Consider the following 62287-nt stretch of genomic DNA (forward strand, 5'->3'; position numbering starts at 1 on the left):
GCACACCTTTAATCCCAACAATCGGGAAGCAGAAGCAGGCGGATCTCTGAGTTCGACGCCAGCCTGGTCTACAAAGCAAGTCTAGGACAGCCAAGGCTACACAGAGAAACCCTGTCTCGAAAAACGAAAAAAAAAAAAAAATTAGAAATAACGAATACTGAAAAACCTACCCACAATACACACAAGTGCATCCTCACCTGTTCTTTCTTTAAAAGATTTGTTTTTATTTCATGTGTTGCGCGCGTGCGCACACGTGTGTGCGTGCGTGCGTACGCGCGCGCAGCCATGTGGAGGCTAGGCACCGAACCCGGGCCCTCTAAAGAAGAATGAACGTTCTTTACCACTGAGCCACCTACCCAGCACGTCATCAGTTAGTAAGTGCTCCCACAGAGCTTAAGCCTGCCTTGTCCTAAGCCAAATCCAAAGTTCCAAACCGGAGCTAGGCTGGAACACCACTGCGCTGCCTGTCCGTCTGCCAGACACTGTTGACACTGTTCCAGTGTCTCTTGCACTGCTGAAAGACAGTACGTAGACACAAGCTTACACTGGCTAGCATATAATAAGTGAGAAATTAATTATACAGACAGCAGCAATACATGGGAGAAAGGAATTCTATGTTCCCTTCAGATTCTCACAGTCATCAGGTGTGAGACTCTGAACGAGTTAATCAATCTAGGAGTCTGCACTTTGTGTATAAATAAAAATATTGGGATACTACCATGTTTGTTTGTTGATTGTGTACAGCTATTATGGGTTATAGTGGCAGACTTCAGTGGAAGCAATGGGGATCTATGACCTACACCTATTTATGATCTGGGTCTTGTCTGCCATGGACTCTCAAATCTCAAGGTTCCTCTGTTCTCCTATGGAAGCAAACAGAGCCTGGACTAGCCCAGAACCCAGGTGTGTGTGTGTGTGTGTGTGTGTGTAATTCCAGAAGAAGAGGGCATCAGATCCCTCAGAGCCAGTAGGTGTTTGTGGGTGCCCTGCCTGGCTTATTGGTGCTTTCTTGGACCCTAACTCTCATCCGTGTGATTGGACGACAACCGTCCTTTTTTTAAGACACTTATTTATTATGCATATGAGTATGCTGTGTTCATGCACACCAGCAGAGGGCGCCAGATCTCATTACAGACGGCTGTGAGTCATGCACACCAGCAGAGGGCGCCAGATCTCATTACAGACGGCTGTGTTCCTGCACACCAGCAGAGGGCATCTGATCACAGCACAGACGGCTGTGAGCCCCCATGGCGTTGCTGGGAACTGAACTCAGGACCTCAGGAAGAGCAGCCAGTGCTCCTAACCACTGAGCCATCTCTCCAGCCCACGGCAACTGTTCTTAACTACCTAGCTGCCTCTCCAGTGTTACGCACATGCTTTTTAAAATAGTAGGGTCTAGGCTGGTCGCGATGAAGATCAACTTCTGATCCTCCTGCCTCAGCTCCGGAGTGCAAAGGTCACAGGCCTCTGTACCCATGGCTTTGTGCTCACATAGCCAGCACTGTGTGGAACTACTTCCCCGGCCTTACATACTGATATTTTAATAAACTTTTAATTAATTAAAAATACTTAGGCTTATTTTATGTGTAGGAGTGCTTTGCCTGCGTGCCTGGTGTCAAGAAGATCAGAAGAGGGCACCAAATACCCTGAAGCTCTAATTACAAAGGGTTGTGAGCCACCATGTGGATGCTGGAAACTGCACCTTGACCCTCTGCAGGAGTAATTAGTAATTAATTGCTAAGCCATCTCTCTAGCTTCAATAATTACAAAAAAAAAAAAAACCAGCAAAAATGTGTGTGTGTGTGTGTGTGTGTGTGTGTGTGTGTGTGTGTGTGTGTGTGTGTGTGTGCGCACGCGCGCACGCCTGCATACTATAACCTTAGTGTTATAGTCCTCTAGTTAAGCCGTTGTATTAACAGCAGAGGTGCAGACAAAAGCCAAAAGCAACCAGAAAGCAGGTCCAATGAGACGCAGTCCGCCAGCAGGAGGCAGGGCCAGCGAGCACAAAGCGTGCCTCCATGTGCAGAGGTCAGAGGACAACTTGTGGGAATTGGGTCTCCCCTTCCATCATATGGAATCCGGGTGTGCAGCTTGGGAAGGCTGGCCTGCAAGAGCCCTCATCTGCTGAGCCGTGTTGCCAGCTCCTTCAGGAGTTTTTGTATCCGCAGCACATAACTAAAACTCCCCATCAGAAATGCATACATCCAGTGTGCCTTCTAAGGGCAGATGTTACAATAGGAAGTGAAGATTTAGCATTTATTCAATTTGGGGAAATAATAAAAGGCAATAAAAATGCAAAATTGGAGTTGGAGAGATGGCTCAGAGGTTAAGAGAATTGGCTGCTTTTCCCAAGGTCCTGAGTTCAATTCCCAGCAACCACATGGTGGCTCACAACCATCTATAATGAGATCTGGTGCCCTCTTCTGGCACACAAGCATACATGCAGGCACAACACTGTATACATAAAAAAATAAAGAAAAAATATCTTTGGGAAAAAAATTGGATGCTGGGCGTGGTGCTCATGCCTATAATCCCAGCACTCGGGAGGCAGAGGCAGGTGGATCGCTGTGAGTTCAAGGCCAGCCTGGTCTACAAAGCGAGTTCAGGACACCAAGGTTACACAGAGAAACCCTGTCTCAAAAAAACAAAACAAAACAAAACCTGGAGCTCTAGAGATGGCTCAGAGCTTAAGAGAACTGGCTGCCCTTCCTAAGCTCCCGAGTTCAATTCCCAGCAACTGCATAAAGGCTCACAGCCATCTGGGGTGAGATCTGGCGCCCTCTTCTGGGCCGTAGATGTTATATGCAGGCAGAGCACTGTATACATAATAAATGAATAAATCTTTTTAACATAGTTGAATCTCTGTAGAGAGAAGCCAAGACTAGCACCTCAGAGAACACCCACGCTCTGGGGGAGGTGGAACCCGGGGCCATTAAGAAACTAGGAGGTGCTGCCAGGTGGGTCAGAGGAGAGTTGGGACTGTGTGAAGTCACAAGATCTGAGGTAGGCAGGTTTCAGAGCGATAGGGCACGCAGCCTCGGGAAGCTGGGAGGCGAACGGGGACGCGCATTAGTGCTGTTTTTGCGGGCTCATTAGTTACTTTGGAAGGTGCAGCAAAAATGAGAAAGGGGTAAGCTGGGCTGCAGACAGTTACGCACGCTGGTAACAAGGTTCAAGAAAAAGCCTTTGGAGGAATTGTGGAGCATGCTGGGCATGGATCACTTGCCCAGCACGCTTGGGAACCAAAGCTCTGTCCCTAGTCCTGAGTGGGAGGGAGGACAGAGGAGAACTAGAGAGCGGCCCATGCAGCATTTACAGTAAGCCGATAACTGATGACGCAGGGGGAGTAATTATTATGGGTAGCAAATACAAGTTACAAAAGTTTCATAAATAAAAGTCAATCCAAAGCGCTGGAGAGGCACCTGCTGTTCCTGCGGAGGACCTGAGTTTCGTCCCCAGCACCTACACGGTGGCCCCACAGACATCTGTAACTCCAGTTCCAGGGGGTCCCGTGCTCTCTTCCAGCCTCCTTGGCTGTCAGGCGCCCAAGTGGCGCGCGCGCGCGCGCACACACACACACACACACACACACACACACACACACACACACATATATGCATGCAAGTGGTCGTACACATAAAATAAAATCTTAAAAAATAAAATGAGAAGCCAGGCGCACTGTGCGCGCCTTTAATCCCAAAACTCAGGAGGCAGAGGCTGGTGCATCTCTGTGAGTTCAAGGCCAACCTGGTCTACAAAGCAAGTCCAGGACAGCCAAGGCTACACACAGAGAAACCCTGTCTCAAAAATACAAAAACAAACAAAAAACTTAATTATGTATATAATGTATATACCATTATATCCATCAAAATCGGGATTGGAGCTAAGAGTGGTATTTCACACATATAATTCCTGGGGTGCCCAGGATCACCTTGATTTCCAGGTCAGTCCGACCTACACAAATAATGGCTTGCCTCAGAGAGGAGGCCCTACTTTCTGAAATAAAGGGAGGTGACTTATTTACCAGTGTGCGGGCTTTAGGAATGGGAGAAGGCTGTCTGAGCAGATAGGCAGCAGTAAGGAAGATGATGGGGTTATCTGATGCCCCGGGAAGGCTGAGGATGAGAGAGGAAATAGTCTTGGTAGAAACTAGGACAAATGAGAGAGAAATCCACAGAAGGGTGGAGACTTCAGTCAGCAACACCTGAGCTGCTTTCCTTAGCTGAGCAGGGATACAGCCCAGAGCCTGGGTACCACCCCCACCCCATGCTGACCTAGGCAACTCTGGGGCAGAGCACATCCTCTTCAGAACTTGCACCCCAGTGGCTGTTTTGGCTTTCCCTCTTCTGGAGGCAGCAGGAGGTCACATACGCATTTACCCCCAAGCACCAACAGCTCCATCAAAGCTGCTGCGCCAAAGCAGAAGAACCTGCTTGTCTGGCCAGCTGGAAGATTCCACAAGGAGACAGGCACAGGGAGAGATACCAAAGCCACTTCAGATCTGAACCTGTAAATGCCTCGAGGACATTCCCTGGGAAGGCAGAGCCAGTGCCCCTCCACAGGCTTGTGTGCTCCCATCCAGAGAAGACTGTGTTCACAGACAGGGCTGTCCTAGCTTGCTCAGTGGGTAAGATTTATGGTGTGCTTGAGGCTCAAAGTTTTCAATTTACAACAGTCAGAAAAGTGTTTAGGTAAAAAAATAAAAATAAAAAAATATGCCTTTAATCAGAAAGGATTTATTGTTCCTCAACACAAATACATTAAAAGTTAAAAAAAATACACATAAACATATATTTATACAAACTGGGACTCAGGGGACAGTTGAAAGCCTGGGTTAAGAGCTAAGGATCGGGCGCAACTGGAGAGTGACTGATCATCTGGGGCTCCATGTGTCCTCTAGTCTTCTCTCTGCCTGTGACAGGTACAACACAGGGACAGAGGGACCGACTCCAGTCAGATGGTAGCATTACTGGCAAACTGTGGCAACGAGGCGCCTCTCGCGACACTTTCTTCAGATCACCAGGGATGACAGGAGACAGTGTAGATGTTGGTGGGACTGGAGTGCCTGGGGCAGAGTGGGTGAAGGGCTGTCCTCCTTTCTGGAGGACAAGGATGACACCGATGCTGGCTCCTGTGGGGCTGTGGCTGTCGGAGGTGGCGGCGGAGCCTGTGGAACTGAGGGGAGGGTTGCTGACTGGAGTGCTATGAATCCAGGTGAGGTTCACGGCCGGCCATTCTGTGAGATGCCAAGATGCCTTCGGTTTCAAAACTAAATGTCCCAGCTGGGTCTGGCCCATCTTCTCCACGAGAGGACAAGAAACAGGCAAGTCGCTGTGGGAGCTTGGGATGTGCTGGAGGGTAAGTAAAGAGCAAGAAGAGTTAGCAGAGCTTACAGACGCGCTCCACTTAGCTCAGACCTTTGCTTTCCTTGAGAACTCACGGTCCAGTGCAAACACACGCTATTTTGTGCAACAGGTGTGTTCTTGCCAGGTGATGATTAAATAAAAATTTCAGCAATCAAGTAATGCTTCCATGTATTCAACACGCAGTGGGAGGCGACTCCCTGTGACAGACCATCGTGTCAGGCCACCAACTACAGGTACAGGAAAACAGCCCTACAGCTCTCACTACTTATACAATGATTCCTGTTCAACTTTTAAAGTATTTTTTGTGGTATTAAGAGAATCAAACCCAGGGCCTGCTCTGTGGCAGGAACGCACTCTTATAACCCACATCCCAACCAAAGAAGTTTAAGTGAAATTTAATTTCTGTGTTGAAAGTTCTCATTTTCCATGTTCGGTTCTTTTATGAGGCATAACCCTTATTACTTAATTTTTCAATCAGTTATTTTTCACATCATTAAAAACTACAGCTGATTTAGCTGGGCAGTACTGGTGCACACTTTCAATCTGAGCGCTTGGGAGGCAGGGGCAGATGGATCGGAGTTCAAGGCTAGCCTGGTCTACAGAGTGAGCTTCAGGTTAACCACCACACAGGGAAACCCTGTTTCAAAAACAAAGGGGGAGAGGGAGAGAGACAGACAGACAGACAGACCGACCCATTATAGACACATAAGGCTTGATTAAAGATATTCTGACAGGAGTCAAAAGACCGAGAGGGGGCCAGGCAGTGGTGGAAACACCTTTAATCCCAGCACTTGGGAGGCTGAGGCAGGTGGATCTCTGTGAGTTCAAGGCCAACCTGGTCTACAGAGTGAGTCCAGGACAGCCAAGGCTACACAGAGAAACCCTGTCTCAAAAAAAAAAAAAGGGGGGGGGAGGGAAGGGTTTGGAGGGGCACAAGGAAGACAGGGTCTGTAGAGGGAAAACAAAAAACAACAAAAAAAAAAAACTGAGGCATCTTCCTTTGTGAGTCACTTGGCCTGATCTGTGTAGAAAGCAGGTAGGCTTCAACAGGAGGGGCACGGTTAAATTTCGTGGGACCGCCCCCTGCCCCCCAACAAAATGAAGCAACATCTAGGGTAAGTCTAAAAACCACAGGATTGCAGTTAGGCATTCTCTACCCTGAAGGGAAAAACAAAACAAACAAACAAACAACTTCAGGTCAATGGAGGGGAACATGCCTCCTGCAAAGTCCACGCCCTGACTGTCCATTCTCCCGTCCTGCTCCCTCGGATTTTAGGCTCTTACCTTGTGTGGCTGATGGCCGCCACTTCCTAAGGATGTCTTCTGCGCAGCTATATGAGGAAACCAAGTCTTTAACATCCCTTCCACTTGCAGCAAGGTCCCTAGATAACGCTCCCTGGGGGGAGGGGCAAAAAAGGATATTTTAGAAGTCATTAAGTATGAAAAAAGAACCCAGGGGGAGTTGCCCGGGCCTCCTCCTTCAGTAAGATACTGAGGAGAGGGGAAAGGAGCCGAGAGATTTACCCCATCCGAGGCTTCCGTAGAACACCTACTATGCGCTGGATCCGGTCCATGGCCACGCTCTGTTGGAAGCTACTTAACCCTGGGATGAAAGAGAGGGAGTGATGAGAGGGCGTGTGGGGTGTGGGTCAGCAGTAGAGAGCTTGTCTGGGGCACGCAAGGTCTGAGAGAAAAAGCAGAGGTGGGGACTGAGGCAGAGGTAGAGGGGGTTCAAATGGACTCACATGAGGAAGTTACAGATGAAAAAGGGGAACGGCCCACGTCCCAAGGAGATATTTATATCCCTCCCCCCAGAAATCTAATCAATCAGGTTATTACCTCTGTCAAAGCGACCCATTTTTAGTCCATTCAGCAGGTCTGTGAGGGGCCGTATGAACCCTTGGAGTTCTTCACACTGGAGAAAAACAGCGCAAAGACTGTGGGACCTGGCAGCGTTTTTTTTTTTTCCTCTGCTTTGCTGCTCTCGCAGCCAATAGCATCCTTTTAGGCCCCTTATCAGCTAGGTAGGTATTTGGCACGGCACTGCTATCTCCTCTGCTTTCTCTTACCTTTTGAGCAAAGAGCAGGTCGCCCTCTGTGGTACAAGCCCGGGTGTCTGGACTGGGCTCCACTTCACAGTCTCTTGCTCTCTTGACTCCTGATCCTCGCTGTTCCGGATGAAACGCCGTGTGTTGGTTACTAGAAACTCTGGGTCGATGTCTGCAGCGGATAGGGCCTGGACTGGGCCGGGAACCTCCCCTCCGCTGGACAGCATCCGACTTGAGCCCATGGGCGTCCCTGCCCTCCCTCTCCTTATCAGAGGGAAAGCTAAAATCACTGTTCACAGGGGACGTGGAGAATGACGGGGAGAGAGAGGAAGAGGAGTAAGAAGAAACGCTAGACGGAGAATCCATAGGTCCGGGCACAGGGGCTGAAGAGCAGACCGGAACCTGCAACTGCAAAGCAAAGCGAGGGAGTTTGAAATCAGAGTTGAAGGATTAGGAAAGCGACTGGGGCGTCCTCAACAGGGCAACGCGTTTTTCCCCCCCATTCTGAATAGAAACAAGGAGGGAGAAGAAAAAAAAAAACCTTGCTTTTCCACCCTCATTCAAAATCCAGATCGCCAGCCCACGCAGAGCTCTTGACCCAACACAGCCTTTCTTCCTCTTGGGTTCGGGGTGAATGCCCGACTTTACACCTTCCCCTCCGCCCGCCGCTCTAGGCTGTTCCCTGACAGACCTCCCAGTGAGCTTATCGACCTAAAAAACAAAAAACAAATACCACCACCCGCTAGCAGCGGACCTGCGCATCAGAACCCACCTAAGGTCCCCGCGGGTACCACCCCCATAGACAACCTTCTCCCCAGCCTCCGCATCCCTCACCATCCATCAGTGCGCACTGCGCCGGGTCAGTCTGTGGTCGCCGGTGATGCAATACCTCCCAGCACCGGGATCCGCAGCCTCACACGCCCAGGCTCCCGTCTGCTTACCTGGGTCCCTCGGCTCAGCCCGGGATGCGTCTCCCAGCTCCCTTCCCCTGCCGGTGCGGGGTCTTAGCCGACCCACCTCCGCCTCCCTCCGTGGGTCCCGCCCCTTCCCACCTCCTCCTCCTCCCGGACACGTGCGGCGCTGCACGTGCCTCCCCCTTCCCACCCCTGCGTACACACACCTCGTGCTCTCATTGGGCAGCTTGCCGGCAACACGTGACGCCGGACCCGGACGCTCGCAGCCCATTCGCTAAGCGCGCAAGGGGGGGGGGCTCGGCCAATAGGGAGGCAGCCGAGTGGTGATTGGCTGGAAGGGGAGCAGTCGCTGCTCCGCCCGTACATGCGGCTCCTCCGGTGATTTAAAAAAAAAAAAAAAAAAAAAGTGAAAATGATGGAAGGGGCGGAAAAGGGTGGAGCTCGTAGCCTTAAATATAGGACGGGCGCTGCGCGGCTGGTGTGTGCAGGGAGCGAGGGCCGGGCCACGGGGGCGGTGCCTCGGGACGTGGGGTGGGAGGGAGGGTCCCCCTCTCCCACGCGCCTCCGCGCACGGGCGCAGCACGTGGGAGCCCTCAGCAGCTCGTGTCCGCAACGTGTGTGACCACGGCCGTGTGACGCCGCCGGGCACCCGTCCCCTCCGTCGGCGGCTCGCCCTCGTGACTCCCGTCCTCGCCTCTCCGTCCTCCCCACCCCCAAGCCGGGTGCCTCCTGCCCTGCTGGGCGAGCGAGGAGGGTGGGGACGGCGGCCGGAACACCGCGTCCTCTCCTCTCCCGGGGCTCCCGCCGCGCGCCTTCTCCTGCCGGTTCTTACGTAACGCGCCGTGCACGTTCCCGGGTCGGATGCCGGCCCCGTCCGGGCTTCAGAGGTCAGGACCGAACTCGTCCCTGACTTTTCTGCTCCCCCCTCCCTTACCCACCCCCCAATCCCTTCGGACCCTTCACTCAGAATTCTCTGATTGTCAACACAGGGAGCGGAGTAGATCCCCCCCCACCCCGACCCTCAGGGTTATGGCTTTCTCTCTGGCTTCAGTGTGTTTGTTCCTTTAGGAAGGAAGAGTGAGTAGAGAGTTTAAGAGAGTCGCCAACAGACGTTTACACCCGTTGCAACATGTCAAAGTTGAAGGAAACAATGCAAAGAGGATTTTGTAGACTGAAGATAACAGAGGGATCGCGAGGGGGCGCTCTAGTTCCGATTAGGGTCGGATTCCACCGCGCCCACCCCTCCATCCGCATAATGTTACTGAAAGAAAAGTTGGACAGGGATATATATATAAGTCATAGTTTGGAGAATGCGTGATTATTTTAAATAAATTCTAATACTTATTACATGTAGTATCAATGTGGTTATTTAAATTTAAAAAAAAAAGAAAGAAAAAGGATTTTAAATTAAGTCTCAGCACTCTTTCCCCAAACACACACAATTCCTTCTAGTTGATTGATAACTAATTCAACAGTCAAGTTTCTCTGTGTAGCCCAGGCTGCCCTGGAACTCACTTTACAGACCAGGCTGGCCTCGAACTCAGAGCAGCCCCTACACACCACCTCCACCCCCGAGTGCTCCGATTAAAGCCATGGGCCACCTCCCCTGGCTTCTAATTCTCTTTCTGATCTGCCCTCCATGCCTCCAAGTCTTGGTGTGTGTGTCAGTGTTGATTTTAGAAAAGACTCTTGTTAAGAAGTAGACAAAAGTAATGCTTTATTTTTCATCCAAATTCTTGCCAGACTCTAGTCCGAGGAATCACAGCAGCCTTCTCTCACCTGGGGATGTGGGGAGAATAAAAAACAGGATCAGGGTGGCTGGCTCAGTGTCAGAGGACACCCTGCTTTTACGTAAGAGCTAAGTTCAGTTCCCAGCACTAGTGCCAGGTGGGTCGCAAACCCCCGGAGCCTCTGGCCTCCCAAGCACCCAGACTCCTGTGAACATACACCTCCCTGCACATACGCATAATTAAAGACAGTAAATACAACAAGAGCAGGAAGCCAAGGAGTCACCTTGCTCCCAGCTATCTCTAGGCGAACTCCACAGACTTCACGTTCTAAGGAGGATTTCTCCATTCTATTTGTTGAGGAAGATGTGCCCCTTCATGCCTCCTTCCTCCTCCTCTGAACTTTGCCTCTCACCTCTACAGGGCTGTAGGACACACCCATTTTGACCTCTGGCACCTGCTATAACTTCAAACCTGGCCAGAATGTAACCGGCTCTGATTTTTCCAGGCTTGTGAGGAGTCTGGAAAAGCCTTCTCCATCCAGCCTGCCTCTCTCCTAGGAAGTCTTGAAAGCCTCCCCAGATACCACCCCCCCAAAAAAATGACATTACAAATGTCTTTGTTTCAACATCTTCCACATTTCTTCAAGATCAGATAATTAGATATTTCTAAGTTTGATCCTGCTTCCTTAAGCATATGAGAACTACCCAGGTAAGAGCTAGAGAGATGGCTCAGCAGTTAAGAGAGCTAGCTGCTCTTCCAGAGGACAAGGGTTCAATTCCCAGCACCCACATGGCAGCTCTCAGAATTTTCTGTAATTCCTCTTCTGGACCCAACATCCTCACAGACATACATGCAGGCAGAACACCAATGTACATAAAATAAAAACAAATTAATTAGGCCGGGCGTGGTGGCGCACGCCTTTAATCCCAGCACTCGGGAGGCAGAGGCAGGCGGATCACTGTGAGTTCGAGACCAGCCTGGTCTACAAAGTGAGTCCAGGATGGCCAAGGCTACACAGAGAAACCCTGTCACGAAAAACCAAAAAAAAAAAAAAACAAATTAATTAAAAATCCCTAAAAAAAATAATTACAGGGCTGGGTGTGGTGGTGCACGCCTTTAATCCCAGCACTTGGGAGGCAGAGGCAGAGGCAGGCGGATTGCTGTGAGTTCGAGGCCAGCCTGGTCTACAAAGTGAGTCCAGGATGGCCAAGGCTACACAGAGAAACCCTGTCTCGAAAAACAAACAAACAAACAAACAAAAAAACTTCCCAGCACCCCCACCAAGACCAGTGGCTGGCGGCTGCCCTCTTACCTTCTATATAAAATGCATTCCACCTTGAAGGAGGGTCCCTAGCAGAAGACAGGACAGAGAACTCTGCAGGCTGGACACGGCGTCATTCTGTTCCGGACTCTGCTAAAACACCCAACACACACACACACACACACACACACACACACACACACACACACACAGAGTAAGCCATTGACACCCTTCTTAGTAGTCCCTGCTCCCCCTCCAGAAATTTCTCTTTACACTAACCCTTTCTTCCTTACCTCTGGTCTCAAAGGAGATTGGCCCTCCCTCCATCACAGTAAGACCTCTTCCTATTTGGGAGGCCACAATTCCAATTACATTGAATGTTTTACCTTTTGTGTGCATGACATTGCCCTAGTCACCACCGTGCTGGGTGCTTTGAGGGGTTGTAAACCAGACTTTGTTCCTGGGCTTAAGAGCAGCTTGCCTTCTATACTCCAAATGTAAAAATGTGGAGTAGCTGGACGAGGTGGCGCACGCCTTTAACCCCAGCACTCGGGAGGCAGAGGCAGGTGGATTGCTGTGAGTTCGAGGCCAGCCTGGTCTACAAAGTGAGTCCAGGACAGCCAGGGCTACACAGAGAGACCCTGTCAGACTTCTGCTTGCCAATTCTCCCATTTGTGTTCAACTGCATGCAGGCTACTTTTTGGTCCTTTTGCCCTTTACAAAGCCATATTGCCACCACACACTCTCTGTCTCTCTCTCTCTCTCCCCCCCCCCCCTCTGTCTCTCTCTCTCTCTCTCTCTTCCTCTCTCTCTCTCTCTCTCTCTCTTCCTCTCTCTCTCTCTCTCTCTCTCTCTCTCTCTCTCTCTCTCGGTTTTGGCTTTGTTTTTTGTTTTTTGTTTTGTTTGGTTTTGTTTTGTTTTTGAGATAGGGATTCTCTGTGTAGCCCTGGCCTGAACTAGCTCTGCATTGGAACTCAAAGATCCACCTGCTTCTGCCTCCGGAGTACTAGGATTAAAGGCGCGCGCCACTACAAGGCTTCCTCATTCTTGACATAGGGCCTCTGCCTTTGGAGCCTTGAACGCCACACCCAGCCTTGCACTCTGTACTCACTAACTTTCTCTGAATGACTCACACTGCATCCTTGGGGGCAGCCATGCCTCCTTCTCTGTAGGCTTTCGCTGGCTTTTGCTTGACTATATCAAGGTTTCTCTCCCAGTCCCTGTAACTCAAACTTGGCTCTCCGCATGCATCCTCCATTTCCTTGGCTGATTTCTCTTCCTCCACTGACTTAGTCACTGGCCTTTCTACTTTTACAACTGTAACTTTGCCCTTAGGTCTCTACTCCTGATCTACTTACCCACACAGGACTGTCCAGTGTGTCACTTCCCTCCTGAGCTGCTCTGGCCTCCAATCATTGTCATTCTAGTCAACCAGTTTCCCAAACATGTTCATTAGATTTCATTCTGTTTCTCTGTGTAGCCCTGCTTGTCCTGGACTTGCTTTCTAGACCAGTCTGGCCTCGAACTCACAGCGATCCTCCTGCCTCTGCCTCCCGAGTGCGTGCTGGCAGACATCTTTCGCTATCTCACTGGTCCTCTCCAGACATGATTAAAGTCTGTGAGTTACTCTAACTCTCCTGGTTTATAAGATTGTCACGGAAGAGAGGCATTTTATGCTAACTTTACTTTTTTTTTTTTTTTTTTTAGACTTATTTATTTATTATGTATACAATGCACATCAGATCACATTACAGATGGCTGTGAGCCACCATGTGGTTGCTGGGAATTGAACTCATGACCTCTGGAAGAGCAGTCAGTGCTCTTAACTGCTGAGCCATCTCTCCAGCCCCCCCCCCCTTTTTTTTTTTTCCGAGACAGAGTCTCTCTGTGTAGCCTTGGCTGTCCTGGACTCACTTTGTAGTCCAGGCTGGTCTCGAACTCACAGCGCTCCGCCTGCCTCTGCCTCCCAAGTGCTGGGGTTAAAGGCTGCGCCACCACCACCCGGCTAACTTTACTTTTTTCTCTCTCAATTTAAACCACTACTTTCCTAGCTCAGCCGTTCAGCAGGTCTTCTGAGGTGGTACAATTTCCCACCACTGCATCTTAGATGCAGTCAGATGAAGAGTTTCCTAAATTTTGATTCCATAGTCCAGCCAGAAATCTCAGACTCTTGATGTATACAATGTCGCTAAGCAAAGATTAAAGCAAAGATTGGCCTTGTCCAATTTTATTTCACATTTGTTTACTTAGGTGGAAGGGCGTGGGATGTTACGTGTGTGGAGGTCAAAGGCTAACTCTTGGAATCTCTTCTATTCTTTTACCAAGCAGTTCTCAGGAACCAAACCTGGGTGAGGTCCTCAAGCTTGCCAGCGAGTGCCTCTGTTTGCGACGCCATCTCACTGCTCAAAAGTTCTCTAAGACAAGATCTGTTGTGTGTAGCCTTGGCTGTCCTGGAACTCGATGTGTACACCAGGCTGGCCTCGAACTCACAGAGATCTGCCTGCCAGTGCCTCTAGGCTGCTGGGATTTAAGGCGTGCGCCACCACACCCGGCCAATTTCTTTTCTTTTCTTTTCTTTTTTTTTGGTTTTTTGAGACAGGGTTTCTCTGTGTAGCCTTGGCTGTCCTAGACTCACTTTTGTAGATCAGGCTGGCCTCGAACTCACAGTGATCTGCCTGCCTCTGCCTCCCGAGTGCTGGGATTACAGGCGCATGCCACCATGCCTGGCTCTTTTTTTTTTTTACATAGAGTCTTATGATGTCACTCGGGCTGGTCTCAATTCCATGCAGTACCCTCATGGTGGCCCTGTTCAGTTCTTCTCCTCATAACCCTCCTGTCCCCACCAACCCTATATGGCAAAAACTTAATTCTTGAATTTCCTGTGCAGCCCAACCCCTGTACATTTTTTTTCAGATTCATACACTTGTCACCACAGTCACCACAAACAGCTGCTTACTCTGCTTCTTTTCTACCAGCAGCTGTTTGTTTTGTTTGGTTTTTCGAGACAGGGTTTCTCTGTGTAGCCCTGGCTGTCCTGGACTGGCGTTGTAGACTAGGCTGGCCTCGAACTCACAGAGATCCTCTTGCCTCTGCCTCCCGGGCACTGGGAAGCTTCTGCTTTCTTGGTAACCATTCTTCCTTCAGAACAGCAAGCAAGCAACAGCTGCCTCCATCTCAAGTTACATCTATTTTTGTTTTGTTTTGGTTTGGTTTTTTGAGACAGGGTTTCTCTGTGTAGCCTTGGCTGTCCTGGACTCACTCTGTAGACCAGGCTGGCCTCGAACTCACAGCGATCTGCCTGCCTCTGCCTCCCGAGTGCTGGGATTAAAGGCGTGCGCCAACATGCCCGGCTATATTCAAGTTACATCTAACACAAAGCCTGGACTGGAGGAATGGCTCAGCAGGAAATGGCTCATGCCCCAAATTTGGCCCCAAAATTGTCCTCTGGCCTCAACATATATGCACACATACACACATACATACACACACACACATACACACACACACACATACACACACACATACACACACACACACACATACACACATACATACACACACACACATACACACACATATACATGCACACACTTACACATACACACACATACATACATACACACATACACACATACACACACAAATACATATACACACACACAAATACACATACATACACATACACACACATGCACACACTTACACATACACACACATACATACACACATACACACACACAAATACACATACACACACATACAGACACACACATACACATGTGGGAAAGATTAAGCTTTGTCACAGGTGGGAGCAATCTTGGTGGGCTTTACCCTTGGGGCACCCCATGAATACCCTGTGACAGACTGAGTGGAGCCATCCTGAGCCTGGAATTCAGGTAGCAGACCTGGGAACCCCACCTGGGCTGTTGTTTTTCTAATTGACCCTCAACGGGAGAAGGAGACCGCCCTGACTCAGGCAGGTGGGGAGGAGAGAACAATGGGTTCAGCCGGGGCTTGAGCACATGTGGAGCAGCGAACAGGCTGGACCAGCACGGGGGCCAGAGAGACACCTAAGGACCCGTCCCGTGGAAAGGATACCGGAAGGTTCACTCTTGTGTCCCTTTAACCTTTTTTCCTTCTTGTGTAAGCTAGTTGGGTTGTGTAATAGAGTTTAATTGTTAAGAAACAGAGCCAACATACACACACATATACATATACACACACATACACACACACACACACACACACACACATACACCACATACACATGGGAAGATGGAACCTCACATGGGGAGCTTTCTCTATCAGACTGGGCTGTGGGAAAGTCTTTGAGGGAGTTATCTTGGTTATTATCAATGCGGGAGGGCCTAGCCCACTGTGGGCAAGTGGTGTAAAAAAGAGCTGAGGTTGTGGTGGCACACGCCTTTAATCCCAGCGCTCGCACTCGGGAGGCAGAGAGAGGCATGCAGATCTCTGTGAGTTCGAGGCCAGCCTGGTCTACAAAGTGAGTCCAGGACAGCCAGGGCTACACAGAGAAACCCTGTCTCAAAACAAACAGACAGACAGATAGACAGAGCTGAGGGACTAGAGGGAAGTCTCAGTGGTTAGGAGCACTGCCTGCTCTTCCAGACAACCCAGGTTCAATTCCCAGCACAGACATGGCAGCTCACAGCTGTCTGTAACTCCAGTTCCAGGGGATCCGACACTCTCACATAGATACACATGCAGGCAAAACACCAATGCACATAAATAAACAAATCTTTAAAATAAAATTTTAAAAAAGGAAGCAAGCCAGTAAAGAGTGTTCCTCAAAAGTGTATGTTTCAAGCCGGGCGTGGTGGCACACGCCATTAAACCCAGCAGAGGCAGGTGGATCTCTGTGAGTTTGAGGCCAGCCTGGTCTACGTAGTGAGTCCAGGACAGCCAAGGCTACACAGAGAGACCCTGTCTTGAAAAACAAAAAAGTGTATGTTTCAGTTTCTCCCTCAAATTCCTGCCCTGATTTTTCTCAATGACAAAGTGTGAGTTGGCAGTTGTAAGATGAAATAAGGCCTTTTTTCTCCAAGTTGGTTTTTATTTTTTGTTTTTCAGTTTTTTGAGACAGGGTTTCTCTGTGTAGCCTTGGCTGTCCTGGACTCACTGTAGACCAGGCTGGCCTCGAACTCACAGCGATCCGCCTGCCTCTGCCTCCCGAGTGCTGGGATTCAAGGCGTGCGCTCCCAAGTTGGTTTTATCAGTGTTTTATTACAGCAAAAGAAAAGCAAACTAGAATACCTACGTGGAAGCATTAGTTAAACACTTGGCTCTCCTCTCCACCCAAACCTGCCCTCTGTTTGCTCTAGACCACTAGTGCTGGGATCTGTCTGGGTAAGAGATGTCACAGCACTGCCCTCCTCCTTGGTCCTCATCCGACTCACCGGCTCCGTCGTCCCTCGTTCCGTTGTCCCTCGTTCCGTTGTCCCTCGTTCCGTTGTCCCTCGTTCTGTTGTCGTCATGGGTTCCGTTGCCGTCATTGGTTCCGTTGTTGTCACTGGCTGTGTGGTTTCAGGGTTCTGATGGTCCACGGGTTTTGGGTGGAGACTGAGGGTGGTCTCTGCTGCTCCTGTTGTCACCTCCTCACTCAGCTTGCTCTGCCCTCGGTCAAATTGAGGAACAGCTTATCACTTCTTCCACCCAACATTCCCACAGATGCTCTGGTTAGAGTTTGCCATCTTTTCCTACACACTCCAACCCCACAGGGACTAAAACCCAAGCTGAGGGATTGCCCGCACCTGGTGCATGGATTGTACCCACATTCCGTTTGACGAGCCCCTTGACTGCCCTGCCTGTGAGTGTTAGGAAGCCGACTGGGCTCTGAGCTCCTCTCTCAGCTGTAGTTTTTTTGTTTTGTTTTCAAAACAGGGTTTCTCTGTTACAGCCTTGGCTGCCCTGGAACTCACTCTGTAGACCAGGCTGGCCTCGAACTCACAGCGATCCGCCTGCCTCTGCCTCCCGAGTGCTGGGATTAAAGGCGAGCGCCACCACCGCCCAGCTCTATCAGATGTCTTTTTTGTTTTTTTCTTCGAGACAGTCATATTATATAGTCCTGCTTGGACTGGAACTTGCTATATAAGACCAGGCTGACCTTCAACCCATGGTAATCCTCCTGCCTCCGCCACCCCAAATGCTGGGATTATAGGACTGGACTACCACACCTAGCCCCATTTTTAGCACCTCCCAGTTTCTGTTTGCCTGACCCTCTTAGGTAGAAAAGGCACTCACCAATCTATCCTCTGATTCAAACACAGAATAGTCAACAGTGAAGTTTACATTAAAGTCATCTGGAGAGGAGGAAAAAGAAAGAAACAGGAATGAGAGGGGAAGAGGCCTCGTGCTTAGAAGACCTCAGCCAACTGCGCTGGAACATGTGTTGGTACAAATCTACTTCTAGTTAGCGCTAGTGTTAAAATGCTTGTGAATTAGAGCTGGCGAGCTGGCTTAGCAGTTAAGAACACGGAGTGCTCGTTCAGAGGACCTGAGTTGAGTTTCCACACCTAGCGGCTCTCAGCCCCTCCTAACTCCAGCACCAGCGGCATCAGACACCTACACTCTCGTACAAGACACACCTCTCTGCACACGCATAATTTAAAACAATAATGAAAACAACATTTTTTTTAAATATCTGCAAATGTGTATGATTTATACTGTTAATCTAGTATATAAAATAATTTACAAATTGGAAAATTTTCAAATTGTCCCAACCGTTTTTTCCAAGAATAAAAACATAATGAGCAAGCCGGGCGTGGTGGCGCACGCCTTTAATCCCAGCACTCGGGAGGCAGAGGCAGGCGGATCACTGTGAGTTCGAGGCCAGCCTGGTCTACAAAGTGAGTCCAGGATGGCCAAGGCTACACAGAGAAACCCTGTCTCGAAAAACCAAAAAAAAACAAAACAAAACAAAACAAAACCAAAACAAAAACAAAAAAAACATAATGAGCTTAGGGGCTGGAGAGATGGCTCAGTGGTTAAGAGAACTGGCTGCTCCTTCAGAGGACTCGGGCTCAGTTCCCAGCAACCACCTGTTAGCTCAAGACCATCTGCAGCTCCAGTGCCAGAGGATCCAATGTTCTAGTCTGACCTCTGCGGACACCAGGCACACCCACGATGCACAGACATACTCACAAAATACTATTACACATAAAGTTCTTACTTTTTCCTCTCCCCCCCCCCCCCCAAAATCACGAGCTTGAGAAATAATACCAAGAGTCTTGATAGATTTTGTTCATAGGCAACATTTGGTCGATCCTGCTCTTGTGTCACCAAGTGAAGGGCGATCTTGGAACTAGGCGGTCCCCAAATCTCTCTCTACCCCATGTCACATACGCACCATAGTTGTGGGTCACTGTGTAATAATAATATGCCACTTGGTAATAATCACTCTCGTCCAGCTCTTCATCAGCCTGGTCGTATTCCTGCCCTGCGGGGACAAGAGCTACAGGTCAAAAGCATCTGGAGCTCCTTAGCAACCACACACATGGAGCTGAGCATCTGGAGCTCCTTAGCAACTACACACATGGAGTTGACCTCAGATCTCCCTGCTCTCCTTCCTGTCTCCTCTGGAGAGGTCTCTTTGCCTCTGAACCTCTAAGCCTGCCCAAGTCTCCTGGCTCCCCGCTTCAGTGAGGCCAGTACTCTGCTTTCACTGCACAACTCCCAGGACAGAAGCTCCAAGGGAAATGTAAACTCTTTAAAAGTGGAAGGCAGGGGACTGGAAAGATGGCTCAGAGGTTAAGAGCACTGGCTGCTCTTTCAGAGGTCCTGAGTTCAATTCCCAGCAACCACATGGTGTGGATCACAGCCATCTATAATGAGATCTGATGCCCTCTTCTGGTGTGTAGGCATACATGCAGACAGAACACTATATACATAATAAATAAATCTTTGGGGGGAAAAGTGGGAGCCAGGTGTGGTGGCACCTTTAATCCACTCGAGAGGCAGAGGCAGGTGAATCGCTGTGAGATCAAGGCCAACAACCCTGGTCTATAAAGCGACCAGGGGGTCGCTTTTGGTTCGGGGGGTATTTATTTATTTATTTATTTTTGAGACAGTTTCTCTGTGTAGCCCTAGCTGTCCTGGAACTCGCTTTGTAGACCATGCTGTCCTCAAACTCACAGATCTGCCTGCCTGCTCCAGAGTGCTGGGACTAAAGCCGGGGGCCACCACACCCCGGCTGAGGGGTTATTATTTCTTTAGGAGCTAGACAGGAACTCACTATGTAGTCAAGTATAACCTAGAATTTTTGACCCTTTCCTCTCTATGTCCCAAGAGCTGGGCGGGCATGTGCCATCAGGCTTGACTCTCACACCTATGTCTTCCCTAACAGAAGGTTTTATTATTATTATTTTTTCCCTTCTACTTTGTGGGAAGGAGATACTCTGGCTCCTCTCTCTCCCTGGACTTCCAAGAGCCCACTTCTCTCCTTCACCGAGCCTTACTCTTCTGTTCAGCCTTGTGGTGACAGAAACAGAAATCTGAGTTCAGGATCGGCGAAGGAATTCTCTCTAGGGCTCATCCCCCATCTGCCTTCTCTTGGACAAGCCTTCTCCTCAGCTTGGCTCTGCCTTTGACTTCCTGGCTCCACCTTCCAGATCTGCTCTGCTTCCAGCCCTGGACTCCAGCAGCTGAGAAAGCACTGCCCTCCCGGCCGAAATGCCCACAGAACCTTCTCCTTATATCTTTATTTCTGATTCCATTTATGACAAAAGGCCTGGTACAAAAGCTCTGGGTCAGAAGTAGACTTACCCAGGATGAGTGGCACAGCAAGCAGGGCTATAAAGAGGACATCCATTCTGGGGTTTGCACTATCGTTGTGAGAGTCAAAAGGAAATTGCACTGTTTCCCACCACACACTCACCCCGCCTCCGCCCCCCCGCCCCCCGCAGTGAAGCTGGGAGGGAGCTTGATGATTCTTCTCCCAGGGGGCAGAACTCTCCGCCTACTCACCCAGTGGATCTGTAACACAGCTGTTGGACTGACCCGCAAACCTGGGTGATGGATGCTTGACTCGTTACTCCTGGGGAGCCTCCAGCCTTGGATTGGGTCCACTCGGGACTTCCACTGCTGGGATCAGAGTTTACTCTCAATCTTCCCAAGAATTCGCCTTCCCTCTTGCAGTCCTTAACTCACCGTTGGCATGCAAGATTGCTTTTTCCTCTGTGGGAAATGTGAGCTCCTCTTTCACTGTGGGAAGATGAGAGCAGCCGGTGAGGACTTCTTTCAGACTGGAAATAAACTGTGTCTCTTCTCTGCCTGTCTTGGCTGGAGGATGAGAGTAATGTTTATGGACCATTGTTGGACTCCCAAATTTCCTTCTGCATTGCTGCTGATAAAACTCTTACCACCCTTGGGGGAGAAAACAAAGCAAAGCAAAACAAAACAAAACACCTCACCACTGTCAGGTCCAAAGGAAACTCTAATTCCCCAACCTTCAAAAGGCAGTCCATACATCTAGAAATGAGCTCAGCCTGAACTACATAAGTATTTCTGAGAGTTAGATTAAAAACCAGCTTTCCAAAAACAAACAAACAAACAAACCAGAGTGCCTTTGGACCTTGCGAGACTGTCTCCCCTTGGCCACATGGAGTCATTTCCTTCACCTCTGGCACAATGATTGCCTGGGGCGCCTATGAGTATTATCAAAGCTCGGCCGGCATGCAGGCTTCCTCAAGTATCTTTGTTTGTTTTGTTGTTGTTTTTCCGAGACGGTTTCTCTGTGTAACAGCCACAGCTGTCCTAGACTCACTTTGTAGACCAGGCTGGCCTCGAACTCACAGTGATCCGCCTGCCTCCCGAGTGCTGGGATTAAAGGTGTGCGCCACCACCACCCTTCTTATAGCTCAGCTATTCTCTCTGTTGTTGGCTTTTGCAAGTCTCACTGTGTGCACTCTGTCCTCATCCCCAGCTACTCTCCTGCAGAGAGCCTTGGGCACAGCTAGTCTCTCTGTCTCCGTCTCTGTCTCTCTCTCTCTGCTCTGAACTCTTCCAGATACGCCTGGCTGTCCTCTCTCTTAATGGCACCTTAGCCAAACCATGGAGTGGTCATGTTGCCAGTTTCTTTACTGCACCCCCTCACACATAATAGCCAAGGCCAGTCATCTTCTCTCCACTCTGTGTGGATCCTGATCACCCCTTCCCCCCACCTTCTTGGAAACAGGATGGAAGAAGAGAGGAAGCAGACACTACGCTCTGCTGGGCACCATGCCCATCTTCCACTTTCAGGCACATGGCACCGTCGTTATCACATTCTGTCTGCTTCTGCGTCCTGTTTTCATTCAGTTCAATTTACAGGCAGCAGCATATTCATTGGGCACAACGAGCTAAGGCTGGTCTGTTAGGCAATTGAGACCTCACAGACAAGAAAATTAAAAACCAATACACCGTCACCACCCTTAATCCCAGCACTTGCCATGAAGAGGCAGGCAGACCTGTGAGAGTTTGAGACGAGTTTGCTCTACATAGCCAGGGCTACAAAGAGAGACCATATCTCAAATAAATAAATAAATAAACAAAAAACGCAAAACCAGGAGCTGGAGAGATGGCTCAGTGGTTAAGAGCACTGGCCTATCTTCTGGTAGACCAGGGTTCCATTCCCAGCACCCACGTGGTGGATCACAGTCATCTGTAACTCTCGCTCTGGGTGTCTGATGCCCTCTTTTGGTCTCCTAGGGCAACAAGCACATATATGTTGCACAGACATGCATGATACAAACACCCACACACATAAAATAAATATCAAGACAAAAACAAAAACAAAAAGAAACCAAAACCCCACATGCTTACTAAATACTTGCTCAGCATCTAAAGAGTCCCTCGGACACGGCTAGTGTGTGTGGAACTACCACTCCCAGGACAGGCTGCAGACAGACAGGACAACTGGTAACAACCCACAGAGAAAGGAAAGTCGGCTAAAATCACCAGCCTGTTGAACTCAGAAGCAGGACTCACACGGAATCTTGAACATTGGCCACCTAACTTTGAGGAAAAGATGTATCTGGTGACTTTTTTCAAAAACCTGTTTCTCCATCACCCCCCTCCCCAGCTTACCTCCCCCCTAATTTACAGGGAGGAAAAAGTATAACACAGGCCAGGCGGGCGTGGGTGGTGGGGCACACCTTTAATCCCAGCACTCTGGAGGCAGAGGCAGGCGGATCTCTGTGAGTTTGAGGCCAGCCTGGTCTACAAAGAAAGTCCAAGACAGCCAAGGTTATACAAAGAAACCCCGTCTTGAAAATAAAACAAGCCGGGTGTGGCCCACGCCTTTAGTCCCAGCACTTGGGAAGCAGAGGCAGGCAGATCACTGTGAGTTCGCGGGGCCAGCCTGGTCTACAGAGTGAGTCTGGGACAGCCAAGGCTATACAGAGACACCCTGTCTCCACCCTCCCGCCCCTCCCCCCGCTCCCCCGCAAAACAAAACAAAAATAAAATCAAAGTGTTTAAAATAAAATATAACAACAAAAAAGTGTACAAAAGCCATATGAGTGGCACACATGCATTAAATCATAAATCATAACCAGGAAGCCTGGTTAGCTTAAAAAAAAAAAAAGTCTGTAGTTTGTTGTTGCTTAGAGTATACTCCCAGAACCAATTGTTCAGGTCGGATCCCATAATAGGATTCTTTTGCTTGGGCAACAATCTGTCCTCGTAAAAATGTTGCTCATTCTAATGTGAAATCCCTCTCCCCAGCTTGTGGAAAAAGACACCACTCAAGTTTACTTTTTAGACTATAAACAGAGGATGCATGACATCAAAGGAACTAAGCTGCTTGGTGCGGGACTGTCATTTCCCCTCGGTCCCCATTCCTTTTAAACATTTTGCTAACTTTTCTCTCCCGGCTCCTCTTACTTCTCCTCATTCTGTCACTGCAGAACACAGGCGAACGGTTTCGTTTGAGACAAGCTGTACTACATAAAATTCCTATACCAGACTGCCCAACGAGCTCCCGCCTTTAAGCCCAGCTTTGATTCCTTAGGGTATGTCTCTGGGTCATTTCCTCTAATTCAAGTAAGAACAATGTCCGTCCCTATCTTCCTACAAGCCCATCCTGTGCTCTTTTGTTATTATTATTATTTTTTTTTTTTTTAATTTGTCTCTAGATTCAAACAGGATCTTTCCCCGCCAGGCTCTTCTAGAAATAGGTAGCTTGATTATCACCCTTCATGGGTAAAGAAAGGAAATCGCAGCCAAGGCGCTAGCGAACCGAGGAATCCTTGTCCTGATTGGGCTCGGTCCCGGCGCCACTCCTCTGGAGCCACGCCCAGCCCCAACAGGGGAGACTACAACTCCCAGAAGGACTTGCTGCCACGACCCCACCTCTGCAGTTCCGCCCCTCCAAGGATTCATTGGCCTTCCGGGGGTGGGGATTAGATGGGAGGTGGCCATGGGGCAGCGGCCGGGGGTTGTTCCCTCATCGGCTTCCGTAGACGAGGTCGGGAGGACCTTCGTCCCGGGTTTCGGTTCCCCCCCCTTCCCCTTCCCCTTCCCCGGGGTCCGGGGGTGACATTGCACCGCGCCCCTCGTGGGGTTGCGTTGCCGCCCCACGCGGATCCCCCCCCCCGGCGGGGCGCTGCTCCCATCTGCCTCCCTCGGCTGGAGCTCCCTCCCTCCCCCAGCTGCCCAGTCATGGGGGCTGCCGTGTTTTTCGGGTGCACATTCGTCGCGTTCGGCCCAGCCTTCGCCCTTTTCCTGATCACTGTGGCTGGAGACCCGCTTCGGGTTATCATCCTGGTCGCGGGGTGAGTGGGCGAGTGGTGGAGAAGACCAGGCCAAACGTAAAGAAGGAGATGCAGAAAAGGGGTGGAGGAAGTGGGGCGAGCTCGGGAGCCTGAGCTGGGGCGGAGGGAGGGGGCACAGAAGTAGGAAAAGGTTGGGACAGAGTCAGATCTATGGTCTAGGCGAATCACCCCCCCCAGTTGGCTTCGCCTTCCAGGGGTTTCACAGATCTTCCTGTAGTCCTCCGGGCAACGTCAGAGAAGGGCCCAAGGCCGAGACTAGAGACGGGGCTGTGCTGACCTCGGCCAGCCGAGGATCCAGGAGTGGATCCCTTGCCGTCCGTCCGTCCGTGCCCACACGCTTTGACTCTCATCTCACCGAAGACTGATTTCTACCGCTTCTGCCGCTTGCGGATTCCCACAGACGAGTCTGTTGGAGACTTGTCCTAATCTGGCCCCTGTCTCCCTGACCATCCGGAAGTCCCAACTTCCACTTTTTTTAGACTGCAGCCTTGGCTGGCTCCCCTCCTCGGTGTTTCTGGCTGTCCCTGCCTTTGCCTGTCTCATTGCCCTTGTGTTTTCTCAGAGCCTTTTTCTGGCTGGTATCCCTGCTCTTGGCCTCTGTGGTCTGGTTCATCTTGGTCCATGTGACAGACCGATCAGATGCCCGGCTCCAGTATGGCCTCCTGATTTTTGGTGCTGCTGTTTCTGTCCTTCTACAGGAAGTGTTCCGTTTTGCCTACTACAAGCTCCTTAAGTAAGGACGAGGGGTGGGTGGTCTGGACGGGAGAGGGGACAGTGGTGTCCACTATGGGCTAGCCCTTGGTTGCATGGCGGGCCAGCCCTGCCATTCCTTATGTTCTCCTCTCGCCTACCCCAGGAAGGCAGATGAGGGCTTAGCGTCGTTGAGCGAGGATGGAAGATCGCCCATCTCCATCCGACAGATGGCCTATGGTGAGAACCAAGGGAGAGGGGCCAGAGGGGGGACTTGGACACCCCCTCCCTTTCTGGGTAACCGAAACACCCGTATGCACTAAGTGTCCTTCTTCATACTTGACTTCCAAGGAGAGGCAGTCTGGAGGGAGAGTAGCTATGGGAACATTTTCACCGGGCGTGGGGAGTAAGGTACTGATGATGGGGGTCCGTGATGACCTTGGATGTTCATGAGAGCCTCCCTCCCCCCCTCCCCTCAGTTTCTGGTCTGTCCTTCGGTGTCATCAGTGGTGTCTTCTCTGTTATCAATATTTTGGCTGACGCGCTCGGGCCAGGTGTGGTTGGGATCCATGGCGACTCACCCTATTACTTCCTGACTTCAGGTAAGGCTCACCTTAGGTAAGGCAACGTTGCCTTTCCGCCCTGCACTTCCCTGGCCCAGCCTCTCAGGAGGCTGGGAGCAGGTCAGGCATGCACCTCCTCCTCTCCCCTGTCTCTCTCCCTGCAGCCTTCCTGACAGCGGCCCTTATCCTACTCCATACCTTTTGGGGAGTTGTGTTCTTCGATGCCTGTGAGAGGAGACGGTACTGGGCTTTGGGCCTGGTAGTTGGGAGTCACCTTCTGACATCAGGACTGGTGAGTGGGAGACGGGGCCTGAGTCAGGGAGAACACGTTTGACAGGGACAAGCGGGACAGGATGTGTGTTCTCACTTCTTGTTCTTACCTTACCTTGGGTGGAGGCAGAAAGGTGAGCTCTGTCACCTTAGCAGTGGTTAGGCCACCTGCTGTGGGGAGGAGTCAGCCTGCCGCAGAAGGCCTGAGGTGGATAGGAGGAGCGGAAATGTTTGAGGGGATCTGAAATCACAAGTCCCCTTAGCTGTAAGATGTCGGTGCTTTGAAGAGCGGCCTGGGAGTCCAAGTAGGGTGTCTGCGGAGGTCGGGTCAGAGAGACAGAGTGAATGTCGGGGTTGGGTGAGGGGAGGACCAAACTGCTCTTCTGTCCTCATTCTCAGACATTCCTGAACCCGTGGTATGAGGCCAGCCTGCTGCCCATCTATGCAGTCACCGTCTCCATGGGGCTCTGGGCGTTCGTCACAGCCGGAGGCTCCCTCCGGAGTATCCAGCTCAGCCTTTCGTGTAAGGACTGACTACCTGGACTGCTCGCCCGCCCGACAGATCCCATCTGCCTGTCCACTGCCCATGACTGAACCCAGCCCCAGCCCGGGTCCATTGTCCACATCCTCCTCCGTCTCCTCGCCGATGTGTCCCGCTTCCTTCCGGGTCTGGCGTTGTCCGTCTGTGACCTGTAGTCTCTAAGCTTTGTCAGGAGCGGCCTGGGTGCAGCCCGTCAGGGACTGGTGGGTCTGAACCTGCATTTCTCCCCACCACCTGGGGAACCCCCCCCTGTTGTCCAGGTCTCCCCATGTGTCAGTGCTCTGCTCTCACCCTGCCCACGACTCACCCCGCTTCCCCTCTGCAGGCCGACGGCAGGAGGACAGTCGGGTGATGGTGTACTCTGCCCTGCGCATCCCACCCGAGGACTGAGGGAACATGGGGGGGACCCCAGGGCCTGGGGTGCCCTCCCGATCTCCTCGTCCTGTGTTTCTCCATCTCCAGTTCTGGACAGTGCAGGTGGCCAAGAAAAGGGACCTAGTTTAGCCCTGGAGATGAAGTTAGTGGAGGCTCAAGGGTAGATGAGTCCAGTTGCCCAGTGTCTCCTGCCCAGACTGGACATCTTGGTCTTTTTCTCAGGTCTGAAGGGAACCATTTTTTGGTATGATAAAAGACCCCAAAATGCCTTTTTAAAAAAGTGTGTGGGAGGGATATGTTGGGACCCCCTAGCCTCCTCTGTAGGCTGTATTTGGTTTGGTTTTTTTAAGTGTGTGTGGGGTATGTTGGGACCTCCCAGCCTCTGTAGGCTGTATTTTTGCTCCTGAAACTGCTGATCATGGCTCATTTCTATCTCATTTTCCCCTTGGTCCCAGGCCCTGGGGAAAAGGAAGGAAGTGCATGTTTGCGAACTGGTACCACTGGAAGGTGTGTTGTAACGTCCAAGACCTCAGCATCCCTCCTTTCCCCAAGGTGAAGTGGAGGGTGCTGCGGGGCTTGGCCCCTCCATGGCAGTGCCCCTGGAGGAGTCAGACAACCATGGCATCGCAGGCCAAGAGGGCAGACATTTTTCTAGTTTTTAATTGGGGTGGGGTGGGGTAGGGGGGTTTTCTATCACTGTATCATTTTTCTGCCAAGGATGGGATGGCCCATTCTTCTAATCAAAGTGACTGTGATTTGACTAATAAAAAGGACTTTATAATTGTGGGGGAACTTGGCTCTTAAGAGAGGGGATAATGGATTGAGATTTCTATCTTTTGGTGGCTCTGGTCCGTCCTACCCAGCCTGGCAGCTGATGTTCACCATTGGGAGCTTTGGTGTGATGACAGAAGCATCGGTTGGTGGTTTAACTGGTGAAACTGAGTTAACTTTTCCCAGAAGAATAGGAAACAAGCAGTTAATCCCGCAGTTTTCTTTTTCCTCTATGCCTGTCTCCCAAAGGACAGAGGAAGCCTTTACAAAAGACAGATCAGGATTAAGGTCAAAAACTTTAATTTTCAAATATATATTGAGCAAAAAATAATTAAAATCGCAGCAGCAGCCCTTTTTCCTAGAGAAAAATTACGAAGTGTGTGTGGGGGAGGGAGCGTGACCATCCAGGTGAGGAATGTCAGAGCATCTCCTGAGCGTCACACTAAAGACGAAAACAGACCTGTTCTACAGCGTAGAGAGGACAAAGGCCCCGCTCTTCCTTAAAGAACTGAGGCCTTGCTTCTCTGGCCTGTGGGGTGGTGGAGGTGGTATTTAGGAGAACATGGTAACCCAGTCCCTGCATCCCTTAGAATGCTTCCCCGACCAGTATGAAGGGAAGGCACCTGTGACATCTCTAGACAGCTTATGCCTCCGTGGCAGCCCGTGCCGAGGTGAAGACAACACTTTTCCGGTTCCCTAGCCTCTTCTTCCTGGAAGGGAGCAATGGTTCATTGGAGTGACCAGGTCCTGAGTGAGGAGGTCAGAAGTAGAATAGGAAATACTTTTTTTAAAAAAAACTCAGTAAGTATCTGATCATGACCAGCTTCTCCTCCAGCTCCTGAGTGTTGGCATTACAAGTGTGTGTCAGCGTGCCAGGCCTAATGTGGTGCTAGGGCTCAAACCAGGGTTTTATGTGTAGGAGGTAAGCACTCCACCAACTAAGCTACAGCCCCGGAGAATTTGGGGGGGATGGGGGAGCATTTATCTCACTGTGTAGACCAGTTTGGCCTTGAATGCACCAAGGTCCTCCTCTTGCCTCCTAAGTGTTGGGATTAAAGTTGTGCACCACCATGCCTGGCTGAGAATGCTCCCACCCCTCCCTTTCCCCTTTTTTTTCTTTTTCTTTCTTTTTTTTGAGACAGGGTTTCTCTGTAGCCTTGGCTGTCCTGGACTCACTGTGTAGACCAGGGTGGCCTCAAACTCAGAGCTCCCCCTGCCTCTGCCTCCCTAGTGCTGGGATTAAAGGTGTGTGCTACCATGCCCAGCCTCTGAGTGTTTTCTAATAGGAGTAGAGAGCAGGAGCTCACCTAATTTTTCGAGCGATGAAATAAACAGCCAGCAGGAGGCAGAGACATCCAGCCAAGATTCCCACACCTAGACCCAGCATCTCCCCTGGGGTAGATAAAAGGAGTCAGCCCAGCCTACCAGGCCCCAAGCCTGTCTGCCTAGGCTAGCATCCGCACCCCCTCACATAGCCGCATAGGGCCGCCTTACCTGTGGTATACAGCGATCCCACTGCAGAGGAAGAGAGCGCAGGTTAGAGGGCTTCAGCACGTACTCCCATTCTTGGGCCTCTGCTTCCACACCTGGAAGACGGCCTGGGCATCTCCTGCTGTAGCTGGCTCCCAGTTGTCCCCCCTGGCCGCCGCCTTCTCCCCTCCCCCCCAGGGGCTCACTATTCCACGCCTTTGAGCTCCTCAGGCTCCCACCTCTTCTGAACCCTGTAAATCACCTTGACTGAAGGAAGCAAAGATGGCCCTCTGGTTGAGAGGCTGGGGCGCTCTGTAGTTCTGTACCAGGGCTTCAGGTGGCCCCTCTTCTGTGGAGAACAAGGCCCCCTGGAGCTTTTCTAACTGAGGAGCAGAGGTGGAGAGGTCACCCTGGGCTGTGGGCAGGCAGGCGTCTGCAGTTAGGGCATTCTTGACACTCACCTGTCCCATGGAAACCTGGGCCCTTCTGTTGAAGACTGTCCAGAGCACACTCTGGTAGCAGGGGGGCGTTGTGAGCGAGCCGTTGTAGCGGAAGAACTGCTCCAGCTGTTGGGGGAACAGCTCTCTCACACTGAAGGGAGGCACTGAGGTCTTCTGATCTGGGGGAAGGGACCAAGAGTCTGCCTTCCTGGACTCTCTAAGCAGAATCTACTGCCAACTCGCTGCCTCCCCGCAAAACCTCCCAGGTTAGGTTTTGAAAGCACCCTGCAGTTGAATCTTTTTGGTTTTCTGTTACTCTGTGTAATAGCTTTGGCTCTCCTGGAACTCTTTGTAGACCAGGCTGGCCTCGAACTCACAGCGATCTGCCTGCCTCTGCCTCCCGGGTGCTGGGATTTAAAGGTGTGCACCGCCACACCCCGGCTCAGGTTTTTAGAGCTCACCTTTATGTCTTATTTTATGCAGATGACTCAGAATGTGATCGTAAGCTGGGTTTTCCGTCTCGCCCACCTGTAACGGGAGTGTGTGGCAGAAGCATGTGTTTGGAGTAAGAAGAGCGCGTGGGTAAATTTTAGAGAGGCCAGGGACGAAACAGGCCTAAGGGGTGCAAATTAAGGGGTGAAGCCGTCCTGAGACAAGACACACCAGGGGCTACTGACCTCAATCAGGACGCCTAGGACAGCCAGGCCCTGTGGCTTCTGAGCAGCCTCCGTCAAGCTGCCGTAGGACTCTGAGTCATAATGGACCACGTGGAGCTGAAGGAAGAGAGGAGAGAGCGATGCTCCTTCATTCCCTCCAAGGCTTTAGCTTCAGCCCCCACCTCAACTGCCTGGGTTAAGTCTCTGCCCGCAAAGCTATATCACTTCCCCGGGATCTCCATCCTCTGTCTAAGCACAACCGGACTGCATCAGCCGGGTCCCAGCCCGAGCCCCCGGTACCTCCGCAGCTGTGGCTTCACTGTCGATCTGGTGCTCAGACCCCTCTTGGGATCCTTTCTGACCCCAGTGCAGGTGGAGCTGGGCCGCTGTGTATTTGCGGGGCAGTCCACCCAGGTGCAGGGTTGGGGGCAGGGAGAGCTGTACTGTGAGGAAAGAGCAAAGGTAGGATTGGTGGAGGGATGTGGGCAGTTTACACCCCAGTTTTCTCCCCACATGGGCCACTTGGCTCTCCTCTTCCTTCTCCCTCCCAGAGGCAGTGAGCGCCTCTCACAGGCTGTAGCTTTCTAGCCAGTGGCCTGTCTGCTGAGGAGGCCAGCGCTATGAATGACACATTGAACTTGATCATACACACATCCAACCCCACCTTAGCTGCAGGAGCCCCAACCTCATTCTTTCTTGTTTGTTTTTATTATTTCTTCTAGGCAGGGTTTCTCTGGGTAGCCCTGGCTATCCTAGAACTTACACTTGTAGACCAGGCTGGCCTTGAACTCGCAGTGAACTGCCTCTCTCCGCCTCCCTGAGCACTGGGATTAAAGACCTGTGCCACCATTGTTTGATTCTGAACTTCATTCCTTTTTTTTTTTTTTTTTAATATCTATTTATTTATATGAGTGTTCTATCACCAAACCCCACTGTAGATGGTTGTGAGCCACCATGCGGTTGCTGGGAATTGAACTCAGGACCTCTGGAAGTGCAGCCAGTGCTCTTAACCTCTGAGCCCCTGAACTTCATCTCTCCAGCCCCTGAACTTCATTCTTATGTCCACATTCATGAATGGAGTGAGACAGGGTTTCTCTGTGTGGCCTTGGCTGTCCTGGACTTGCTTTGTTGACCAGGCTGGCCTCGAACTCACAAAGATCCACCTGCCTCTGCCTCCCGAGTGCTCGGATTACAGGCGTGCACTACTGGGCCAGGTTTCTCTGTGTAGCCTCCTGGAACTCACTGTAGATCAGGCTCGCCTTGAACTCAGGTATATCCAAGTGCTTCTGCCTCCTGAATGCACAGATTAAAGGTGTGCACCACCACTACCCATCTTCCCCTGGCTCTTTAAGATTTGAACCAGAAAGAAAAAAAAAAAAAAAGATTTGAACCGGAGCTGGGTCTTTTACCTGTATGGCCATTATTGTGTAGATCTAAAGGCTCAGTACCGGGCTGGTCATATCCGCGGGGCTGCACAGCAGGCAGATCGGGATCGAATATCACACCGGCTGTCTGGATATCAATGGGGGACTGGGCGTCGCCTCCACACTCAGGATAAGAGCTTGGCCAGTGGTCCTGACCGTGTGGGCCTGGTGGAGGGGCAAGTTACCATGGAAACCTGCCCAGCCCCACAGTACCCGCCCCATGTTATAGTGGAAGAGGAAATCTACTCTCCACCCAAGTTGGGTAGGGCTGGGAGAGGTGGGAGTCCCGCACTCCCCAGAAGCTGGGGTGCCTCTGCAGCTGTTCTAGTTAGTGGGAGAATGGTAGCTTTCTCTTTCCTTTCTTTTCTTTTCTTTCTTTATTTATTTTGAGACAGGGTTTCTCTGTGTAGCCCTGGCTGTCCTGGACTCATTTTGTAGACCAGGCTGGCCTCGAACTCACAGCAATCCACCTGCCTCTGCCTCTCGAGCGCTGGGATTAAAGGGGCACGCCACCATGCCTGGCTAACAGATATTCTTTTTGGGCCCCCTATCAAGTAGTTTTGGGGTTCAGATATCCTTTCTGCCACTCATTTCTTACTCTCACACTGGGCCTTGCTTTGGCTCCAGAAAGATCATTAATCAAAGGTTCAGAGGGATTGAGTTCCGCTGTCCCTAGAGTCACAGTATTCTGCCAGCTTTTCCTCCTGACCTCGGGCCCTGACTAGTTTCAGAGGCAGGACCGGTTAGGGTAAAGAGGCAGAAGACCCGCAGCGGAGCTCTCGGCCCCTCCCTACCCAGTTCGCTTCATTTGCACCCGGATTTATGGGGGACTCATTGTCTTTTCTGCAGAATCAGGAGACGTGGGATTTAATGATTAGAGCAGGGTCTAGCAGCCACACGTGTTTGTGTGTCTGTGCCGGAGAGGAGCTGGTGGGCGGGACTCAAGAAAAGCTCCTCTTCTCCCCCTGGGACATGTCTCGGCGGTGCCTGGTGAGAGGGTCCCAGGGTAAAAGGGGGTGCCGGTTGACCTGGGGTTCTGCTCTCACCTTCATATGTCCAGTGGTGACCTGTAAGAGAGGGTGATTTAGCCTGGAGCAGTGTCCTGGGCTCTGCTGTCTTCTCCCTCCCGCGCCCCCGCCCCCCCTTTCTGCTCTCTTTCCCCGCCCTCCGCTCCAGCGCTTCCCAAGCACTGAAACTGGACACCGCGGTGGAAAGGCCGCCGGGGGTCCTGTTTAAAATAACTGGCCAGGCCGTGTTCGTGGTTAATGAGTAAAGAGGGAGGAGCAATGAAAAGAGATAAAGCCGGGAGACTAAAATTAACCTGGATCCAAATGTGCAGGCGGACCCAACCCTTCACTGCCCCGACCCCCTTCCCGACCCCCCCCCCCCCGCCAGCTGGAGCCAAGTCAGAGTAACACTTAGAAGGCTCGGGTGGGGAGGGGTGAGGGTGTGGGCAGAGGGCTTGGAAGGATAAAGAGCAAAAGTGGATGGAAAAAAGTTGAGTGTGTGGCAGCGCTACTGAAGGCAGGAAGGGCTGTTAGTCCTTCGCCTAGCCGCACCCGCGCACGCACCGCGGGTGAAAGCACAGCACTGGTGGTTCCCCCCCAGCTCCAGGGGAAAGCTGCCCCTGCGCTCTCAGATGGCTCAAGAAAGGGTAGGGCCTGTTGTAGGTTGAGGGTGGTGGGTGGGCACAGGCAGCCAGGCTGGCAAGGACAGGATGAAAGTGAAGCATTGTGTGTGGAGAGCAGACAGCTGCCAGCCGGGTCACATGCCAGGCTCTCGTGCGGTTCTTCTGTCTCTGGCCAAAAACGCTGGGGGGTCCGAGGATTTAGCCCCCCGCCCCCAATGGCTAACCTGCTTCTAGGAGAAAATTCTTGTAGACTGCCTTGTATTGCTTAAATCTAGAAAATGGGAGAAACCTTAAGTTCCGTTCCCTCTTTGTTAATCCTTTATTTATTTCATTTGTTTGAGACTTGGTTTTGCTATGTAGTCCCTACTGGCCCTGTACCCACTCCGTGGTTCAGGCTGATCCCCACCCTGTGGCAATCCTGCCTCAGCCCCCTGAGTGCTGGGATCACAAGCTGCCTAACACCTGTCTGCTCGCACTTGTGAGATGCTTTGGGCCTCATCGGTGGTCTGCCCCCAGGGGCCCATTCCTCAGCTCAGGAAGCGTTGCTAAACAGCCCAAGTCGTTCACTATCTCTCTGGGATATGCCAACAACGAAAGTCCCCTGGCTTCGAGAAGGTGCCCTGCCCTTCCTGCAAAATGTTCTGAGCTGTTTCGAATACTTTTCCCCCTTTTCCCAAACTGCTTCTCAGAAAAGATTTTATGGCTCTTCATTTCATCTCGTCCCCTTGGCCCCATCTTCTCGCTTTCTAGATAACCCTCCCCCTCCCCCTCCTTCCAACCCTAATCCCTCACCTACTAAGTGCCAAGCGAGGCGTGTACAGCTGGGAGCCAGGGGCAAGAGGGTCCAGTCTAGCCTCGGCTATGTAGTGATTTGAGACAAGTCTGGCCACATAAAACCTTGTCTCAACAACCACAACAATAAAAAACAAAAGTAAATAAAAACAAAACAAGCAACAACAACAAAAAAGAGCTGTATGAATCCTTAAGGCATTCCTGGACCCCAGGAACTCCATGGTTTGATTTTCCCAACTGTCTCCCTCTCCATTTCTGACTCCCCCAAATCCTTATGGCACCATAAAGAGCTGAGCAAGTTTCTACCGCTGTGTTGCTTTCAGGCCAGCGGACCAATTGGTTAGTGTCTCCGAGCAGTGAAGAGGGCACCTTGGCAGGTCGTGAGGCTAGCCCCCGATCAGCTGGGAGCCAGGGTAAGTTGGGCAGTCTTGTAGCATGCGTCCCTCCCCACCCTGGTCTCCCTAGCCAGCCAGCACAGTGCACAAACAAAGAAGGCCAGGAGGGCTGCCTGGGACTAGGGCAGTGGGGAAAGAGCAGCTGTGGCTGGCCAACTTTCCTACACTTGAGAGTATTCACACGCTGGCCTCGGGCTAGCTCTCCCCTGCCTCAGCAACAGCAGTAATAGCTAGGCTACAGAGGAAAAGGGAGGGAACTCCACCATACCTTTCTCCCACCCGGTGCCTTCCCCCCCAGCCCCCCCCCCCAGCCCCTAGGCTTCTCTTTACTAACCCTCTCCTCCCCCACTTAAGTACACATGGCTATGTGTGGACATTAGCACAAACCCAGATGTACCTACCCCCTTCTGCAGCCAGGATCCAAGTCACCTTTAACACGAGAGCGAAGAGCAACATATTATCCACACAGTGGGACACAGGGGGCTAGAAGAGAGAGGTGGGGAGCGACCGAGGAGTTCCTGGCAGTCTCTCTTTTCTTCTTGTCTCAGTCTCTGCCAGCTCCCAGGGATTTGATTTTCCACAGGTTAGCACGAACTTCTGGATGCCAGTATAAATCAATCAATCTCTCTCAATCTCTCTCTCTCTCTCTCTCTCTCTCTCTCTCTCTCTCTCTCTCTCTCTCTCTCTCTCTCTCTCTCTCTTTCTCTCCCCACCACTTGCTGGCCCGCAGCTTCACAGTTGCCTCCCGCTTTTAAGGTGGCTCTGAACCGGTGTACGTGAGGAGGGGGTGGTGCCTGGGCTGCAGGCGAGCAGCTCCTTAAATAGCGGATTAGGTATGCAGGATGGCCCAGCCGAGCCCAGCGTCCAGGCCTTGGCTCAGGAGCGCAGCTGGAGCAAGCTCTTCCTTTGCCATTTACAAGGCCACTCAGATGGGTGTCCCCTGGAACTCTTGGGCAGGCGGGGGGGGGGGGTTTCACACCTCTCCCTCTTAGGACACTGCGTTCTCGTTCGCCTCCCTGAAGAGCACATCCCTGTGGGACAGCTGGCGGGGAACCTGTTTCCGAAACCAAGAGACGTTGAGCTGTTTGGGGCCTGGAAGGATTCGGACTTGGGAGATTAAGGGAACAGAAGTTGGGGGCTCAGGGCGCAGGTGGGGACTGGGAAGTCAAAGTTTAAAACCTGGATTGTGGAGAGCGAGAAGCGGGGCGGAAAGAATTGTGTCTTCCACGCTGCCTTCCTGTGGTGCCAGTCACCACCTCCTTCCCCTGGATGAGGCTTAGGTCCACGTGCCTGCGTAGTCTGGGGTGGGGGGTGCGGTTTAGTTTGCCTTATAAAGCCCATTTGTGTGCATAGCGGGGGAGGGGTTGTCACAGCACCAGGGAGAGACAGCATTCTAACTACCAGACCCAGCCACCTCCCTCCCCGGGGAGCCCAGATCTAGGGCGCCTTTTGTCACTGAAGAGGACACTGACCCCTTGCAGAGAGGCCGGGGGCAGGAGGAGCGGTGGGTGAACTGTGGAAACAATTAACTGTCACCAGGAGAAAAAAGGCGGACTCCAGAGAAAGGGAGGGGAGGGGCCAGAGAGAGAGAGGCCATGTGACCAGGTGGGTGAGGGGTCCAGGGGCTTCCCGCCCACCCAACAAAGGGTCCAGGCTGGTCCAATGGGACCGAGTGAAACCTGCCACGGCGGAGTTGGCTAGTGGCGCATGGAGGCTGCGTGGCGTCTTAGGAATGTGAGCTGGTGTGCGCGCTCCCCCCACGGGACTAGAAATCCCGGTCGGAATGTACATCCTAAGTACCTGATTAGGGAGTGTGAAAAAAACGCAGATAATTTCAAGCTGGACGGGGAAACCTCTCTCCTCCGTACCCTTTCACTAGCCCAGGGCGTGCACCTATGTGAGGTCTTTCTGCCCTCCTTGCCACCGACAAATAGCCAAAAACAAAGGGAGCAGAAGCCAATCAAGGACGCGGGATAAAAGCCAAATGAACCGAATAATGCATGTCTCTTGCGGAGACAGGAGCTCCAAGCGCTGTTCTGTCCCGTGACTGAGCTTCACAGCAAGGAATTTTTATTTTTTTAAATGTTACTTAAAAAAAAAGTTTTCATCGCCTTGCAAATTCTTCATTCCCTAAAGAATACTTTCCCGTCTTGAAGTTCTTCCAAAGCCCGATTCATCCCATCTAGGAAGAATGAAAGATGTAAAATCTAAGACTTCTTTGCAATCAGCGAAGTTAATAGGGGGGGGGGGGGGGGGGGGGGGGGGGGGGTGGGGTGGAGGAGAACAGGCCGAAAAGAAGGTAGGAACGAGGAGGTTGAGATAGAAGGACCCCGGGTCAGAACGGAGCTCCCCAGGAGCCTCAGCGAGCGCGATTCAGCCTCCCGGGCAGGAAGTACGCATCGCTTGGCGCCACCTCCTGGCTTCTCTATGAATTTAAAAAATTTAAAACCTGGGATTCCTTCTGGACATCAGTCGGTGCTGGGGGGTTTGCGGACTTTGCCTACACGATTGACCATTGCTTCACAAAAAAAGTCTTAGACTGGGGGTGGAGGTGGGCTGGAGAGATGGCTCCGTGGTCGAAAGCGCTGGCTGCCCTTCCAGAAGACTGGGTTCAATTCCCAGCAACCACATGGCAGCTCACAACTGACTGTGTGACTCCAGTTCCAGGGGGACCTGACACCCTCACACAGGCGTACATGCAGTCGAAACACCAATGCAGATACAATAACACCAAAATCATTAAAATATTTTTTCCCCAGAGACAGGGTTTCTCTGTGTAGCCCTAGGCTATCCTGGACTCGCTTTGTAGACCAGGCTGGCCTCGAACTTAGAGCGATCCGCCTGAAAAGAGAATAACCAACAACAACCAGAAGGTGACTGAGTCCTTCAGGCAGTTTCTTCAGGCAGTTTCCTCTCAGTCTTTGTTTCAGGGTTGCCTTTCTCGCTCCCATACCCTCTTCTCGCCCAGCACCTGGCCCAAAGTCCAACAACCGGGGACGTTCCACTACTGAATGGCGCCACCTCCTGTCCTTGCAAAGCAGTGAGTCGTGAATGTCAGATCACCGGGGAGGTGACTTTCTGTTTGTCTTTTCTTAACTTAGGTATTTACACTCTCTACTTGAAAACGGTCCTGTAGCAAACCCACTCAGTGCCCCGAGTTTGATGCTGGAGTTACAAGAGGGTTGGTAAAAGAGCGAGTCAGATTAAGACCACGATCAACGAAGACACAGATCAGATGGAACTAGATTTTCTAGAAGAGCCGGTAACAGACCCGAGACACAGACATCTAGCAAACAGAGAGAGAAGCTAAGAGCGTTTGTGAACTGAGATGATACCATGGAGGAACATTCTAGTTTGATAGGTAACCGCGTTTAGTATTACACCCTTGACTTCTGAGGCTTCAGTCGGGAAGCCCTCAGCAAACACAAAAGTGCTTCTGAACTAAAGTCTCCGGGGACTGGGATGAGCAGGTGACTGGACCCTCTGAGTCTTTCTCCTCCCAGCTTCCCAGGCCTAGAGGAGCTGGGTGAGAATCCTGTGAACAGAGGGCAGGTAAACGCGTTGTCAGAAATGTTGCTGGGTTTGTTTTTTTGTTTCTAATTAAAAAGTAATTCTCTACACCGGGCTTGGTGGCGCACGCCTTTAATCCCAGCACTCGGGAGGCGGAGGCAGGTGGATCTCTGTGAGTTTGAGGCAGCCTGGTCTACAAAGAGAGTCCAGGACAGCCAAGGCTACACACAGAAATCCTGTCTCAGAAAACCAAAATAGGGGCTAGAGAGATGGCTCAGAAGTTAAGAGCACTGACTGCTCTTCCAGAGGTCCTGAGTTCAATTCCCAGCAACCAGATGGTGGCTCACAACCATCTGTAATGTGATCTGATGGCCTCTTCTGGGGTGCAGGTGTACATGCAGGCAGAGCACTGTATACATTTAAAAAAAGAAAAGAAAAGAAAACCAAAATAAATAAATAAATGAAAAAGAAGAAAGAAAGAAAGGCAACTTTCATTGAAGATTGGTCCCATGCACAGAGCACCGCGGGGCTTACGGATACCTGTGGATTCAGTGAGTGAATCTCCCCGGGGAGCATCCATTCATTGTGCTTCTAGAGTCTCGCAGCCTTTTAGAGCAGCGGGCGCTTAGGCGTCCATCCAAACTGCCTGTCATGCCCGGTGGAGAATGGATTTTGAGGGATTTAGAGATTCAGCTGTGGTTGATGAGAAAGCTATTGGGCTAAACCAGAAATGCAGCCCAAGCCCCCGTGAGCGTTTCTCTGCACTGCTGGCTCTCAAGCCTTGGTGAGCATTAGAGTCACCTTGTGCACATGGTACAGGGCTCCAGCCTGCACCGTCACATCTCACGCTTTTGTCGTCTCTTGTTTTTTGTTTGTTTGTTTTTGAGACAAGATCTCTCTACATGGCCCAGCCAGTCCTGGAACTCACTATGTAGACCAGGCTGGTCTTGAACTCACAGAGATCTGCTTGCCTCTGTCTCCCCATTGCTGGGATTGAAGTCGTGTCCCACCACGCCTGGCCTACCATTCTGTAAGCCCAGAGGTTTGCATTTCTTTTTCTTTCTTTATTGTGAGTGTGCGTGTGCACACTCGTACCATGGTGTGTGTCTAGAGGTTTCCTTCCTTCCTTTCCATTTACTTGCTTTTGTGTGCATATGTGTGGGCACAAGTGTGGAAGTCAGAGGACGAGTTGTGGGAACTGGTTCTTTCCAACATGTGAGTTGCGGGTTGGCGAAGTGGCGGGGGAGGCGGGTGTTGAACATAGGCTTTTTTTGTTTTGTTTTTCCAGACAGGGTCTCTCTGTGTAGCCTTGGTCACTGTGTAGATCAGGCTGGCCTCGAACTCACAGCAATCCGCCTGCCTCTGCCTCCCGAGTGCTGGGATTAAAGGCGTGCGCCACCACACCTTGAACATAGGTCTTTCTGTTTAACATCAAGCATCCTTTCCCACTGAGGCATTCCGCTGGTCCCCAGAGGTCTGCATTTCTAGCAGGTACCTGGGTGAGGCGCACTTAGCCTGCAGGACGTCGTCGCCTGAGAGCGGCTGCCCCATACCTGGAAGCACAAGTAGTAAATTTGCCGTTCTTTGTGGAGTTTAAAGTCATCCATTCACCCCGTGGTCACCATATTCTCTGAGGTTAGCAACAATTCCCTCCCTGACATATTTTAAGCACTTCTAGGTCCTGGGTGCTAGTCACGGCTTAGAAATTAAAAGTGCCCTAAAACTCTTCTGAAGGAGATAAACATGTTTTTTTGTTTAGCTCACAAGTGGGGGATATGGGCTGGGCTGTGGTGGCACATGCCTTTAATCCTAGCACTCGGGAGGCAGAGGCAGAAGGATGTCTGTGAGTTCGAGGCCAGCCTGGTCTAAAAATGAGTCCAGGACAGCCAAGGCTACACAGAGAAACTCTGTCTCAAAACAAAAACAAAACAACCCCCCCCAAACAAAAAAGCCCCCCAAACAACAAACAAACAAAAAACAAGTGGGGGATGAGAAAAAGACTTGTGAGAGAGCAGGTGATATTTATCCCTTTAGAAGTCGAACCACCATGTCAGGGAGATTGGTTCTTAACCAGCTGAAAAACATCCTTGAACAAATGCTGAGAGGAGGTATAAATGTGAGCTAAAAACAAGAGGTGGGGCCTTTGGAGACTTGGGATAGTTTTGGCTGTTCATGGCTTTGCTTCAAGACGCTCCCAGAGAGAACCGCTCCAGGAAAGGCTTCAGGACTTCAGCTCCAGCTGAGGTTCTGGGTTCCGGTTGCTCCAGGTTCCAGCAGAAGAAATCCTGCTGACTACGTCAGGAGAATCGTTCCTCGGAATTCACATACTTAGGGCTTCATTACTGTATTCTCTAATCTCCTTTTCCTATTGTTTAGGTTAGTTGGGTTATAAGTGAGGTACTCTGGGTTAATAAGTTCGTAATAAAATATAATTGTTAAGAAAATTGAGCAAGCTAGGCGTGGTGGCGCACGCCTTTCATCCCAGCACTCAGGGAGGCAGAGGCAGGCGGATCTTCGAGGCCAGCTTGGTCTACAAAGTGAGTCCAGGATGGCCAAGGCTACACAGAGAAACTGTCTTGAAAAAACAAAAAAAAAAAAAAAAAAAGAAAGAAAGAAAGAAAATTGAGCCTACACACTTCCGAGTCTCTGGGGGATGCAGATTTTATCCAGCGCCTAGAATACTAGAATAGACACTGGGAATATCTCCGTGGTGATGGCTGGGTGTGAGGGGAGCCTAGGTGCTCTGGGGTAGGGGGGGGGGCTGGAGTGGGGGTAGGAGAGGATGGGGGCATGGACAACCATTAGTACTCACACTTGGTATCAGCATTGTGACCACTGTGATTCAGCCGGGCGGGTAATCCCACATCACCGGCCCCTTCGAGGTGGGCAGTGCCTGCACCACCCTCACACCAAAGGAGGCCCCCTGATGTGTGTAGCAAACTATTTCCTGTGGGGGGAGGGAGGGGCCCTGGGGTGTAATGACTGCTTCCCTGTGTCCTGGTGGCTGCCTCACTCTGCCTCATTCCTCCATACCCCCCTCTCTGCCTTCATGTAACCCAGGCTAGACACAAACTCCCTGTGTAGCCAAGGCTAACCTTCAATTCTTGGCCCTCCAACTTGAGTTCCCAAGCACCAAGATCACAGGTGTGTAACTGCCTGGTTGAAACTTTTTAGTTTTTAAGTTATTATTTTAAAGATTAATTAAGGAGGCTGGAGAAATGGCTCAGAGGTTAAGAGCAGTGGCTGCTCCTCCATAGGTCCTGAGTTCAATTCCCAGCAACCAATGGTTGCTCACAACTATCCATACTGTGGTCTGGTGCCCTCTTCTCGGCTGCAGGTGTGCATGCAGGTAGAGCACTGTGTACATAATAATAAATCTTTTTTTTTTTTAAGATGAATTTATTTTATTTGTACTAGTATTTTCTCTGTAGGTATGTAAGTGCTCCGTGTGAGTAGAGGAGTGGGTTTCGTGTCCGTTGAAACTCGAGTTAGAGGTGGCTTACTGTAAGCACCATGTAAATCCTAAAAACCGAACCCTGGTCCTCTGCAGGGGCAGCCAGTGCTCTCACCCCCTGAGCATCTCTCTGGCCTTTCATCTTCATCATCCTTGTCATCATCACCATCGTCATCATCATTTTGGGATGGGGTCTTACTCAGCAGTCCAGGTGGTCCTGGAACTTGAAGTAATCTTCTAGTCTCAAGCCTAGTGCTGTGCTCACAAGCGTAAGAGCGGGCAGCTGACAGAGTTCGGAGGAGTGTGTACTGTTGCCATGGGCACAGCCCCAGCGCCTCCGACCATGGGAGTGGCAGAGCCTCACGTGACTCAGGGGGATGGCAGGGCTTTGGGTGAGTGCAGAAAGCATCAACCAGCTCCCCTCTAGGTGGCAGCCCTGAGACTGCTCCCTTAGGAGGTTAGAGACCCTCTGTCTCTCATTTGTGGTGGGTGTGAAAAAAGTCCTGAGGCTCAGCCTCTCCATCACCACAGCACAAGAGACCGGAAGACCTCCACTGGCCTGTAACTTTCTCCCCCTCTCATCCCCCTCCTCCTCTTCTTCTTTGGTTTCCTAAGACAGGGTTTCTCTGTGTATCCTCAGCTGTCCTGGACTCACTTTGTAGACCAGGCTGGCCTCAAACTCACAGCAATCCTCCTGCCTCTACCTCTCGAGTGCTGGGATTAAAGGCGTGTGCCACCATGTCCAGCTTTTTTGGTTGTTTTGAGACAGTTCCTCTGTGTAGCCCTGGCTGTCCTGGAATTCACTGTGTAGACCAAGATGGCCTTGAACTCACAGAGATCCACCTGCCTCTGCCTCTCGAGTGCTGGGATTAGAGGCGTGCACCATCAGCTTTTTTTTTTTTTCTCAAGAAAAAAAATTGTTTAAAAGACTTATTTATTTTAAAAAAGATTTATTTATTTTATATGCATGAATGTTTTGTCTGTCTGTATGTATGTATTTGCAGTGTGTGTGCCTGAAGCATCCAGAAGAAGAGAGCACAGAGCCAGTCATGGTGGCACATGCCTATAATTTCAGCACTCAGGGAGGCGGAGGCAGGTGGGTCCCTGAGTTTGAGGCCAGCTTCTTCGTCTGCAGAGTAAGAGAGAGAAAAACTATCTTAGAAAACAAACAAACAAAAACAAAAAACAACAAAACAGGGGCGGGGCTGGAGAAATGGATCAGTGGTTGAGAGAACTAGCTGCTATTCCAGAGGACCTGGGCTCAGTTCCCAGCACCCACATGGCAGCTCACAGCTGTCTGTAACTTCAAGATTTGAAACCTTCATACAGACAGACATTCAGGCAAAACACAAATAGATACGATTAAATAAAAATAAAAATATTAAACAACACCCACATGATAGCTCACAACTATCTATAATGAGATCTGGTGTCCTCTTCTGGTGTGCTGGCACACATGCAGGCAGAAGACTGAGTACATACTAATTTTTTTGGGGGAGGGGGGTTTGAGACAGGGTTTCTCTGTGTAGCCTTGGCTGTCCCAGACTCACTTTGTAGACCAGATTGTCCTCTCGAACTCACAGCGATCTGCCTGCCTCTGCTTCCTGAGTGCTGGGAATCAAGGTGTGGGCCACCATGCCCGGCCATAATAAATACTCTTAAAACAGAACAAAACAAAACAAAAACATTTAAGAAAATCATAAGGTAACATCCGTGGGGCACATGGACAGTGCCCCTGGGAAACTGGTGTGGAGCTAGAGTGAGTTTCAGACATGTCCAAACCCACAAAATCTCAGTCTTGAGACCAGCAGGAGTAAGGATGGCTCCCTCCGCGACCTGTGCCTGCAAGCGTCAGTGCACATAGTCTTAGACCCCTGCTGGCATCTAAGTGGCCTGCCTCTGGGTTGCTTAGTAACCTATGACGTCATCGCCTGCCGGAGCCAGGTGTGTACCAGACCATGAAGGCGCCAACCTGCCACCTTGTCCCTCTTTGTTCTCACTCTGACTTTCTCTCTTGCCCTGTCAATGCTGAGTGCCGGGGTTATAGCTGCGCATCAGCGCGCCTGGCCCAAGCTACTCCTTTTTACATGTTATTTGTTTATTTGTTTTTGAGACAGGGTTTCTCTGTGTAGCCCTGGTTGTCCCGGAACTCTCTCTGTAAGCCAGGCTGGTCTCAAACTCACAGAGACTCACCTGCCTCTGCCTCCCAAGTGCTGGAACTAACGGTGTGCGCCAATCCGCCCAACTTAATTTTTATTTTTTGCACCTGGGAATTGAACCCAGGGCCTTGTGTGTGATCACCAAAGGGGCTTAAGCACTGAGTGTTAGCCCCAGCCTTCCTGTCACACTTTATTTAGAAATAGAGTCTCACTAACTTGCTCAGGCTAGCCTTGAACCTGTGTTCCTCCTCTCAGCCTCTCCAGTGACTGGAATAAAGGCTTTATAAAAATACAAAAGGAGGCCGGGCGGTGGTGGCGCACGCCTTTAATCCCAGCACTTGGGAGGCAGAGGCAGGCGGATCGCTATGAGTTCGAGGCCAGCCTGGTCTACAAAATGAGTCCAGGACAGCCAAGGCTACACAGATACACAGAGAGACCCTGTCTCAAAAAACAAAGAAAAAAACCAACAAAACAAAAAATTCTGTTCACTTTCCTTTCCTCGTCTACCAGCCTGGGCTATAGACATGGGAAAGAAAAGTTTCTGTGCAGGCACACTTAACAAGAAAGTGTATGTGGGGGAGGGGAGGCTAGTTAAGAGCTCATCGGTTAAGAGCACTGGCTGCCCTTCAAGAGGACCGAGTTCAATCCCCAGCACCCACAAGGCATCTCACAACTGTCCAGAACTCCAGTTCCAGGGGTTCCAACACTCACACACAAACACGCAGGCAAAGCACCAACGCGTATACAATAAGAAGTTATTAAAAGAGGAAAAAAAAAAACAAAACCGTCTGGGCCCGCTCTGTGAGTGACAGCTCTGAAGCCTGAGCGGTCTTTCCCGTCAGCCTAGCAAGTGTCTTCATCACCACCCAATGATGACCAAGACGGCGCCCGACTATATCTAGACGGAAGCTAGCTTCCTACCCGATTCCCTAGTGTCCAGATTCCTGTTGCCCAAAAGGTCATTCGTAGGTTAACAACTTCACATAACCAACCCTTCAGCTCTTATCTGGGATCGTAATTGCAGCCCAGGTGTGATCCACAGGGTACTTTGAAAGCGGAGGATGGGGTGTGCCAGCTGTGGGTTCACTTTGTCTTAGCAATTAAAGGGAGATCTTGATTACAAAAATAAGCTATGTTGGGCAAGGTACGGTTGTACAACCTGTAAGGTGATCTACGTCTTTTCAGCGCTTTGGGCGCTGGCTTGGATCATTCCTCCCTTAGCCGGTTTGGGCAGGAGGGAAAAGGGCGGGGTTGGGGGGTTGGGGATGGGGAGTGGAGAGTCTCCCTCTGTACATGGGGTGTCTGGTTTGTTTGTCGTGACTGATGTCCCTCTGTCAGTGAGCTCCTGAGGGCTGCAGTGGCTGTCATGGCTCTTCCACGGCCTGGCCCCACGGTGACCATTCTCATGGGATCCCCAGACATATCGTATCATCACGACAGTGCAGAATTTTTCTTTGTTCAGCAGCCTTACTCTAATAAAATTGTAAAAGATAGCCAGCCCTCCCCGCGACCCCCGTCCCCCCCCCCCGCCTCCCCCCCTCCACCTCCACCACCAAAAATGTGTGACGTGTCCAGTTTATTCTTCGCTGGACCAGCCTTTATTGGTAGCATAAGTTTTATATAAAGTTCCACTACTGTGGGCTGCACTGGGGTTGGCCGCTGATGGATTCTTTTCATATATATTCTGTGCCATGTTCGTTTTTTTTTTTTTTTCGAGACAGGGTTTCTCTGTGTAGCCTTGGCCATCCTGGACTCACTTTGTAGACCAGGCTGGCCTCGAACTCACAGCGATCCGCCTGCCTCTGCCTCCCAAGTGCTGGGATTAAAGGCGTGCGCCACCACGCCTGGCTCTGTGCCATGTTCTTAAAATGAACTATGCTGCTGTGCCACAGATTCTACAAGGATTTATTTTTCTTTAAGAGTTTGTTTGTTTGTTTGTTTTTTAGAGACAGGGTTTCTCTATGTAGCCTTGGCTGTCCTGGAATCACTCTGTAGATCAGGCTGACCTCAAATTCACAGAGATCCTCCTGCCTCTGCCTCCCTGAGTGCTGGAATTAAAGGTGTGCGCCACCATACATATCTGCACCTATGGTTTGAACATTTCAGCCACTTCACAAATATCTAAAAAGCAAATTTGGTTGCTAAGTAGTCTGTTTCCTCCTCTGCACTTTGTTGTCTCTGGGATGCAGAACAGCTCAGCTGATTTAGGACACATTTCAAACGTTTCATTGCTGCGTCTGTGTATGAATACATGTCTGTGCAGGTAGAGGCCTAAGCTGGGGTCGGGCTCCCTGAAGTGGGGGTCACAGGTGGTTGTGGGGAGCTCAGCACGGGTGCTGAGACTGGTCTGCTCCTCTGACAGAGCTGCAAGTACTCTTAACTCCCGAACCATCTCCCCAGCCCCCGACTTAATATGCATTTTCAAACTGCCATAATTAGCTGGGTGTGAGGGTGATGCCTTTAATCATGGCACTTGGATCTCTGTGAAATCCAGGCCAGCCTGATCTACAGTGAGTTCCACAGGTATGCGGTGAGACCTCAACTTAAAAGAAACAGAAGCCAAAACTATTAGATATCTTGTTTAGAGACAGATGAGATAAATTTGATTTCAACCGTGTTTTAAAAATATTTTATAACATTAATGATGATTATTAAACAATAAAAATATTTTTCCTTTTTAAAACTTAAATAACAAAGGAAGGGTGAATGCTTCACTGAGCCCTGATGTTCCCCACTGTGCTGGTGCCAACTCCAAGTAACTAACTTTTCTTTTGTCTTTTTTCAAGACAGGGTTTCTCTGTGTAGCCTAGCTGTCCTGGACTCCCTTTGTAGACCAGGCTGGCCTTGAACTCACAGCAATCCACCTGCCTCTGCATCCCAAGTGCTGGAATTAAAGGTGTGTGCCATCACTCCTGGCTTCTTTTTTCTTTTTACTTAGTTATTGTGTGGGGGTGTTTCTGCGTTGAGAGATGGGTGTGTGGGGGGGATCCAAAGTTTGTTTATTTTTTATTTTGGTTTTTTGAGACATGGTTTCTCTGTGTAAATGCCCTGGCTTTCCTGGAATTCTCTTTGTAGACCATGCTAGCCTGGAATTCACAGGAATGCTGGCGTTAAAGGCGTGTGCCACCCCGTCGGGCAGTGGTGTCCATTTCTACAGCAGAAGATGCCCGCTGCCCAGTCATATTTGCTACTGTAGGAGCTCACACTGGCTGTCCCATGGAAGCAGCCACTACACACTAAGTTAGTTAGTTACCCCTGCGGCTCCACTGACAGGCCGTCTTTGAGTCCTTCGCACTGTAGTGGGGACAATGTGGACCTGATACTTTTAATAATTAAAAGTAAAAATTTCAAGAAAGGGGCTGGAGAGTTGACTCAGTGGCTAAAGACACTTTTTTTGGTTTCCAGGGGATGGGAGCACCCATGTCAGGATGCTCGCTGGCTGCCTTAGCTTCAGCTCCAGGGGCTCTGATGTCTTCTGGTCTCTGCAGACATGTATATACACACACACACCACACACACACAAGTAAATTCTTTAAAAAAAGAAAAAAACAAACAAGCTGGGCGGTGGTGGCGCACACCTTTAATCCCAGCACTTGGAAGGCAGAGGCAGGAGGATTGCTGTGAGTTCGAAGCCAGCCTGGTCTACAAAGTGAGTCCAGGACAGCGAAAGCTACACAGAGAAACCTTGTCTTGGAAAAAGAAAAAAAAAAAAGAAAGAAAAGAAAATTAGCTGGGCGTGGTGGCGCACGCCTTTAATCCCAGCACTCAGGGAGGCAGAAGCAGGCAGATCGCTGTGAGTTTGAGGCCAGCCTGGTCTACAAAGTGAGTTCAGGATGGCCAAGGCTACACAGAGAAACACTGTCTCAAAAAACCAAAAAAAAAACCAAAAAAAAAAAAAAAAAAAAAAATTAAAGACTATAATGATGAAAAGTCAGACACTGTGGCACGGGTCTGATTTCCCTGGACTTGGGAGGTTGGAACAAGAGGACCCTGAGGTTGAGGCCAGCCTGAGCTGAGAAACTGTAAAATTATAAAATGTAAGACCTGAGGCTCCTCCCAGTTCTTGTTACTGCTAGCCTCAGGAGTTCCACCCTAGTTCCCAGAATAGCTACATGCGAGCTCCCCACTATCAAAGGTTCCATACGGTTTCCAGTAACCGCCCTAGGGACCCACACCCAAGTCCCCACAAGAGGTCTCCCAACGCCAATGTCCATATGGTCTAACTTGATAAGCAGCCCCCCCCCCCTGCTTTTTTGTTTTAGCCTTTAAAAACTAGCCTGTAACAGCTACTCGGGGTCCTTCACCTCCCGAGTGCTGAGGGACCCTGACATATCAACAACTGGGACTTCTGATGTGTCAGTAATAAATTTTACCTATACATCCAGCCTGTGTGACTTGAGTGGTCTCTCGTGGCGACCCCCTTCCTGAATTGGACTCTAGGGTCCAACAGGCTACCTAGCAAGACTATTAAAAAAAAAAAAAAGACAACAAAAATAAAGGTAACATCTCTTAAAATTCAAATTCTCCCGTTAGAAATAACCAGTGTTCACATTCTGCTATTTACTTGGTTTATGTTGTTGCTTGTTTTTGTTGTTTTTTTTCGAGACAGGATCTCTCTGTGTAGCCCTGCCTGTCCTGGAACTCTCTCTGTAGACCAGGCTGTCCTGGAACTCAGAGATCTGTCTGCCTCTGCCTCCTGAGCGCTGGGATTAAGGCTGTGGGATATGTTGCCCAGCTCTGTTATTTGTTAACACAATATAGCCCAGGTTGGATTGTAACCCTGGATCTTCCTCCGCCTCCCAGGTACTGGGACAGATGACTATGTCACCATTTAATTCCATCTGATTATGCCTATAATCCTAGTACTCAGGGAGGTAGATGCAGGTGGACCTCTATGAGATTGAGGCTAGCCTGGTCTACAACATTTAATTTAGGATCTACCTGCCCAGGTCATGGGCTGGTGGTGATGGAGGTGGTGAACAGGCCAAATCCAGGGCTTTTGGGCTCTGTTTCTTAACAATTAAACTTTATTATACATCCCAACTAGCTTACACAAGAAGGAAAAAAGGTTAAAGGGACAAAATAGTGAACCTTCTGGTATCCGTTCCATGGGACGGGTCCTTAGGTGTCTCTCTGGCCCGCGTGCTGGTCCAGCCTGTTCGCTGCTCCACATGCGCTCAAGCCCGGGCTGAACCTGTTGTTCTCTCCTCCCCACCTGCCTGAGTCACGTGGGAAGGGTGGTCTCCTTCTCCCGTTGAGGGTCAATTAGAAAAACAATACCCCAGTTGGGGTTCCCAGGTCTGCTTCCTGAATTCCAGGCCCAGGATGGCTCCACTCAGTCTGTCACAAGGTACTCATGGGGTGCCCCAAGGGTAAAAGCCCACCAAGACTGCTCCCACCTGTGACAAAGCTTAATCCTTCCCACACATCCCCCTTCACTTTTAAAAATAATTAAGAACTATACACACACATATACATATATACATAATCATCGGTATCAAGTACATAACCAAGTCCTTTTATACTTGTTAACCTGAGAGAAAGTATTCCACTATCCTACCAAAGAGAGTCCTTTTCTTTCAGGAGAAATTGCAATTATCAATCTATAAATGTGTTTTTAATTCTTAAACTAAAGCTTCTAGTAACACTGTGGCTATCTAGTCTTCAATCCCATCAGAGACCCAAGAAGGAAAATCTACCTAATAAAGGACGTGCTGGCAGGCAACTTCCAAGTTGCATAGGACAGAGAGAGCAGACCGCCTGGATAGTCACCGGATTCTCTCCTTCATTGGGGTAATCAGTCTTCAGCCTTATCGGCCCAAAACATCCAACAAACTGCTTTTTGAAGCAGGAAATCCAACGGTCTGGTCCATCTAGTCTCTTCAAAGCTGGACAGTCAACTTTCCAGCATCACTGTTGATCATGCAGCCAGTCAGCCTGTCAACAGCAGTAGAGATAAGAGCAGTTTCTCAGTCCAGTGACCATTCTGTCATCCGCGTCTCTTGAAGCCCCCATCTTCAATGATGCAAATGGAGAAGCGGCCAGGTGCAGATGTCTCTCTGTCAGGAAAGCCCTCATCGTTAAATGCCATATTCTGTGGATCTCTGAAGAGTTTGAAGACCAACTCTATCTATTCTTTTTTTTTTTTTTTTTTTTTGGTTTTTCGAGACAGGATTTCTCTGTGTAGCCTTGGCTGTCCTGGACTCACTCTGTAGACCAGGCTGGCCTCGAACTCACTGAGATCCACCTGCCTCTGCCTCCCGAGTGCTGGGATTAAAGGCGTGCGCCACCACGCCCAGCTAACTCTATCTATTCTTACAGTTATCAATCTATTCCTTTGAAGACATATACATTACCTATCAATAATTTGTCGATCTCTTCATTTCCTTGGGCCAATGGGCCTGGTAAACCCGTATGGGATCGAATATGAGTAATATACAAGGGATAATTTCTGCTTCTGATGACCTGTTGTAGTTCTAAAATAGTCAATTCTGTGTTATCAGGAGTAAATTCAGCAGTTTCTATATGCAAAACAACTCTTTCAGCATATTGAGAGTCAGTAATTATATTAAGAGATTCAGGAAAATCTAACAATACCATAAGGATTGCATATAATTCTGATTTTTGAACTGATGTAAATGGGCTTTTAATCACCTTGGTCATTTTCTCAGACTTATAACCAGCCATACGTGATTTATTTGCACTCAGTGAAAAAGTGGGGTGCCCCTGAGATTGGGTGACCTCTTTACAATACTTGGAAGGATCTAATTAGTTCTTTTATAAACTGTTATACGTTGCTTTTGGGTATCTATTGTTAATGTCTTCCAATAGTTACTACAAGCTCTTTGCCAGTCTTCATTAATTACCCATAAAGACATAATCTCAGAATCAGTAAGAGGCACTACAATTTCTGTCAGGTCCATCCCTGACAGTTGGCGCAACCGTATTCTTCCCTTTGTAATCAATTCAGAAATTTTCTCTATGTATGTTTTCAATTTTTTGCTTTGTTTATTTGCCAGGAATATCCATTCTATGATCCTGTCTTCCCTTTGCATGAGAAGCCCAGTAGGAGAATGTTTCGAAGGCAAAATAACCAGAATGCAACCAAGCTCAGGATCAATTCTATCCACATATGCCTTTTGAAGTTTTTGCTCCACCAAAATTAACTCCTTTTCTGCCTCAGCGGTTAGACACCTAGCACTGTTTAAATCCGAATCCCCTTGTAATGTTTGAAACAAGTTACTTAACTCATAGGTAGCTAACCCGATTGTAGGCCTTAACCTTAATATCTCCCAATAATCTTTGAAAGTCATTAAGAGTTTGCAATTGATCTCTACAGATCTGTACCTTTTGTGGTTGAATTTTTTGTTCAGTTATTTTATAGCCTAAATAGGTAATTGAAACTCCTCTTTGTATTTTTTCCATAGCAATCTGTAATCCCCAGCATGGTAGAATTCTTTGTGCTTCCTGAAACATTTTTTCTACAACACTAGGATCAGAATCAGCTAGCAGACTATCATCCATGTAATGGTATATGATAGATTGAGGAAACTGCCTATGAATTATTTCTAAAGGTTGTTGTACAAAATACTGGCATAAAGTTGGGCTATTCAACATTCCCTGTGGGAGTACCTTCCAATGATATCTCTTCATTGGAGAATTACTGTTCAGAGTAGGTACTGAGAAAGCAAACCTCTCCCTGTCCTTCTCATGTAGAAGTATGGTGAAAAAACAATCTTTTAAATCAATTGTAATTATATGCCAAGACCTAGGTAGCAAGGAAGGCAAAGGAATTCCAGGTTGAAGCGAACCCATGGGTTGAATCACCTTGTTTATGGCCCTCAAATCTGTTATCATTCTCCATCCACCTGATTTCTTTCTTACCACAAACATAGGGGAATTCCAGGGACTGGAAGATTCTTCGATGTGTTGAGCCTCCAGCTGCCCTTTCACTAGCCCATGAAGCGCCTGTAACTTTTCTTTTGTTAAGGGCCACTGCTCCTGCCGTACAGGTCTGTTTGAAATCCATTTTAGGAGCAAGGCGGTTGGTATCTCAGCAGTGGCCCCTCTTATAAATTTTGACACTCTAAACCTGAAGAGTTCTGAGGTTGGACAATGGGCATAGCTTGTGGTCGCCCCTGATCACTTACATGAATCTCTTCCCCAGAAGCACGTGCCAATTCACCCATAGTTTCAACCTTGTTTTATCTCGGTATTTGCAGGAATAGTAATCTGAGTACCCCACTGTTGTAAGAGGTCTCTTCCCCATAGATTTATTGGAATGTCAGCCACATAGGGTTTCAGCCTCCCTATCTGTCCGTCTGGTCCTATACACTCAAGCCATTGTACACTTTGTTTTATTTGAGATAGCTTTCCAATTACTACAATTTCTGTATAAACCTTCTTAAGTGGCCAATTTTGGTTCTAAGACTTCTGGCTAATGATGGAGACATCGGCTCCGCTGTCCACCAAGCCTTCTATTTTAACACCATTCAATTGTACAATTAACTTAGGTCTCTGATCATTAATTACTGTTTGCCAGAACACACGGGTCCCGTGCTTCCGAACGCACCAGTCCTTTCCACTGGAGCGGCTTTGCCCTTAATGTAAGGAAACAGTAGGAGTTGAGCAATTCTATCCCCGGCATCGTTTTTCATCTCCTTTTTTACACATGCCATGATTTTTATTTCCTCTTTAGAATCTCTGTCTATAATACCAGGATGCACAATAAAACCATGAGAAGTCAGCCCACTTCTTCCCAGAACCATTCCTACTGTGCCATAAGGCAAAGGTCCGAAAACACCAGTATTTAATTTGTAACATTCAACCTGGGGAGATAGGGTAAGAGACATATTTGAAGCCAGATCCAAGGCTGCACTGCCTTCAGTAGCATGCATTAGATCACTAACACTCAGTTCCCGTTTTCCTGCGGGTTTGTCACTTCCTGACTGGCCAAAGGAATTCGGCTGGCATTGTTTATGGGGGCCCGAGCCGATGGCCCCCTCCTGCCGTTTCCCGTCGGCAAGATATTGTCTTGCACATCTCTCTTAGACTGACAATCCCGAGACCAATGTTTCCCTTTCCCACAGTGACTACAGTACCCTGGGAGTCTTGGTACCTCATTAGTGACATAACCAGACCCTCCTTGTTCTCTCCTACAAGTTACGTTTTCTCCTGGGTTATTGCACCTTCTATCTCTACAGTTTCTTTGCACATGACCAATTTTACCACAATTGAAGCACCGAGTATTATGATATCTGGGCTCTCTGGATAAAGCTTGTCCCACAATATTATTTTGATACTCCTGAGAGTTAATATTAACTGTCTCCTTTACCCAGTCATCTAGTGGAGCACCTCTTTCCTTTAATGGTCTAAGCACCCTCTTACATTCAGTATTTGCATTTTCATAAGCCATGATAAGTTTTGATGCCTGTTTGTTGTCAGAATCTGGCATCACCTTATCCATAGCAGATCCTAATCTCTGCAAAAATTCTGTAAAGGGCTCCAGGGGTCCTTGGAACACTTTAGTAAATGGAATAGTTGTTTTCCCAGGTTCCTCTACCAGCTCCCAAGCTCTCAAGGCTGCCTTACAACATTGTTCAATCACTCTATCTTCAGCTTGAATTTGTTCTCTAATGTTAGTATATTGTCCTTCACCAAGCAATTGATCTCTATTAATATTTATTCCCTGTGTCGTATTTTCCTGTTCTATTTTTATAGCCTCTGTTCGCCACCATGATAACCACTGTAACTGTTGTGCTGCTTCCAATACTGCTGAAACTAAATTTTTCCAATCTTGAGGAACAAGTCTATTCTGAGTGGCCCAGCTATTTAACATTTGTTTAACGAAGGTAGAGTGCATACCATATTTGACGACGGATTCCTTAAAATGTTTTAAATCCATCATGTCTACAGGGTGCCAGGCCATTTCGTCATAACCCTCAGCACCATTTTGCTTGGGCACATGTCTTACAGTGACTGGAAAAGCTGAAGGTGTCTGGGCGACTGTGGAGGTATCCTTCACTGGGACATTTACTTCCAAAGACCTTTTGGTCGGTCTGGCTTCCTTTGCCTCTGGTTTCTGACCTTCTCCACCCTTTTTAACCAAAGGTGCCTTCTGCTTTTCCAGCCCTTCCAGTTTTTTCTGCATTTTGCCCATTTGTTCAGTCAAGTCAGTAATTCTTTCCAAAAGGATAGAGCTTATTGACTCTTCCGTTTTTTTCTGGCTTTCCGGTCTCTCTATTTTCTGTCCTTCATCACTCCCAATTACCAAAAATTCTATCTGCTTTCCCATCCCTTCATTTTCTTTCCTCAGCCTTTCCATCTGTCTGGTCAAATCTGCAATCTTTTCCAAAAGGATAGAACTTACTGACCCTTCTGGCTTTTCTATGTCATTAGCCTTTCTTCTAATCCTTCTAAGCTTGAAATATTGTAATAAAAGGACAATGAAAAAACAGAGAATTCCCTCTAAGTATAAGGCAGGAAAGAGTTTTGCAACCAGCAGTTGCAACTTTGCTGAAACCTGAAACAGCATTTCTGTACCTTCGAATACTGAATCTTCCCTCATACCATTAGGGACTGTGGAACCCATCAGGCTCCACGTTGGGTGCCGGATGTTGGCTCTGTTTCTTAACAATTAAACTTTATTATATAATCCAACTAGCTTACACAAGAAGGAAAAAAGGTTAAAGGGACAAAAGAGTGAACCTTCCGGTATCCATTCCACGGGACGGGTCCTTAGGTGTCTCTCTGGCCCGTGTGCTGGTCCAGCCTGTTCGCTGCTCCCACATGCACTCAAGCCCGGGCTGAACCTGTCTCTCCTCCCCACCTGCCTGAGTCACGTGGGAAGGACGGTCTCCTTCTCCCGTAGAGGGTCAATTAGAAAAATAGCCCAGGTGGGGTTCCCAGGTCTGCTTCCTGAATTCCAGGTCCAGGATGGCTCCACTCAGTCTGTCACAAGGTATTCATGGGGTGCCCCAAGGGTAAAGCCCGCCAAGACTGCTTCCACCTGTGACAAAGCTTAATCTTTCCCACACCCTCCATGGGCTCTGTATCAGCTCTTGCCTCTAGGTCCCTGCCCTGCTTGAGTTCCTGTCCTGACTTCCTTTAAAGATGGACTTCAGTGCAGAAGTGTAAGCCAAATAAACCCTCCCTCGACCACTTGCTTTTTGGTCATGGTCTTTTGTCCTAGCAATAGAAACCCTAACTAAGATAGCAACTTAGGGCTGGAGAGATGGCTCAGCTGTTAAGAGCACTGACTGTTCTTCCAGAGGTCCTGAGTTCAATTCCCAGCAACCACATGGTGGCTCAGAACCATCTATAATGTGATCTGATGCCCTCTTCTGGTGTGCAGGTGTACATGCAGGCAGAGCACTGTATACATAATAATAAATAAATAAACCTTAAAAAAAAAAAAAGACAGCAAATTAGTGAGATTCTGCTTCAAAATGTAGGTTTGAAGCCAGGTGTGGTGGCACATGCCTGTAATCCCAGCACTGGGGGAGGCAGAGGCAGGTGGATTGCTGTGAGTTCGAGGCCAGCCTAGTCTACAAAGCGAGTCCAGGACAGCCAAGGCTATACAGAGAAATCTTGTCTTGAAAAAAATAATGTAGGTTTGAAGATAGAGTTCAGTGGTAAAGTGCTTGCCTGGCATGTAAGAGCCTGTGGGAAAAAAAAGTAATTCTATTTTTCTATCATTCATTCCTTCATGTTTAAGGTATGGCTTGAATACCAGGTTTTCGTATGCTCTTCCACTAAACTCCACTCCCAGCCCCAGTCCGATGTATTTCTCCAATCCTTTGCATCTGGAGTAGGTCATTTTCAGTTTTTACCTATGACAACAACAATTAGCACACTCTCACCCGTGTGTCTATTTACACACTTGTCTAGTTGTTGCTTACAAGTGCCTCTCAAGTGGGTAGTGTAGTTCCCCCCCTTTTAACATTATACAGAAAAAAAAAATTAAGTCAGGCTTAAGGAGATATAGTTTATATGCATTAAAACCACACTTTTTCAGTGCGCACTTCCATGGGTTTTAAAAAATCCACTGGGGAACTACCCCATAATCAAGATACGGACCGGTTTTGTCACCACCCCCGCAATAAGTCCCTTGGGTCTTTGGAGTTAACGTCTCTTCCCACAGTCACTCTCTGGTAACTACTGTTTGTGACCCTATAATTTTGCCTTTCTCAGTGTGTCTTATGTATCAAATTATGCATCCTTTTAGATGTGGCTTCTTACCCTCAGCATTCATGCGTGTTGCTGGGTATCGGGAGCCCCGCCCCACTCTATCACTGAGTTTCTGTGTATGTGTGGCCCAGTTGCTCCGTCATTGGCTGGAGAGCATGTGGGTTGTATCTAGGTTTGCATAATAGAATGGCTTTCAATATTGACATAAGAGTCTTTGAGTGAACACATAATTTATTATTATTATTATGTTTTTGTTGTTGTTGTTTTTTTTTTTTTGGTTTTTCAAGACAGGGTCTCTCTGTGTAGCCTTGGCTGTCCTGGACTCGCTTTGTAGACCAGGCTGGCCTCGAACTCACAGCGATCCGCCTGCCTCTGCCTCCCAAGTGCTGGATTAAAGGCGTGCGCCACCACGCCCGGCTGATGATGTTTTTCAAGACAAGGTTTCTCTATGTAGCCTTAGCTGTTCTGAAACTCACCAGGCTGCCCTTGAACTCACAGAGATCTGCCAGCCTCTGCCTCCCGAGTGCTGGGATTAAAGACCGGTTCCGGGGGCTGGAGAGATGGCTCAGAGGTTAAGAGCACTAACTGCTCTTCCAGAGGTCCTGAGTTCAATTCCCAGCAACCACATGGTGGCTCACAGCCATCTGTAATGAGATCTGATCGTACTGTATACATAATAAATAGATCTTAAGAAAAAAATAACACCCGTTCCACCATCTCCTGAGTCTGAACTTCATTCTTTTTTTAAAGATTTATTTATTATTATGTAGGCCAGAAGAGGGCTGGAAGAGAGGAAGATAGAGGCATGAACATCCTGACCACACTCTCCTCATTTTTGATTTCCTCCGGGACCAATGCTGGTTAGCGGCAAGACTCACTGTGGTCCATGTAGGATTAGGGTAATAGAGCAAGAGGCAGGGTGGCAAGAGTCTAGGGAGGGCTGTCTTAGCTACTGCGGGATTGCTGTGAAGACACTATGACCAAGGCAGCGTATAGAAGAAAGCAGCTCACCGGGGCCTTGCTTGCAGCTTCAGAGGGTGAATCCATGGCCATCATGGTAAAGAGTGTAGGCATCGGGCGGGTGAGTGGGCTGGCAGGCGGGATGGGTGGGGGTGGGGGAGGCCAGTGGGCGGGAGGAGCAGCTGAAAATCTACAAGCTGATCTGAAGGCCAGTAAGACATTCAAGTCAGTGCCTGAGGATAAGGTTAGGTTTTGAATGTTAAAGACATGTTAACAGGGGCTGGAGAGATGGCTCAGTGGTTAAGAGCACTGCCTGCTCTTTGAAAGAACCCGGGTTCAATTCCCAGCACCCATACAGCAGCTCACAACTGTCTGTAACTCCAAGATCTGACACTCTCACACCAACGCACATGAATTAAAGTTAAATGAAATGTTTAAAAAAAAAAAAAAGGAACTGTTAACAGCCTGGCAAGGTGGCACAGACCTATAATCCCAGCACTCAGGGAAGCAGAGGCAGTCAGATCTCTATGAGTTTGAGGCCAGCCTGGTTTACCAAGCCAGTTCAGGACAGCCAAGGCTACACAGAGAAACCCCGTCCTAAAAAACCAAACCAACCAACCAACCAAGGACATGTTCACTTTCTTTTTTTCCTCCTTTTTCTCTTGTTTCTTTCTGAGACAGGGTTTCTCTGTGTAGCCTTGGCTGTCTAGACTCACTTTGTAGACCAGGCTGGCCTCGAACTCACACTGATCCACCTGCCTCTGCCTCCTGAGTGCTGGGATTAAAGGCTTATGCTACCATGCCCAGCTCATTTTTGTTTGTTTACATTTATTTATTTACTACTTTATTTTGTTTCTGTGTATCTATATGACATGTACCAGACATGTACCATGGCATGAATGTGGATGCCAGAAGACAGCTTTTGGGAGTCAGTCTCTCCTTGCACTGTGTGGGTCTCATGTTGTTAGGCTTGCCAGAAAGTGCCTTGACCTGCTGAGCCATCTGCAGGCCCAGGAAAATTTTATTTATTTATTTATTTATTTATTTATTTATTTATTTATTTATGGTTTTTCAAGACAGGGTTTCTCTGTGTAGCCTTGGCTGTCCTGGACTCACTTTGTAGACCAGGCTGGCCTCGAACTCACAATGATCCACCTGCCTCTGCCTCCTGAATGCTGGGATTACAGGTGTGTGCCACCACAGCTGGCTCAGTCTCATTGGCAGATTAAAGAAGGCTTTTAAAGCTGGGCAGTTGGTGCACACTTTTAATCCCAGCACTTGGGAGGCAGAGGCAGGTGGATCATTGTGAGTTCAAGGCCAGCCTGGTCTACAAAGTGAGTCCAGGACAACAGCCAAGGCTACACAGAGAAACCCAGTTTGGAAAAACAAGAAAAAAAAGAAGAAGAAGAAGAAGAAGAAGAAGAAGAAGAAGAAGAAGAAGAAGAAGAAGAAGAAGCCTTTTGAATCATTCTATCACTTCTTTCTCTCTCTCTCTCTCTCTTTTTTTCTTGTAGCCCTGAAGCTCCATATGTAGACCAGACTGGTCTCAACTCACAGAGATCCACCTGCCTCTGTGTCTGTTTCTATTGTTTGTTGAGCTCCCATACATCCCTGCCCCTTCTCTTTCCATTCCTCCGTTTCTTCAGTACACAGCACTTTAGTGGACAGTGCCTTCCTCTCTCTTTCCCTCCTCAATCGTGTTTTTGTTACCACGCATGTCCTTTTGGGGTACCCTCCCTCATGGTCAGCTGTCATCAGGTGAGGACCCTCCCTCATGGTCAGCTAACAGGTGAGGACCCTCCCTCATGGTCAGCTGTCATCAGGTGAGGACCCTCCCTCATGGTCAGCTAACAGGTGAGGACCCTCCTTCATGGTCAGCTAACAGGTGAGGACCCTCCTTCATGGTCAGCTGTCAGGTGGGGGCAGAATTCAATACATATTCTGAGGTAGTCCTAAAATATGTTTTTTCTTTTTCTTTCTTTTTTTAAATTTATTTATTTATTTAGAGATTTGCTTACTGCCAGCTGGGCGTGGTGGCACAGTCCTTTAAATCCCAGCACTTGGGAGGCAGAGGCAGGTGGATCACTGTGAGTTCAAGGCCTGCCTGGTCTACAAAAGCAAGTCTGGGACAGCCGAGGCTACACAGAGAAACCTTATCCTGGGGGGAAAAAGATTTACTTACTGCCAGGCGGGGTGGCACATGTTAATCTTCAATCCCAGCACATGTTGATTGCTGTGACTTTGAGGCCAGCCTGGTCTACAAAATGAGTCTAGGATAGCCAAGCAGCCAAGGCTACACAGAGAAACTCAGTCTCAAAACAAGCAAGCAAAAAAAGATTTATTACTTATTTTATGTGTATCAGTGTTTTGCCTGTGTGTGTCTGTGTGAGGGTGTTGGGTCCCCTGGAACAGGAATTAAAGCTGTGAGCTGCCATGTGGGTGCTGGGAATCAAACCTGGATCCTCTGGAAGAGTGACCAGTGCTCTCAACTGCTGAGTCATCTCTCCAGCCCCTTGTTTTTTCTTTTTTATCCACTCCCAACTGTTGCCTGACATGTTTGCTTCATTTTTGAAATAAGGTCTTTCTTCGTCCTTTTGTTTGTTTTTGTTTTTTGAGACTTAAAACAAACAAACAAACAAACAAACAGCCTTGGCTGTCCTGGAACTAGCTCTTTAGACCAGTCTGGCTGACCCCAAACTGAGAGATCCTCCTGCCTCTGCCTCCTGAGTGCTGGGATTAAAGGTGTGTGCCACCAATGCCTGGTGAGTCAGGGTCTTAGTGTGCGGTTTTGGCTGGCCTGGAACTTGTAGCAATCCTGCCTCTGCCTCCTGAGTCCTGGGCTTAAAGGAGTGTGCCACCAGGCCCCACATGCTTCCCTTGCTGTTTTGGTGTCTTCACATCCTGGCTTCCGTTAGCATTGTCAGCATCAAAGCACCAAAACCTGACTAACTCTCCAGATGCCCCCCCAGAGGTGCATTTCATTACTGAGCTGTTTGCTATTAAATGTTGGCCTCTTTGTTTGTTCCTGTGCCTGGTGGGGTAAGGGGTGTGGGATGGTGACAAGTCTGTTGGAAACCCAAAGGTCTCTAGCCCGAGACACTGAAAAATGAGAGATGTGTGTAATTCTCTCATTCCCCCAACTCATCCGGAACATCTTTGAATAATTGTCCTAGCGGTGGCGTACGAAAATAAGGCATAATATAACGTAACTAAGAAAAGTTAAGAGCTTTAAGATAAAAAAAAATAGAGAGCCGGGTGTGGTGATGCACTTCTTTGATCCCAGCACTTGAGAGGCAGAGGCAGGTGGATCTCTGTGAGTTCGAGGCCAGCCTGGTCTACAAAGTGAGTCCAGGACAGCCAGGAACCCTGTCTCAAAAAGCCAAAATAAATAAATAAATAAAATAAAAATAAATACCAAACTGAAAAAAAAATGAGCAGTGGTGTTGTATACCTTAAAAAAACTAATTACTTTTTTGTGTGTAGGTGTTTTGAATACCTCGTATGGTTGTGCACCACGTGCGTGCTGTGCCCTGGAGGCCAGTGTGGAACTGGAGCTACGGACGGTTGTGAGCTCCAGTGGGTGCTGGGGAGTAAACCTGGGTCTTCTGCAATGCAAGCACCGTAACTTAGTCACTACACCGTCTCTGGTGGCGCATGCCTTTAACACCAGTGCTCCGGAGCCAGAGGCCTGTGCACCCCATCCCTCCCACCCTCAACTCCCCCCCCCCAACCCCCAGCCAAAGGATAAAATTAGTATTTTAAAGGGATAAAGGGCTTTAGTTCACACTTCTAGGCAGAGTCCATCACAGGAATTGGAGGGAGCTGGCCACATGTCAATCAGGAAGCTGAGAAAAAGGAACCTAAAAGAAATAAATCTTTTTTTTTTTTTTTTTTTTGGTTTTTCCCAGACAGGGTTTTCTCTGTGTAACTGCTCTGTCCTGGAACTCACTTTGTAGACCAGGCTGGCCTCGAACTCATGGAGATCCACCTGCTTATGCCTCCCTCTTTCTTTTTTTGAGAGAGGGTTTCTCTGTGTAGGCTTGGACTCACTTTGCAGACCAGGCTGGCCTCCAATTTACATCAATCTGCCTGCCTGTCTACCGAGTGCTGGGATTAAAGCCGCGTGCCACCACGCCTGGCTCCCAGTTGTATCTTACACAGGTACACTTGAACTCACTAAGTAGATGAGGCTCCCCTGACTCTCTTCCTTCTGAGGGCTGTGATTAAAGGCATGTACCATTATTCTGGGTCTTACAGGGACATTAACAAACAAAAACGTTTGTTGTTTTGTTTTGTTTATTTAGAATTACTTATTTTGGCTGGGTGGTGGTGGTGCACGCCTTTAATCTCAGCACTCGGGAAGCAGAGGCAGGCGGATCGCTGTGAGTTCGAGGCCAGCCTGGTCCTCAAAGCGAGTCCAGGACTGCCAAGGCTACACAGAGAGACCCTGTCTCGAAAAACAAAGACAAACAGGATTACTTATTTTGTTTTTGTGTATCTGAGTATTTTGCCTGCAAGTATGTACGCGCACCACATCTGCGCCTGGAGCCCGTGGAGGCTGTTGAATTCCCTGGAGCATGAGCAAACAAGTGGGCACTGGTCCTCTGCAAGAGGCCACCGGCTCTCCAGTCCCTCGCATACACCGTTTTTCCCTCTGGACTTGATTTGTAGACCAGGCTGGCCTCGAACCCACAGAGATCCTCCTGCCTCCGCCTCCCGAGCGCCCTCACACACACTTTTAAGAACATTTAGGACACTTTTAAGAACATGCAGCAAGAAGCCGGGCGTGGTGGCGCACGCCTTTAATCCCAGCACTCGGGAGGCAGAGGCAGGCGGATCACTGTGAGTTCGAGGCCAGCCTGGTCTACAAAGTGAGTCCAGGATGGCCAAGGCTACACAGAGAAACCCTGTCTCGAAAAACCAAAAAAAAAAAAAAAAAAAAAGAACATGCAGCAAGGTTACCAAAAGAAAATGGGAAAGGCGAGGCCTTGCTGGATGGTGTCTGGGAAGTGTGCTTTCTTTGGGCCTGTGTTGCTTTCTCTCTCTAGTGTCACAACTTTTCCCTCCAGGCGACAGCGCGTCTTTCTCTGTGCAGTCCTGGCTCTTCTGGAACTCCTCTGCGGACCAGGCTGAGCCCGAACTTAGAGACCCTCTGCCCCTTCCGCCACCGCCCGGCTATTCCATTCTCACTTTTATTTTATTTATTATTTATTTTCGTTTTTCGAGACAGGGTTTCTCTGTGTAGCCTTGGCTGTCCTGGACTCACTTTGTAGACCAGGCTGGCCTCGAACTCACAGCGATCCGCCTGCCTCTGCCTCCCGAGCATTCTCACTTTTAAAAGCAGTGACAAATGACCTCAGGTATCAACTCCTCCAGGGCAGTTTTATTTAAAGGTTTCTGACTTAACGTGCTAAGCTCGACTGCGGCTTTCAACGTCGGCCGCCGTTTTATAGCGGAGGTTACCGCGCGCCGGCTCTGCAGCACGGAAGGCTGCGGCAAGGCAGGCGGCTTGTGCTTTGAGACCCCCCGACTTATAACCTGGGCGGGGGAGGCCGCCACGACGCCTTTCCCTTTACTTTTAACCCTGCAGCCAATAAAAACTCCAAACAAACAAAAACAAACCCAACTGGCGCCCCAAAACCGTCCCGCGGCCGAGGGAAAGCGCGCCAACCACACAAAGAAAAGGAGGGGGGCGACTGGGATTCAAAAATCATTTCTCCGGGGACGTATATTCCTCTCGGACCTATCGGAATTAACTGCGCGCTTGGTCAGAGCCAATGGGCACTGAGGATCTGGTCCAGGTCCCGCCTAAAGACGGACGGACAGTCCTCTGGGCCAATGGGGTCGTGCGACGCTCAAGAGCCGCCCAATCCCGTCGTGAGGTGGGCGGAGTGTAGGCCAGGGGGTTG

General features: G+C 49.5%; 4 protein-coding genes across 4 annotated transcripts; 1 reads left to right on the top strand and 3 right to left on the bottom strand.

Annotated features, from left to right (window-relative positions):
* Positions 1-4830: 4830 nt before the first annotated feature.
* Positions 4831-8457, bottom strand: Ciart (circadian associated repressor of transcription). Its single transcript, XM_051156888.1, has 7 exons — positions 8356-8457; positions 7956-8125; positions 7436-7822; positions 7206-7281; positions 6891-6969; positions 6651-6762; positions 4831-5351 (listed from the first exon to the last, which is right to left on the bottom strand). The coding sequence occupies exons 3-7, from the start codon at positions 7778-7780 to the stop codon at positions 4842-4844; spliced, it is 1122 nt and encodes a 373-aa protein (XP_051012845.1). The 5' UTR covers positions 7781-7822; positions 7956-8125; positions 8356-8457; the 3' UTR covers positions 4831-4841.
* Positions 8458-10025: 1568 nt separating this feature from the next.
* C15H1orf54 (chromosome 15 C1orf54 homolog) lies at positions 10026-20210 on the bottom strand. The gene is made up of 6 exons (XM_051156950.1): positions 20101-20210; positions 18686-18775; positions 17581-17639; positions 16737-16949; positions 11371-11472; positions 10026-10107 (listed from the first exon to the last, which is right to left on the bottom strand). The coding sequence occupies exons 1-5, from the start codon at positions 20144-20146 to the stop codon at positions 11374-11376; spliced, it is 507 nt and encodes a 168-aa protein (XP_051012907.1). The 5' UTR covers positions 20147-20210; the 3' UTR covers positions 10026-10107; positions 11371-11373.
* A 3533-nt stretch (positions 20211-23743) lies between these two features.
* Aph1a (aph-1 homolog A, gamma-secretase subunit) lies at positions 23744-27223 on the top strand. The gene is made up of 7 exons (XM_051157719.1): positions 23744-24089; positions 24652-24822; positions 24946-25019; positions 25259-25381; positions 25507-25634; positions 26012-26135; positions 26479-27223. The coding sequence occupies exons 1-7, from the start codon at positions 23977-23979 to the stop codon at positions 26541-26543; spliced, it is 798 nt and encodes a 265-aa protein (XP_051013676.1). The 5' UTR covers positions 23744-23976; the 3' UTR covers positions 26544-27223.
* A 544-nt stretch (positions 27224-27767) lies between these two features.
* Ca14 (carbonic anhydrase 14) lies at positions 27768-34721 on the bottom strand. Its single transcript, XM_051157720.1, has 10 exons — positions 34508-34721; positions 31275-31454; positions 30166-30308; positions 29887-29982; positions 29671-29737; positions 29231-29388; positions 29032-29152; positions 28794-28814; positions 28607-28691; positions 27768-28009 (listed from the first exon to the last, which is right to left on the bottom strand). The coding sequence occupies exons 1-10, from the start codon at positions 34560-34562 to the stop codon at positions 27943-27945; spliced, it is 993 nt and encodes a 330-aa protein (XP_051013677.1). The 5' UTR covers positions 34563-34721; the 3' UTR covers positions 27768-27942.
* Positions 34722-62287: the final 27566 nt, after the last annotated feature.

This window comes from Acomys russatus, chromosome 15, assembly GCF_903995435.1.
Source record: "Acomys russatus chromosome 15, mAcoRus1.1, whole genome shotgun sequence".
NCBI lineage: Eukaryota > Metazoa > Chordata > Mammalia > Rodentia > Muridae > Acomys > Acomys russatus.

What these genes read in the sequence shown, in the direction of transcription:
- Ciart (XM_051156888.1), bottom strand. Translation starts at nt 7,780, where the DNA reads ATGGATTCTCCGTCTAGCGTTTCTTCTTACTCCTCTTCCTCTCTCTCC. An exon ending in ACCTGCTCTTTGCTCAAAAG is followed by an intron (nt 7,282 to 7,435) that starts GTAAGAGAAAGC and finishes GTTTTTCTCCAG; the next exon opens with TGTGAAGAACTCCAAGGGTT. An exon ending in GCGGCCATCAGCCACACAAG is followed by an intron (nt 5,352 to 6,650) that starts GTAAGAGCCTAA and finishes CTTACCCTCCAG; the next exon opens with CACATCCCAAGCTCCCACAG.
- C15H1orf54 (XM_051156950.1), bottom strand. Translation starts at nt 20,146, where the DNA reads ATGGATGTCCTCTTTATAGCCCTGCTTGCTGTGCCACTCATCCTGG. An exon ending in TGCTGTGCCACTCATCCTGG is followed by an intron (nt 18,776 to 20,100) that starts GTAAGTCTACTT and finishes TTGTCCCCGCAG; the next exon opens with GGCAGGAATACGACCAGGCT. An exon ending in TTGAATCAGAGGATAGATTG is followed by an intron (nt 16,950 to 17,580) that starts GTGAGTGCCTTT and finishes GACCGAGGGCAG; the next exon opens with AGCAAGCTGAGTGAGGAGGT.
- Ca14 (XM_051157720.1), bottom strand. Translation starts at nt 34,562, where the DNA reads ATGTTGCTCTTCGCTCTCGTGTTAAAGGTGACTTGGATCCTGGCTGCA. An exon ending in GCATAAAATAAGACATAAAG is followed by an intron (nt 29,389 to 29,670) that starts GTGAGCTCTAAA and finishes CCCTTCCCCCAG; the next exon opens with ATCAGAAGACCTCAGTGCCT. An exon ending in CCCAGGTTTCCATGGGACAG is followed by an intron (nt 29,153 to 29,230) that starts GTGAGTGTCAAG and finishes TCTGCTCCTCAG; the next exon opens with TTAGAAAAGCTCCAGGGGGC.
- Aph1a (XM_051157719.1), top strand. Translation starts at nt 23,977, where the DNA reads ATGGGGGCTGCCGTGTTTTTCGGGTGCACATTCGTCGCGTTCGGCCCA. An exon ending in GTTATCATCCTGGTCGCGGG is followed by an intron (nt 24,090 to 24,651) that starts GTGAGTGGGCGA and finishes GTGTTTTCTCAG; the next exon opens with AGCCTTTTTCTGGCTGGTAT. An exon ending in CATCCGACAGATGGCCTATG is followed by an intron (nt 25,020 to 25,258) that starts GTGAGAACCAAG and finishes CCCTCCCCTCAG; the next exon opens with TTTCTGGTCTGTCCTTCGGT.